Raw genomic sequence first — 60,948 nt, 5'->3', positions numbered from 1 at the left:
CTCAGAATAGTGCTTAACACAAAGTAAGAGCTCTATTAAGGTTAGGGGTTTTTTTTTAATTAAAAAAAAAGAACTGTTTTTATTCTGGAGGAAATGCCTTGACAAGACTACTTGGTTTAGAGGCTGAGACCCCGGGGGTAATAGACAAGAGGGCAGGGAATGGCTCTCTTGCCAACCACCAGGGTTGTCCCATCCCAAGCTGGATGTTGACAAACAATATTAATGGATACCCCCTACCTCCCCACTGCCCTAAGTCTAATTTATAATTTTCATTTTTCATCAGCCTCCCCTGGTGTTGCCACCCCAACCTCTGCTCTCGGTGATAGGAAAGGTGTGCAGCTCTCCTTGGTAGTTGAAATCAGAAGGGAAAAGGTGCTGGAAGTAGACATTGTCTCCTGTGTAATAAACAAACAGAAAGAACACTCAAAAAGGATAAGACTGAGAAGAAATGGGGTAGCCAACCCAAGCCTTCACTTGGAACTGAATAAATCCTGCTTTGTGAATGACCCAATAATCAGTCCAGTTTTCTCAGAGTTGCCTTCCAGGAATTTCCCTGAATGGATATAATAAGATCCATGTTGGCTGTCGGAGGGAGAAAAACCCTTTTGGGAGCCACTAAGTCTCAGATTAATCTTTGTTGCTCAGAATCTTCTGACTTTGTCTGGCTCATGGCCATGGAAGTTGGTAGGTTCTCTGGGCGCAGCTTGGTTGGACCAGTGAGGTGGGAAGAAGAAAGCTCTGTTCTGTGGTGTCAGGTGTCCTTTCTGCTGTCAGCTTTCTCGAAGATGGGATGAATCATTGAGTCTGTGCTGTCAGATAGGTGATTGTTAAGATGCGTTACTTTTTCAGTGTCACCCATGACCATTACCGTGTCAAATACTTTCACAACAATAGTAACAAAGTAGACATTTCTGCAGTAACTTAATACAGAATCATGATAGAGTTATGGAACATTTTGGCCACAGAGCAGTGATTTCACTCATTCACTTGACAAGTGAAGAGACAGTTCTTCTTTTATGAGTCATGGAGGGTGGATATTGAGTTGTAGGCAATAACCTAGGAGTCAAAGTTGTTCTCCCTGTATGTGTCTCCCTTTCTTCTCACAAAGCATAAGAATGGCAGAGATTGCTGACTGTTGCCTAGCATCCATTATTTCCTCCTCTTCTTAAATAGTAGTCCCGCACTCCCATTAGTAACTGGGAACATGGTTTCCCGACCACAGAATACATTCCCAGCTCAGTGTCTGGGTCTGACTACTGAGATGTAAACAGACATGATTAATGCAATTGCTTGGTTGTCTTAGAGACAAAGCCACCTGTCCCAGATTTTCCACTACCCTCCTCTTCCCTTTGCTGAAAAAACACTGAAACTCTAGTAGCAGCCTTAGACCTACAGATGGAAGCCACTGGCAGAGGACAGCAAATCCCTTCCCCCATTCCCATCCATGTTCACCCTGAATCTCATTCCAGGATGCAAGATTCAATCTGCTTTATGATCAGCCCTGTGCATGTCATAGAAACTCAGAAAGTATTTGCTCCCATCTTCATGATACCCTGCTTAATTTTTTACTCTGTTTGATTCTTTCCTTCTTCTAGACTTGGCTTTGCTGGCTGCTTCAGTCTCACTATTAAATAATTGATTTATTGTTTTTTCATTCAGCCACCGCTATTAGTCTATTGTTTTCTTGGTACCAGATGCTAGTAACAGAATATTGATAGAAACAGGCAAGGGCTATCTTCATGGAGCTTATGGCCTACTCCTTGTTGATTGAAGGGCAGTGCGGGGGGAAGCTCTTTGCTGCAGCTTGGGCCTAGAAGTCATTACCCCGCCCTACTTTGCAGTTGCCCACTGTGTTGACTGGGAAACCAGTTACTCAAGAGAGCCGAGCATGATATGGTTAGGATTGTCAAGAACCCAGATGTGCTCAGTGAGCAAAAAGCCCATTGCTGAATGGCAAGAAGTAGAGGGTGAAAGCTTCCCCAAAGAGGCGGGGTACTGATTAGTTTTCCTTTAAAATGGTTTTATTAGGGGTTCCTGGGTGGCTCAGTCAGTTAAGTGTCCAACTCTTGATTTCTGCTCTGGTCATGATCTTGGCATCCTGGGATTGAGCCCCATGTTGGGCTCCATACTCAGCAGGGAATCTGCTTGAGGATTCTCTCCCTCTCCCTCTGCCTCTACCCCCACTCATGCATGTGTGCTCTCTCTAAGATAAATACATAAATCTTAAAAAAAAAGTTTTACTAGCTAAGTTGTCTTTTCTTCAATATAAAGCAATACAGATAATAAAAAATAAAAAATAAAATAATTGATAATCTTACCATGCAGGAGTCACTACTCTTAACATCTGTGTATATATTACACAATTTTCAAGTACATCACATTTATCATATAAATCATACATGCACAACTAAGAATGTTTTTTTTTCCCCACATTTTAAAATTTCTGGAATCCCGATAGGTCTTCGAATCAATGTGTTTAGAAAGTAGCATGCCATGGTTTAATTGGCAGTATCTTTCTTCTTAGTGATCAGTAATTTAACAGCCCATTTTACAATTGATGACATCTGAGATCTAATGAAATAGATACATGTTCAGAGAAATGCTATCACCCTACAATGATCTGAATTTTTCAATTAATATGTTGCAAACATCACCTTAAGTCAATAGAACTTTACATTGTCATTTTTAATTGGCAAAGGATATTCCACCATGTAATTGTACCATAATTTGCTTATCCATCCCCTGTTTCGCTACATTTATTTTATTTCCATTAAAAAGTAACCATAGTAGGGGCACCTGGGTGGCTCAGTCAGTTAAGCTTCCAACTCTTGATTTTGGCTCAGGTCATGGAAGAGTTGTGAGATTGAGTCCCACGTGGGATTCTGTGCTTAGCACAGAGTATGCTTGAGACTCTCCATCTCCCTCTGCCCCCTCCCCACATCATACACGCAGTCTCTCCCACCCCCTCAGTAAATAAATAAATCTTAAAAAAAATGTATCCATAACAGGAGAGGCTACATGCAGTGGAAGGCTGTGGGTGTTTGAAGAGAGGGGCTATGTAGGAACTCTCCTTACTTTCACTTCAATTTTGCTGTGAACTTAAAACTGCTCTAAACAATGAAGTCTACTCAAGAGAAATTAAAAACAAAACAAAACATTATGAGCAATGCAAGTCAAAGCAAGTCACATGGCCAAGCTCAGATTCAAAGGATAGAGGAATAAGGTCCACCTCTTGGTCAGGGAAGCTGCAAATTCATGTTACAAAGGAATGTATATACAGAAATGGGAGGAATTTGTGGCTATTGTTTTTGACATTGAGCACACTTGAGGTGATTTTAAACAGGGCAGAGACATGTTCAGATTTAAAATATAGAAAGATTATCCTGATGACTTTGTAGAAAATAATTTGGAAAGTGGCTTCAGTAGGGGTAGAAAGACTGTCAAGAAGCTATGGCCATACTCCTCCTGGGCCATCGAGGTCTGAAGGATGAGTGAATAAGGATTCAAGAGGGTGCGGTCAGGGTGGTAGAAAGTAAGGCACTTATAAGATTCAGATGATTGAAATGTCAGAAATGATAGTGATGAAGATCAAGACAGCCTCAGGAAAGGAGCCGTTGTTACTGGCAACACAGAAGATGATGTGTCCTTTCTGGAGCACTCCTTTGGGGGTGGTTGAAGAATTTATGAATTAAAGGGCCTCAAAATCTGCACGGGGGTGGAGGGATTCCCTCAGCTGCACATCCCTCTCAGTGGCTGACGCTCTTCAGGATGCTGGTGGAGGACAGGCTGAGCAGATGGAACCTGCCAGAGACAGAACCTGAAGAAAGCTGTGTCTCACATTTTAATTTTTTTTATTATTATTTTTAAAGATATTATTTATTTATTCATGAGAGATACGGAGAGAGAGAGAGAGAGAGGCAGAGACAGAGACAGAGGCAGAGGGAGAAGCAGGATCCATGCAGGGAGCCTGACGTGGGACTCGATTTCGGGACTACAGGATCATGCCCTGGGCCAAGGCAGGCGCTGAACCGCTGAGCCACCCAGGGATCCCTAGAGAGCCTTTTTTTTTTTTTTTTTTTTTTTTTGAGAGCCATTTTTAAATAAGAAATTCCCTTTTCTATCCTTGAACAGTGAGAAGAAAGGGAACCAAGGGTCAATGGCAACGTGTGGGGGAGACTTGTGACCCTGCCTGTTTGCAAGCCTCTGTCACATGATGTTCTCTCTCCGTCTTCCTCAGCCCCAGTCTTGTAGCTTCCTTGGTGCTTGCTCTTGCCACCACCCCTCAGCACGTGCTGTCTGCGCCTGGTGCATTCTGTCTGGCAATAAAATTCAGCCATTGAATAAGGCTCTGGGCCAGAGGCTGGGCTTGAATCCTGCTGCATCTCTTATGAGTTGTGTGACTTCAGCCAATGTTCCCCAGGCCTTGGCTCCCTTAAGCATAGAATGAAGGGTGCCTGGCTGGCCACCTGGATTTAATAAATAGCTGTTTTATTATTATTGTTGTTATTTTATTTTTTTAGAGCTTGCCCTGCCTTGTGGAGTCCCCTTTAGGGAGAGAGTGAGAGGGAGAACAGAAGTGCCCCAGAGAGCAGCACGGAGCCTTCAATCGCAGGCTCCATGCTGTGAAGATTTTCACCCATTGTCTGTAAACTTTTTGAGCTTTAGTTTTCTGGTCTGTAAAATAATAATGACTACTTTGATGGGTTGCAGTAAGGCAGAAATTAGTAAAAATTAGATTTATCTTAAAGTGACAGAAACCCTGTAATAACAGTGAGTTAAATCTGATAGTGTTTATGTCTCCCTCATGTAAAAGCCCAGAGGAGAGGGTCTGTGGCTGATGGGGGGCTTCTGCTCAGAGGGTCCTCAAAGACCTGACCTCCTCCCTCATCACTATGGTGCATCTTCTTGGTTTCATGGTCTACGATGGCTCCGTGCAGGAAGAAAAATGGATGACAAAGAGTAAATCTGCACCATTTCTTCAATAAGTTTTCAGAAAACTGCCATGGGGCACTTCTGATAACACCCCATTGGCCAGAACTCCCTCATGTGGCTTCACCCAGTGGGAGAGTAGGCCAGAAAGTGAAGGTTTTACTCTGTTCAGCCATAAAAATGCTATTCCTTTAAAGGAAGGCAAGAGTGGGTATTGGAGGGAAGCTGGTTGGCTCTGGCCTATGTACACAATTTACTCCTTAGCACATAGTAAGCCTGCAAGAGATGTCTGTTATCATCATTCTTATTGTCCATCTATGTACACTTTGCTCATTTGAGGACTCAGGAGAAAGGCTCTCAGCTCTATCATTCCTGGCACTGCCCTGTTCTGATCTCTGGAAGTCAGGAGCAATCTTGTGCTTGTGAGGACAGATGTATTTTTTAAGGTGCCCTCCAAAAGCTTTACCCATGTGTTTGAATTTATTGGAAGGAGATCAATAAAATTGTGTTATTTCTATAAATTGGGGCATATTGAAGTAGAGAAGCGCTCAGTCTTCATGGATTAAAATAGCGTTTAATCTTCAAATTGAATAGAAATGTCAATTTACTTTAAAAAGTAGTAGCTGATAGAAATATATTTTATCTGAATAAATTATGTACGAAAGAAAAAAAAGTTGGTAGAATTTGATGGAAATCTTCATCAATGACAAAGTGTTTGAAAATGTCGATATTGACATGGGGTTTTCCTCTTGAGTTAATTTAACCCAAGTAAGACATTAAATTCATGCAATGTTATCAAATTGGCATGCATATGTATGTTTTCAATCAGAAACTTGAATAGGATACTTCAAAGCCAGGAAGTGTTGTCTATGTCTGTTCTACTTGGCAGTGTAGAGGGTGAATTAAGTCACTGAGGACACAGAATTTAGGGAGGCATCACTCTCTGACCTGTGCAATTCCCTAGGTGTCACATTTGCCCCACCCAGTCCTGTCCCTGCCATTCAATGTGTAGCTTATCAATGGACAGTGTTAAAAAAAAAAAAAAAAGGTTGTTTCTTATTGTTGTTGGTTTAAGAGGCGTTGATTCTGCATTGAAAATTTCAAAATGTGTAAAGGTTTTTGGAATATACTGATTAGTATTTAAAGGAATCAAAAGAAGATTCACTGGAAATAGTCTGAATAAATGAGAAAATTCAGTTAATATCACTGAAATGCTACTAACATAACTAAAAAAAAAAGACATGATTCAGTTTATAATAAACCTCTTAGATACTGTCAGATAAGAAAACTAACTGCTTCTTACTCTTTAAAGTGGTATAATAATTAACAGTGTTCAATCACTTCTGTTCTTTTCATGAATTCATGACTATAAAAAATTAAGAGGGCACTTCAATAAAATAATATACCTTCTCTTTAAATTTTTCTTACAGAAGTATTTTGTTTTGTCATGAAAACTTTTCCATTAATAAATCAAACAATAATTTGATTTATTAAATTATTAATAATTTAATAAAGAGAACCGATAGACTATCAAGCTCAGACTAAAGAGTTCAGGATGGCAGCCACTGGTATTTCTAATATATACAACAGATAAAATTCTCAGAAAGTACATGCAAGAAGCTCTACTACATCTGTGGATGGCCACAGAACATGACCACTTGTCAATTTTACTGGTGACAATGGGACTACAGATGTTCCCAAACTCTGCCACCCAACTTGAGCTCTCATTTTCGGCTTGATATTTTGCTTTTCCAGTTTTGCTAAGGACACAAACGTGATTTAAATCTTTGATTTGTTAATTATAGTCAAAGACACATCCTACAACAAAGTAGCCTGGAATTTTATATCCAACACAATCTAGTCTATATCCAATAGTTTTGGGGAGCTTTTTCACCAGCAAATTTGCAGTGCTGACCCTCTTCGGATGATACTGCTTGACTAAGGAAAGGAAAGCAAGATTTGCATTGTTTTGCCAATGCCAGTTGTATCTATAGCAACCAAGGCAATCTTTCCAGTTAAAGTTGCCAAATCATCTCCATAAATTTATTTTATGGCCCCAATTGAATGGTCATTACAATAGCTTTCTGGTCTCATAAAATCTGCAGTCAGGGGATGGATATATTACTGTTTTTGTTCAGTGCTTTGTAATAATCCAGCAAGTCAGTAGAGAATTTATAGTCCCCCTGGGGCATGCAGATACTCCAACTGGGCTGCCATGTGATAGCCTCCTATCTTCACAGATTTTCAAGTGTAAGCCAATTTGTTCTATGATTAGTCCTTTAGGAATAAGAACCTTTTCTAAATCCTTGGTGTAATGATTAGATATACAAAATAAATCTAGGTCATAACCTGGTTAAGCATCACCAATTGTGATGCAGGGCTGTGGGTTGCCATAATGGAATTAGATGAAGAGGACCACACGAGATTGTTTTTTTTTTTTTTTTTTTTAAGATTTTATTTATTTATTCATGAGAGAGAGAGAGAGAGAGAGAGAGGCAGAGGGAGAAGCAGGCTCCATGCAGGGAGCCTGATGTGGGACTCGATCCCCGGACTCCAGGATCACACCCTGAGCCGAAGGCAGGCGCTAAACCGCTGAGCCACCCAGGGATCCCACAAGATTGTTTTTAACTAGGCATTTAAAATTCTCATATTGTTAAGACAGGTTGGATGACCAGGTCACCTCATAGCAGTCCCTTTTAGTAGGAAGGGCGCTGGACTTATATACAGGCTGGCCAATTTGCCTTGGTTTGCCCAAGACTGTCCCAATGTTAGCACTGAGAGTCCCTCATCTGGGGAACCGTCTCGGCCCCAGGCAAATGGGACAATTGGGCATCCTAACTTGGGAGTTAGAGTCCCACCTCTGTTATTAACTAGTTGTATGACTTTGAGCACACTGCTTCATTTCCTCATGGAATCTTTCCTCATGGGTATAATAGGGGGAGTGACACCTCTTTTCAGGCCTGTTGTGAAGATCTTGGGTGAAAACAGTGCCTCATCCTTGGATTCTGGTATCAAGGCCCTGCTGGCTCCCAGGGACTCAGGGTGATAGTCTGCTGCTCAGTGAGATGGAGTCCTCTGTACCAACACAGTCCTAGCTGACTTGAATTTATAAGATGTTTGTGATTCAGTATTTGTAACCTAAGGACTCTTTTTCCAACTATTTACTAAAAGAAAATTCTGAGCCTTGGTAGTTTGAGATATTACCCTACGTGAGGCTTGACATCTGATTATGCTGATAAATATGTCTTGTGTTTGGTTATGGGGCTGTAGCATATCTTTGAGTTTTTAATGTATTCAGTGTCACATCAGGGGGATTTATAAGAAACACTACTGATGTTTAAATGCATTTGTAGAAAACCATTTTGAGTTTTTGAGTTATAACATGGACATCACCTGGTTTTCAAGAAAGTCAGGCGATGTAAGGCTGGGTTTTAGGGATCCCTGGGTGGCGCAGCGGTTTGGCGCCTGCCTTTGGCCCAGGGCGCGATCCTGGAGACCCGGGATTGAATCCCACGTCGGGTTCCCGGTGCATGGAGCCTGCTTCTCCCTCTGCCTGTGTCTCTGCCTCTCTCTCTCTCTCTCTGTGACTATCATAAATAAATAAAAATTAAAAAAAAAAAAAGGCTGGGTTTTAAATTGGAGAAAGGGATCTGGGCTTTCCACTTTCATAATGCCATTTTCTGAGACATTAAAGGCATTGTCCTGGGAGCTTATTACTGGATCTACTACAAATATTGGGGTTGATTTGAAGGGCAGGTAGTCAGGTTTTCTGTGTACTTTGTTTCTTAAATTTCTTTTCTTTGCTGAAGACTTTATTTTTCAGCCAAGGCCAGTGGATGAAAACCCAGAAAAAGGGATGCCTAGTGGCTCAGCAGTTGAGCGTCTGTCTTCCGCCCGGGGCGTGATCTGGGGATCTGGGATATAGTCCCATATGAGGCTCCTTGCATGGAGACTGCTTCTCCCTCAGCCTATGTCTCTGCCTCCCTATCTTGCTGTGTCTCTCATGAATAAATAAATAAAAATCTTAAAAAAAAAAAAAAGAAAGAAAGAAAAAAAGAAAACCCAGAAGAGGATGAGTATTGGCTGAGTGTGTGACACAGTGGATACACTGTGGATACACACAACTTGGATATAAGAATATTCTGGAAAATTAAAAATGCCAAACAAAGACAAGCTCTTACCTAACTATTTCTTCAAATCCAAAAAGCTCATTCATTTCATCTCAGTCCCAAAGTAGAAAGTCCCACTTTTCTGAGCCTCAGTTTTTCCTTGTATAAAATGGGAGTAACTTAACCTACCTCATGGAGGGGAGTAGGAGAAAATGTTGAGGAAAGCATAGAACAAAGGTGGATTATTGATGTGGTGTTGGTGATGATGATGATGATGGTGATATGATTTTTCAATTATCATCTTGAAATTCAAGGCAAAAATAGAATTTTTATAAATCTGACTCTATTTAAAACACCCATATAAAAATTGAATATGTAAAGGAAAGCTGTGGCAAATATTCAAGGTAAGTATAACAATACCCTGCAAATAACAGCCAGCATGTAAACTGAAATACAAGGATGGCCAGCAGGAGGAGATAGACAATCACGTTGGTATAACAGCCCATTTTATGGGCTCAGAGTGGACCTGACAGGTGCACTATGTATGGGCTGTAGGGTATCCACATGCTTGTTCTGGCTCTTGTTCCTTATGCTCTGGAAATTCAAGGGATTAAGCATTTAAACAATAACTCTGACTTGAGGAGGCTGATGTTTAAATGGAATGGTTATCTCAGGCCCCACATTTCAAGGCTTTTCCTTATTAATTCCAGCCCTGGGGCCCTCCTCACTGTCTGCTTTCTTCAGTCCCCTTCCAGAACTCCTTTGTGCTTTCATAGTGCCCAGTACTTCTCCTTTATTACACTCCTTGACTCTTCTCTCAATCCCATATCCAGCCTACAGAACATCCCATTAACTTGACCTCCAAAATATATCTGGAACCTGACCACATCTCACCATCTTTCTCAAGCCCCTAATTACCTCAGGTTCTTGCAAACTCCTCTTTGACTGGTTTCCTGATTCTGCCTCCATTCAGTGAGTCTGATGCAGACAGACTGGTGCTTTTTTTTTTTTTACAATAATTCATATATTTATTCTTAAGCAAATTATCAATAAAAAATTTAATACTAAAATGCCTTTACATTGAGTTTGCTGTTCATAAAACCTTTGTGGGTTTTTTTTTGTTGTTGTTGTTTGTTTGTTTTTAGTGTTTACATTGAAAAAAAAATCCAACCATCCTCTTAGTTTACACATTTACAATACTCCTGCTTCGCCAGGTCTAACCTCTGGTTAGAGAGAGGGCCGCACCACCCACACGCACAGATGGAAGGGGGGTGCTTTTGAAACACAACACAGATAGAGTCCCTCCTGAGGCTAAAGCTCTCTAAAGGCTCCTTGGCGCAGGAGAGCAAAAGCCAAAATGGACTGTAAGCCCCTCGGGGTTCTCTGCCTCCCTCATTCCAGGTCTGTGTGCCTCAGTTTTTCCTTTCTCTCCTCGGTTCATTTGCTCCCACAACACTGACCTCCTCCCTGATTGCCATTCCCCATTTGGTGCCTTGCGCGGGCTACCCCCTCTGCCTAGAACACTTGCTTAATATCTGCACAGTAAGTTCTCTTCCCTCCTCATGTCTTGGCTTAAATGTCTCTCTTTCTGGCAGTCTTCCTTGACCAGCCTCTATACGCTGTATTCCTCCTTGCATCTGCCCCTTCTCTGCACATTTCGTTAAATTTCATGGTGCTTCCTATGTGCTGGAGACTATCTTAAGCACTTCCAAAATATCCTGCTTACGTCTCACAACATTCCTCTGATGTGGGCCTTATTATTATTTGCATTTTATAGATGAGGGAAGTGAGGTACAGAAAACTTATGTGGCTTGACCAAAGTTCTAGAGCTCATGTAGGGGGGAGCCAGGCTGTACACTGCCTGGGCTGCCTCCCCTTGCACACCGCACCATGTGACAGAGTGTTTATGTATATGCTTATTTACTTTCTGTCTGCCTTCACTAGAATGTAAGCTGTAAGAAGTGCAGGGACTTTTGCCAGTTTTATTCATTGCTGTATTCCTAGGAAAGGGCTAGCATATTGTAAGTAAGTATTTGTTGAGTGAATTAATAAACTTATTATAAGTAAAATACATAATGAAGAGCGCACAAGGTCCATAAAGGCAGGGCGCTCAAGAGGTGTTCTCAGATGAAATGGTGAATAGGTTCCAGCTTCCTTATCAGTAAACGAGGTAGGTGGCCTTTCAGGTCCTTCCCGCTGGCTAGCTGGCATTGTCTTTCATTATGTTTTCTTTCATTTAAGGTTCAGGAAGAGAATCACTGATGATTTAACACAGAGAAGTCACACAATCTCAAAAATATGCTTCCATCAAAGGGCTGTGAATGTTAGACAAGAGGAAGCAAATAAAGACCTTAGCACCCCGTAAGTTTTCATTACACAGAAACTGCATTAGGAGGACAGTTATTATCTCAGACCTTGAAGAGTAGGTGGGTCAAGGAGAGTCTTCAGTGCAGTCACTGGGCTTCGCCTTCAGTCACTCTGGCCCAGAGGCAGAGATTCTGCATAAGAAAGAAGCAGAGGCCAGCGGGGGTGTTGGGAGGGGGGAGGTGGGGTTAGTCTGGAAGGGTTTTCCAGGGACACACAGGGTGGGTCCCAGAGAGGAGGAGGAGGGACGTTGTTTCCTCATAGACCAGAGCAAAGTGCAGAACAGAGGGGAGTGGCAGCAAGTGAGGAGTTTGAAAAGATCAGGAAAAGGATAGCTACTCCAGCAACTGAAAAATTTTGTATTCTCGGATTTAGGGCCTAGTTCTGCATGCGGGACCATTGGATTGTTGCTTTCCACTCTAAAAGCACAGATGGAGCCTAACTCAGGTCAAAGCTGGGATGCAGAGGTGAATTAGGTGAAGTCTTTACCTTAAAGAATTCACAGTCTAGAGGAGACAAATGCAATGACTCACTCATATTCATTCATTCATTCATTCATTCAGCAAGCTTCCTTAAGCCCCACTGTCTATGGCTCTATGGCTCACGGTACTAAGACCTGCCTAAGCTCTCAGTGCACACATCCCAGACATTGCTTATAATAGTGGTCTCTTTACATGTCTGCTCCTCCACTCTGGCTAGGCTTTTAGAAGGCCTCTGTCCTTTTCATTGCTCTAATTCCAATAACACAGTGCTATACAATAACATAGTTCAACTTATTGATTGAAACTGAAGTATAACCTATTAAATGCCAAAACAAAACCATAAAGGATGAAATAAAGCAGATCCTAAAATCAATACAAAGAGCCACAAATTAACCCAACTGTGTATCACCTTGATAGCTCAACCATCCAGACAATGGGAGTTAATTCAAGACATGAGGTTTGTTTTTTTTTTTAACATAATACCTTGACTGTGTATTATTAGTGAATTATATTCTGAGGGCATTAAAAATAACCACAAATAAGTGGTTATTTAATCAGTTTAATCAATAGATTTGTATGGACATACTTCATGTTTTGCAAGTTAGATCAAATGAGTCCATGGAACACATGTATAAAATGGGAGATGTTGAGGAAAACACCATGGTTTTGGATTTGAATATGTGGGGGTCACTTTGAATCCATACATATCTGCAGATGCAAAAGTATTTAGCTACTTTGCTAGTTTTGCCATATTTATTTTAATTTCTCTGAGGTCATAATTCAACGAGATCTGTAGAATGCTTACTATATTCCAGACACCATACTGAACACTTTACATGAAATATTTCATTTAATCCTCACTGCTGTCACTGTGTGATATGTATAACTCTTATTAGAAACTTGAGAAGCTTACCCACGGTAATGGCAAAGCCAAGTTTGGTCTGACCACAGAACTGTGCTTATAAACACAGAGATAAGTAAGACAATTAATATTTTAGCCCCATCTTAAAACACTGCATTCATTTGTGACACTAAACTTGATCTTACTGCTAAAATAAATAACCCTTACAGGGGAACAAAAGACCCTTAGGAATCATCTAATTTGTCAATAAAAGCATTTGTGCTCAATTGGAATACAGCATATTTTTAAAGGGTCTGAGAGGCAAAACTGTGGGGTTTTAGATCTGGCTTTGCCAATCTGGCATGTGGCTTTGTTTAAGTACATTAGACCCTCTCGCGTCTATGCTTCCTTTTTTTCTGAATTGAAGGAGCTGGAAGACAAAAGGAGTCATAAACTCAAATGTCTTCAGGGGTTTACACAAATGAATAAAGTGGCCCAATGACCCAATGGTGTCAGTGACCTCTCAGCTCCAGGTATGTACCCCTGAGGTCACCAGACCTTCTACTTATCAAAAGAAGCCAGGAACCTAGACTTTTATGTGACAACTTTCAAATCTTAAATTAAAAAAATAAAAAGCTTGCGTGAGTAAAAAATAAGGAAACAAAACAAAACAAAAACCCTAAAAAACCAAAACCAACTATATCAGTATGTGGTCCTTAGGCCAACATCTTGTAATTTTGCATCAGATGAACTCTGAAGTCCTTTCAAGGATACTTTGTTGAAAATGAAATGATCCCTTCAGGCCTGGAACAGATGTTTTGTGCCTTAAGTTGTGATGCTTAAAGCTGATTATCTCATTCATCTTCTTAAACTCTTCAAGGTTATGTTGGGAAAGTGGATGAGTCTTGGTACCTCTTTGAACCGCCTTCTGCTTACCTTTGGAATGAAGAGGCTGAAGGTCTCTGAGAAAGGAAAAAAAAAATTACTATCCATTGAGAACATGCTGTATGTCAGGGACTTTTCGTGAATCATACCGTTTATATTAGTTGGGATTCTCCAGAGAAACAGAATCAGTATGATGTGTTTGTGTATATATATATATATATATATACATATACACAGACACACATATATTTATATATACACTCACATAGAGAGATTTTTTTAACTTTTTTTTTTAAAGTATGCTGTAACACTCAACATGGGCTCAAACTTGTGACCCTGAGATCAAGAGTTGCATGCTCTACCAACTGAGCCAACAGGGTGCTCTGAAAGAGATATTTATTTTACGTAATTGGCTCATGCGATGGTGGAGGCTGACAAGTTTAAAGTCTGCACAATGGGTTAACAGGCTGGAGACCCAGGAGTGGTAATAGTGCGGTTCAAGATTGAAGCTTATCTGCTAACAGAATTCCTTCTTGTTCAGGGGAGGTCCATTTTTGTTTTTTATTCAGGCCTCTAACTAGTTGGGTGAAGCCCACCCACACAAAGGACGATCTCCTTTACTCAAAGTCCACTGATTTAAATGTTAATCTCATCTACAGAAAACACACTCTCAGAAACATCCAGAGTAATATTTGGCCAAATATCTGGGTACTGTGGCCCAACCATGTTGACATATAAAATTAACTATCATACCACTTAATCCTCACAATGATCCTCCTAAGTAGACTACTGTTCCCATTTTACAGATGAGGAAATTGAAAATCTGAAAAATTAAATGACTTTTAGAAAAAACGATTAGGAGCAGAGCTAGCATTCAAACTCAAGTCTGTCTAACTCCAATATTCATTTCTTCACTCAGTTTTATCATGATTCTAGATATTAATGCTACTATTTGAAAGGATTTGCTTTGGTAAGGTCCAAGTTTGTGATCGATTCCAGGATCAAGGGAGCTGACTGCAAAACCCAGAGCTCCAATCTGGACATACAGGGAGACACCCACAAGCAGATACTGTCAGCCAAGTTGTCTACATAGATTACATCATGGATGCTTCTTCTGTGGATTCAGCAAGGCAGAAGCTAAATGAGCCAGGGAATCGTTTTCCTACACCTGGACCCTTGAAAAGCTGTTTACATTCTATCCAACAAATATTCACTGTGCATTTCCTGCATGCCAGGTATCTTGCCTGGAGGCTATGGATACAGAGATGCATGAGACACATCCTTGGCATCAGGTTGCTGTGTATCTAGTTAAGGAGTAAGGCAAACACAGTGCTGTAAATGGAGCCCCGCAGGGAACCAGAGAAGGGAGACCTGGTACCCTGTCTCTCTGACTCTTGGGTCCAGGCCTCTCTGGATTTTATTTCCTTGGAGCCTAGCACACTGCCTAACATTTAGTAGCTGTTCGATAAATGCCCGCTGAATGTCTGCATGGGTGAAGGAGTAAATGGAAATTTACTTATTCCCATGTTTGCACCCTTTGCTACGTGGTTATCTCCTTAAGGGCAGGGGAAGGGGCTAAAAACATGGACTCACGACTTGGGTGATCTGACTCTGAAGTCCAGCCACTTCTCTTACTGGCTTTGGAATATGATCTCTCCATGGTTCAGTGTCTTTGACTATGAAATAGTGCTAATCATAGCACATGCATGATACCACTGTGAGGATCACAGGAGTTAATGAACTGAAGATACTTAGTGGAGCACCTCGCGTGGAGCAAATGCTCCAAAATATTACCTGTTTCATTGACATGGTCACCATTAATTTCTGTCTTTGGGATATAGCCCAACTCTGTAAGTAATTGTGGGTGATCAATAGGAACTGAACTAACTTATCTTGGGCTATTGGAGAAGGGGAAGGGTGGGCAAACCCTTCCTTTCTTTTCCTTTTTGGTGGCTTCATCTCATCTCTCTGCTGGATTTCCCTTAAAACCTCACTAGCTCTTGAAACCTTGGAGACCAGGACAGACTAATCCCTAAATTATTCACACCTCAAGGTGAGTTGCCCATCCTCATGTGGATGAGGAATTAAGCCCTTCTTCGAAGCTTGAAGGGAAGAAGAGCAGGGCAGCCTTCCTCCCTGCTATTCAGGTACTCATTGCATCTCTAGCGGTTCGCTGGAAACACATTCCATTCAGACATCAGCCAAGTTAGCCCTCTTTGGAAGAGGCCAACTCTCTATAACTGATTCCTAGCCCTGCCAGTGGAGCCTTCAGGACTCTTCTAGATCTCTGGCTTCCCTCACTTTTCCACATACTATCTCTTCAGCAGTAGGAATATTTTCAACCCATAAGGAGAATGTGTCTGATGCTTTGGGTATCTCTGTGAGGAGGCAGATAAGTGGACATTGCCTTGAGGATTGAGTTAGCATGGAAATAACTTGTTCTTTGGCCTTGGGCAAGTCGCTTCACCTTTCTGGGCTTCAATTTTCTTGTGCTTTTAAGTGAGAGAGCTAGACAAGGTGATTTCTAAGATCATTCTTGCTCTAAGTTCTATGATCATCAAATCATCGTGTCAGTAAGTGGCCACCAGTAAATATGTGTGGAAAGGAATGCTGTTTTGGGAGATCAGTCTAGCAGTAGCTTATAGAACAGACTGGGGATCTAGCAGACCCTGCAAAGGAGGGAACCATGTAGATCCCCATTAGATTCAAGGAATGTGACCTCATTCCTTGCTATACTTTTGTTTGTTCCAGACCAGAGGAAGTTGGGAACATTTTTAGAGGGATCAACTCTCCTGGCTTCTCACTTAGTTACACCATGTTCAATTAGACCATGCAGTGCCACTCTGGATGTGACGTGGCATGGAATCATCATAATGGCCAGACTTCTAATTTGGAAGACATCGACTTATCTTTACATTTCACCTTTATCTTGGCTTGGCAGAAATTCATTAATAATGGGAAAAGATTACAAAAAAATGTTCACATTTCAATTAACCTTCAAGTATCCTTGTTTGAATTCAGTCAAAAGTTTTTCCAAAGAGATGCAATAAAATATATTTGAGCCAAGGGTGGTGGGGGGAAAGCAAAACAAATATATTTTGGAAGAAGGAATAATATTCTAAAATATTTTGCTTTAGAGTAGCAATATATTGAATTTTCTCTCTGAAAATTGTAGTCAGTTAAGAATATATTCTAAATAGATATGTAACAAAGAAAAATTAATGAATATAATCTTTGGATGACAGATTCCAGATTGGACTCATAAAAAATGTCAGAGCATTTAGGGTTTGGTCCTAGATTCTCAAGCGCAAGGCCTAACTTCCTTGATGTCTATGGTGTCTTTGTCAAAAACTCAATGATGGGAAATATTTATGGTTGTTTTGTCACATTATTTATCTGAAGTCAATGGGAAACACCTGAGAGTTCCCTTTTCCTTTCAGCTTCAAGTGCAAGTGATTCAGAAAACACTCAGGTTATTTATTTCTGGATGAGAAAATTAATGACAGCCCTCCATATCCCAAATTTTGTTCTTCAACTTCTGTTAGGTTGACACATCTTATTTTGTAGGTCTTGGGCTTTTTGGAACATGAAGAAGAGAATTTGAGGTTACATGTAATATAAAGATTATAGCAAATGTTTATTGAAATACTTGCTATCCTAAAAAATTATTTGTATTAGGTTTATTTATAAAATTTTTTATAACTTTGTATGTAATTATAAAACAAAATTTGGGAAATATGTTTAAAAGAGGAAGAAAATAAAAACCACTGCTAATTCTGTCATCCAGAGATAATCACCATTATCTACTCCTGTAGACATAATTTTCTGGCTTAATTTTTTTCCCTTCAGTTTTTATTTTTTTCAGATTTTATAGATACACATAGAGTCAAAAAGTTTTGAAAGACATAAAAACCAGTCTCTTGACTTTACCAATTCCCCTTTCTTCCTCTCCAGAAGTAAAGTTGTTCACCTCTTTTGTTGTATCTTACAATGGATGGTATCTTAGAGTTGATGAATTGAGATATCAAGAAGTATTTAAAAGGTTAATACTCTTGACCCAGATGTTTATTGTAGTGTTATTTCTTTCAAAAACTTGGAAACACAGCCATAGGTCAATTAGATAAATAGAGCACTCCAGTTGGAAGATTAATTATGTGGCCATAAAAATAAGCTTTAGGAGACTTCCCAATGATTTGGAAAATTCTTTTTTTTTTTAAGATTTTATTTATTTATTTGATAGAGAAGGGGGGGGAGAGAGAGAGAGAGAGAGAGAGAGAGAGCAAAAGCAGGAGGAGCAGCAGAGGGAGAGGGAGAAGCAGGCCTTCCACTGAGTGGGGAGCCCAACACAGAGCTCGACCCCAGGATTCCAGGATCATGACCTGAGTTGAAGGCAGATGCTTAACAGTCTGAGCCACCCAGCCTCCCCTGATTTAGAAAATTCTTATGTTGTCATGTTAAGAGATATAAAGTGGGCTAGAGACATCTGATAAAAGATGATGGATGAAACACAAGCATTTACTTTTTCTGACTTCCAAAATCACACTAAATGGGAATAAGTGAGACAATATAAAGAAAAGCATAAATCTTTCAGGGTAAAGATTTTGAGAGGAGAGTTAATGACAACTACATTTTGGAAGGTAGAAAACAGCTGCAATTGAGTGGACTTAGTAAATTGAAAAAGCTAAATTTAAGCTAGCACAGGGGGAAGTCAAAATAATCCAATTTTATCCTGCTTGTTATGGGTTAACTTATATTCCCCCACAAAATCATACATTGAAACCCTAACGTCCAGTACCTCATAATGAGACTGTATTTGGAAACAGGGCCTCTAAAGATGTGATTAAGTTAAAGTCATTAGGGTAGGCCTTAATCCAATATGATCGATGTCCTTATAAGAAGAGACTAGGACACACAGCTGCACAGAGGGATGACCATATGAAGACACAGGGAGAAGATGCCATCTATAAGCCAAGGCAAGAAGCTTCAGAAGGGACCAACCCTACTGACACTTTATTTTATTTTATTTTATTTTATTTTATTTATTATTTATGATGGTCACACAGAGAGAGAGAGAGAGAGAGGCAGAGACACAGGCAGAGGGAGAAGCAGGCTCCATGCATCCGGGTCTCCAGGATCGCACCCTGGGCCAAAGGCAGGCGCCAAACCTCTGCGCCACCCAGGGATCCCCCTACTGACACTTTGATTTTGGCCTCTTGGCCTCCTAAATTGTGAGAAAAGACATTTTTGTCATTTAAGCCTCCCCTGGCTGTGGTATGTTGTTGTGGCAACCCAAGCAAAGTATACACATCACCAATCCCTCAGAAAGAATTCATAAAAATAGATACCTCTGGAAACTAAAGGAGAGGGGTGTGTCAGACCAGAGGATTCCTTAGTCTGTATAAGAAATATTTGAAATTCTCATATTCTCCTCTGCCCCTTGGGTGATGATTGGAGGTTTATTTTCTAGAGAGGATCTTAGAGGATGTGGCAATGGTCGCATGCAAAAGTGGTGGTAAATACAAAAACAAAAGGAAGTGTCAGGTGGAATTCTGAATGCAGAGACGTTGATCCCACTCTTCTTTTTCCACTTAATCTTTACAAAATTGAAGTGTGGCTTTGCCATTCAGAAGAGATTTGAGGAATCTCCTCTAGTAATTTTGACCAGCCCATGACATCAGAGGTTTCCTCAATGAAATAGGCCAGTCAGAACACCCTATAGTGAAGCCCACACTCAAAAAGCACTCCCGCTTCTGTACCCTGTGCCCAGAACTTCCAATGACCCAAGTCATTTTCTTCCCTGGGCACCCCAGATGCCCTTCCTCCTGAATTCCCAGTTCAGTTCCCTCAAAGGAAGTCTTCTTCACACACCCTGTCTTCAATCTTCAATTCCTGTTCCTTGGGTGCCCTGTATAAATCACTTTGTTGGCAGAAAACAGATGGCACACTTAGAGGGTAATTACAAAGAGTTGGAAGAGGGGTCATCTTCCAAAGGTCTGGGCAGGGTTAATGGAACCAACAGAGAATGGGAAGCATCCGGTGAATAGCAACAGAGGGGAGCTATTATTACTCCTAGGTATGTGTGTTAGAGGGACCTGGGGAAAGCTGTAATCACTGGAGAGAGACTGCCTGTTAAGGAGGCTAGCCATAGGTGAGGAAAGTAGCCACTGCTAAAATCTCAGACTGGAAGAGCAGAGTAGGAGTGACAGTCAGCTGATTTTGGCTGGTGTGGGTCCAAGACTGGAGTCTCACCTGACCCCTGCTGGCACCATGATTATGCTTTAGGAAACTTGTCTTAGTACCCTTTCTTTCTTCCTATTGCACCCCTATCTCCAACCAGTGTTTTACATTGGCTGAAGCCAACCAGGAGCCAGAGGGCATGGGAGCCCGGGGCATATACACCATAGAGATCAACCCTCAGTGTCTGTGAGGGGTTTACAACACCTCTAAGTCTCCTGATCTTTTGCAAATTCTCAGGACTGTGGCATCTGATTCACAACTCCCTTTGATATCTGAGATCTATTTTATTTGTGTATCTCAGTTGAGAGATCCAATTTACCCTTTTGTTACAATTGCCAAATCAATTATATCATCAAGTTCTGATCAGAAAAAAAAACAAAAACAAAAGAAAGTATTCTAGGTATTTACAACAAAGGGAATTTAATGCAGGGAATTTATTACATCAGTAATGGAAAAGGCCAAGAAGCCAAACAGGGACTAGAGATGAGTAATATCAAGAAACCATCACTACCCCCAGGCTAGAAAATCAAAGGGAGGAGAATGTGTCAACAGAACCTAGGGGCCAAGTGACGTGGCTGGAGATGGGACCATGATGAACCCGAAGGTCAGAAGCAGGGATGACAAGCTTGCTGACCTCGGCAGAAAGTGTGGGAGAGTTGCATTCACTTCTCCCTCTTCTTTGCCCTCCAGGCTCTCACAAACTCCTCCACTGATTGAGCTCAGCAAGAAGCCAGAGGACACAGGAGCCCTCAGGTTCAGCACCCTCATGGACACAGAGTAGAGCAGGGCAAGATAAACCTGAAGGTGTAGTACTTCGAGAGCAGGACAAAGAGCTTTAAGAGCCAATCTTTTTCCCATCAATCCTCCGAGAATCTCAGCAGTCTTCTTAGTGCAAAGGGAGTCAGTTCAGCTTTTAAATGTCCTAAGCAGAGAGTGTGTTTTCTGGCCACACTGCACCACTGAAGAACACTAGTCTGACCTTGTAGTAAAGACACAATAACTCTTCAAGGAGGTCTTACTCTTTGACTGTCACACTTGGACAATTGGGTGTATGCTTGGGCTCTCATGGTAGGAACGCTTTGTTGAAATTCAAATGCTTAGCAAGCCCCCAGAAGCATGACCAAACCAGCATGGTAGGGTTGGATAGGGGTTTCAGGCAGAGATACATACCAGCCAGAATCAGCATTTCTATCATGGAAACTTGGCTTGGAGCCTGACTTTCCACTTCCTCATATGAAATTCCCCACTGGAAGCTTAACCTCAGCCAAGATCATTCCAACCACCAAATACATTCTACTAGTGTTGAGTTGCAAAAGGAAGGTTTTCAAGTTTTTCCCTGTTCTCTCAGGAAGCTCTTTGGCCCCTAAGAACATTTCCATCTCTAATACAGTAACCAACTCTATATCAAAGAAGAACTGGGAGAGTCAATTTGTTAATCCAGATGTTCTGCTACCTATCTTCCTATTGCCAATGGGCAATAAATGCCCATTGAGTCAGCTGAAGACCTTGTTAGAATATAGATTATTGGGTTTCTGCTTTTAGAGGTCTGTGATGGGGACTGGAACCAGCACCCCAGTTCTCATCTTTTAAAGCTGTGCCCCAGTTTAAGAAAATCTAACATAGGGGCATCTGGGTGGCTCAGTCAGTTAAGCCTCTACCTTGGACTCAGGTCATAATGCCAGGGATCGAGCCTGCATCGGGCTCCCTGCTCAACAGAGAGCCTACTTCTCCCTCTCCCTCTGCCTGCCTTTGTCCCTGCTTGTGCTATCTCACTCTCTCTCTGTCAAATAAATACATACAATCTTTAAAAAAAAAAAAAAAAAAAACTAACATAAAAATCTCAGCTTCTAGGACAGAAAATGACCCTACATGATTTATCAACTTCAAAATGTTTCAAAAGTTCTATTAAAAAGTTCACTGCTGGGATCCCTGGGTAGCTCAGCGGTTTAGTGCCTGACTTCAGCCCAATGGCGCGGTCCTGGGGTCCTGGGATCGAGTCCCATATCGGGCTCCCTGCATGGAGCCTGCTTCTCCCTCTGTCTGTGTCTCTACCTCTCTCTATGTCTCTCATGAATAAATAAATAAAATCTTTTAAAAAAAAAGTTCACTGCTAATTTTCTTTAAATGGGAACTTCTATTTCATTAAAATATAATTCAAATTACAACAGCTTTATTTACATAAAACTTGAAAAAACTTTCATAACACTTTGAAAAGATTGGTTTTATTATGAAAAATAAGGTCTACCTATAATAAATCTAATGAATATTCTTGAAAATACTGTTAGGAAGCACATTCCCCTTTGCTGATTTCTGAAAAATTATAAACTGAAATACATCTGATCAAATAATTAGAGAGCAGAGTAAGTCAGTGTATAATTGAGAACTGAATTTTCAGGTACCAACTAAACATGCTTGTGCTTTGAAGCCTATCATTCTGTAATTAAAATCTTGAAATTCAAGTTCTTTATGCAATGAGTATGGAATGTGAGGAGAAAGAATACGAATTTCATCATCAATTTAGGAAAGCCTGGGCTTGTGTTCTAATCTCAGGTTTGCTATTTACTCTTTTTGTGACTTTGGGTAAGGTAATTAACTCATCTGAGACTCAGCTTTCTCAAAATTTAGTGGCTTAGAACAGTAACCATTATATTGTGCAGAAATCTGTGGGCTGGGAATCTGAGGGAGCGGGGGTCCAGCTGGAGCAGCTCAAGTCTGCCCCCACATGGCCTCAGCTGGCATGGCTCGTTGGGGACTAGAGGACTCAAGGTGGCCTCACTCAAGTGTCTTCTGTTCTAGCTGGAACAGTTTGAATGGCTGGGGACCCACTAGTTATGACTGGGCTTTGCTCTCCTGGTGTTGGTTGGAATCACTCAATAAGCTGGAACCTAGCTTATTCTATATGTGTTCTTTTCTATGGATAGTCTGGGCTTTCTATGGTTGGCTACATTCTCCTATGAGTCAAAGAACAATCCATGGAGACTCCTTAGAGTGTAGGCCTAGAAATTCCAAAGTATCACATTGGCTGCATTCTGTTGGTCCAAGCAAATCACAAGGCCAGCTCAGTTATGGAATTGGGGAAAGTGACACCTTTCCTGATGTGAGGACAGGCATAGTGATCACCTTTGCAGACAATCTACCACAGAGACCAACAAGAAAAGTCAGCTTTGCCACCTTCTCCATGAACTTGACTTCCCTCAGTGTTAGTCAAAGTTAAAAACTGAAGAGCACTCAAAGGCTATGTATGGAGAGGATATGGTCTTGAAGGGAGAGGAAGGGAATAGTGACTGAAATGGAACTGAAAAAAGCATTCTGACAAACCTATACACATTGAAACCCGGAATTGCAAGCACAGAGCCACAGCTACGTCTCACCACTCCTGCATCCATTGCAGATGGCATTAATCAACAACAAAGTCCATGTGTGCCCTTAACATTCTTCCCAGGTCAAGGCTCTATGCCACCATTACAAATCTACCAGTCTGAAAGAGAGAAGACATCTATCTACCGCTCCGGCTCACCTTCTGAGGGGTAGGGAAGATGTGACTGTTTTAAGTATGCTCCACAGATTGATCTTGGCATCCTTGCCCTCTCCTGCTTGAGGCTACTGCTTTACCCCTTAGCTTGGAGCAGCAGAGTGCCCTTAATAAAGTGGTTTTTGAATGGGATTGTTTGGTCCTCACACCTCAGATGAAAATATGAGAAAACTGAGACTCAAAGAAGTTGCATAATCTGTCCAAGTTCTGCGGTGAGATAGCAGTGGCCCCAAGTAATCTCTTCCTACTGTGCATAAAGCCTCCCATAATCTCAAACTCTCAGAATCATGGACTGTAGGAGCTGAAATGATGGCATCAGGCCTAAGCTTTTTGTTTTTCAGGTTGAGAAACAGAGGCCCAGAAAGTGAAAGTTCTTTCCAAGGATCAAGTCCAACTGAGGCAAGTTAACCTCAGAACTGGCACCCAGCATTCATGATTCCTAGTGAATTGCCCTTAACCTCAATTTCAGCAGTTAATTAATGCAGCTTGGCTGACTTCAAACTTTTGGCTTATCCATTTGGTTGATCTGTGCTGTGAAATCAAATAGGCAGGAGGTGGTTTCTCACAGAGTCTGACCCACAGCCTGAAGGAGCTCCCATACCTTAATTTTGTTATAAAGGCTGTGGAACATTTAAATAAATCTTTGGTTTTAAAATTAACCTATGCAAACAAGATGCCAAAGATAGGAAATATGATGCTCTGCCAGATTTTGTTACTGCCTTTGATTTAATATTTTAATAAGGAGGCATTTCATACAGCAGCCTGAGGCATTTTACTAAGAGTAAAAATGTTTTAAAAATGTGATGAATTATTTATGGATAAACCTAATCTCATTAACTTCTTGTATTTACTTAATAGATGTACAACCACTCAACAGAGAGATTTCCAGACCTGAAAACTGTGATTAGGGACAATGAGACAAGTCAGTGTGATTGTCATTTTTTGAGTGCTACTGGGAACCAGTATATTAAGTCATTTAGCCTTTATAAAATCTAGGTGCAATAAGCGTTATATGCCTCAGTTATGAGTAAGGAAACCGAGACCCATAGAGGTTTTCTCTCTACTAGCATCTGTACCCAAACAATGTACCACCTTGGATGATATCAAAAGCCAATTGTGTGTGGACCAGACCTTAATTCTCTTGCCTCCTCAAGAACATTTCCCCCAAAATTTCCCTCTGTTTTTTTTTTTTTTTAAGATTTTATTTATTTATTCATGAGAGATACAGAGAGAGAGGGAGAGAGACAGACAGAGAGAGAGAGAGAGAGAGAGTGGCAGAGACACAGGCAGAGGGAGAAGCAGGCTCCATGCAGGGAGCCCGAGGTGGGACTGGATCCCAGGTCTCCAGGATCATGCCCTGGGCTGAAGGCGGCTCTAAACCACTGAGCCACCTGGTCTGCACCCTCTGTTTTCTATAACATTGTTTGCTTTTTGCTAGACTATTCTTATCAGCACACAAACATGCAGTTAATTTTCCCACTTAACAAAATGCAGACACACAAACAGAAAGATGCTTTTCTGCATCCCTGGATTGGTGATCTTACTTCTTAACTCCCTTTTGCAGCAAAATTCTATGAAAGCGTTAAATTCACTGATTCCTATTCTTTTCCTCCCATTGTCTCCTGAACTCATCCTGTCTGCCTTTTGCCCCACTACACTATCAAGAGAGTGTAGAGTCAAGGTCATAACTACCTCCATGCTGCTAAATCCACTGGCCCTTCAGCAGTATTCACCTTCCTTGACATCTGACACTGTTGATTGCTGCATCCTCAGAAACACATTTGCTTTCCTTGTATGGGATACCATACTTTCCTGGTTATGTCCTATCTTCTTGACCACTCTTTTGTCTCCTTCGTTGCTTCCTATACGCCACCCCCCAGCCTCAGGCCTTGGATTCCACCTCCTTCTTTGTTTGCCTCTCATCTTGTGGCTTTAAATACCACCATAAACTGACAGTTTTCACAATTACATCCTTTCCTGAGCCCCAGAATCAAATAATCAACTATCTCTTGGAATCTGAACTTGACTACTTAAGAGCTAGCTCAAATTTAACACATCCCAAACAGACCACTCCCCATTCATGCCCCTTAAATCCTACTTAATTCTCAGGCTTCTCCTATCTCTGTGATTGACAACTTTCTCCCTCCAGTTGGTCAGGCCAAAACTTTCAGAGTTCTGCTTGGCTTTTTCTTTGTATGCAAGGTAGTCCAGTCAGTTGTGTTTTCAAAATATATCTAGAGTGTGCACATGTACTGGCATTTTCCCTGTTATCTCTGTGACCTAAGATACTCTCACTCCTTATCTGGATTCTGGCAACAGCCTCCTATCTGGTCTTCACTTCTGCTTTTCCTGTTTCTAGTATTTTTCCACAAAGCAGCCAAGGATTTCCTCTTAAAATTTAAACAAGCACAGGACATTTTCCCATGTGCCCTGTAGTGTTGTTAGATCTTTATTGATTTTTAAAGAAGCAAATAGCGAAGGGCATTTAGGTTTTTGTGTAAAAGTTTCACGATGTTAGTGACTCTAGTTGACCCTTGAACATGATGGGGTTAGGAGCATGAACCTCCTTGCACAGTTGAAAAGCCATGTGAACTTTTGACTCCTCTGCAGCTCAACTACTAATAGCTTCCTGTTGACCAGAAGCCTTACCAATAACATAAACAGTCGATTAACATATTTTGTATATAATACATATTACATGCTATATTTTTACTGAAAAATAACCTAGAAAAAAGGAAATGTTATTCAGGAAATCATAATGAAGAGTACTGTATAGTACTGTACTATATTTATTTTAAAAAAGAGAAATCTAGGGATGCCTGGGTGGCTCAGCCGTTGAGTGTCTGCCTTTGGGTTGGGGCACGATCCTGGGGTCTTAGGATTGAGTCCCACATCGGGCTCCCTGCATGGAGCCTGCTTCTCCCTCTTCCTGTGTCTCTGCCTCTCTCTCTCTCAATCTCTCTCTCTCTCTCTCTCCCCCTCTCTCTGTGTCTCTCATGAATAAATAAACAAATAAATATTTAAAGATTATTGTTTAAAAAAAAAGAGAGAGATAAATCTACAGGTAAGTGTACCCACCCAGTTCAAACTCATGTTGTCCAAGGGTCAACTGTACTTACAAATGTTAAAAATGCTGTGGAGGATACCAAAAATCACGTCAGCTGACAACCTTTTGTTACTTTTGCACTAAGTGCAACTCCCTGCTGAAAATGCTGTTCTGGTCTCTCACTAGACTTGAGTCTCAGTTCAATGGGTTGGTACCTTTGGTATTCTATCCTTCTTCCTCTGTGTGTGTGTGTGTGTGTGTGTGTGTTTGGGGGAGGGTAGTACTTTTTTTTTTTTTTAATTTATAGATTTTACTTACTCATTCACGGGAGATACAGAGAGAGAGGCAGAGACACAAGCAGAGGGAGAAGCAGGCTCTCTATGAGGAGCGCGATGTGGGACTTGATCCCAGGACCCCAAGATCACAACCTGAGCCAAAGGCAGATGCTCAACCACTGAGCCACCCAGGTCCCTGAGGGTAGTACCTTTTTATTGCAGTGTAACATACATACAGAAAAGTACACAAATTGTAAAAACTTGACTAGTTTTTCACAAGATGAACACACCCATATAACAAGCCCTCAGGTCAAGAAACCACATTTTTACATCCCAGAAGCTTCTCTCATGTTCATTTTAGTAACTACCCAGTATGGGTAAACTCTCTTGTCTTCCTACACCAGAGAGCTTCTTTGCCTCTTTTTAATTTTATACAAAGGGAATCATAGAATATATACTCTTTTGTGTTTGGTGTCTTCAGCTGAGCATTGTGTTTGTGAAATTCATTTCTGCTGTATGTTGTTAAAATTTTCTCATTCTTATTACTGTACAGTATTTTATTGTGTGGATATATAATAATTCATTTACCCATTCTACTCTTGATGAGTATTTGGGAAATTTCTAGTTTTAGGTTATTAGGAACAATACTGCTACGATTCTGTACATGTCTCTTGACGGACCTATGTACACATTTCTATTGAGTATATATTCAAGGAGTGGATTGCTGAGTCATAGGTTATTAATTAGTGGTTGCTACCAACAAAGTTTCTCAAAGTGATTGTCACAATATAACATTATCTCAGTGGATGAGGCTTCACATCTTTGCCAAGACTTGGCATTATTTATCATTTCCATTTTAGCCATTCTGGTGGGTGTGAGGAGATATTGCATTGTGGTTTTAGATCTGCTTTTTTCTTTTATTTTTCTTTTTAAAGATTTTATTTATTTATTCATGAGAGACACACAGAAAGAGGCAGAGACATAGGCAGAGGGAGAAGCAGGCTCCCTGCAGAGAGCCCAATGAGGGGACTTGATCCCAGGATCCTAGGATTACTACCTGAGCCAAAGACAGACGCTCAACCACTGAGCCATCCATCCCAGATCTGCTTTGTTCTTTAAATCTGTGTGAACGATGGCTCTAATTCCTAGAAGTCCCACTACTAACTACTTAACCTATATAATGCTTGAGGAATTAATTTAATGTAAGTTCCTTAAATGGCTCTCCACCATTTTCAGGATAGGGCTGAAACTATATAAAATGTCCCTCCACTATTTCCCCCAAATGCCTTCACTCAAGTCATGTGGAGCAACTGCTCTTGCTTTTTCCCTATGTTTTTCCTCTTTCATGCTCTTTCAATTTGGTCTTTCTACGTGGTGTTTCCTCTGCCTGGAACCCTATTCTCTGACATCACTGCCTGACTGACACATATTCAGTCCTCAGGACCAAGTGAAAACATTGCCTTTTTCAGGAAGCCTGTCCTGACTATCATGACTTAGCTGCTTATAGTGTGCCAAAATGGTCAGTTTTCTCGTTCACATCCATCAGATCTTCAAAGGCAAAGGCAACTTATGTTTGTCATAGTGGATAAGCAGCAAATATTTGTTGAATGGATGAATGAATGAACAAATGAATGCACTAATAAGGGAGACTTGGAAATGGGAACAAGCAGAGATTTGACTGTGTTATTTATTTATCTAAGAGGAATTTTTAATTTAATTTAATTTTTTAATTTTTTAAGTTTTTAAAGAGGAATTAAAAAAACAATAATAATATTGATACTACTACTACTACTGTTACTACTCTGTTCTTCCTTTTGTGCAACTGCCTTAAACAAAGGCATTCAATTCCAGTATTGAAAGAATATTGAGAAATGCCCCAACTTTATGCAAAAATGAATTCCTTTAATCACAGCAGTTACTCTGTAGACCAGGGGGAAAGTGATTAAAGCAGGTGATTCACTACTGGGTTCAGTGAGAAGTAGTTTCAACCCTGCCCCCTAAGGCCGGGTGGGTGGAGAAGTTTGATGTCCTTTCTTCTGTCTTCAGGCTCAGACACAGTCAACACAGGTTTGATCACTTAGTATTTCCCTCCAGATTTCCTAAATAGGGAAGCTCTTATAATCCAGAAATCATTTATGGAACAATGGGCCACCAGAGGGTTACTGGATTTAGCTTTAAATGTCACAGCCAATACATTGATCGGCTCCAGGCTTAAAAGTATGGATGGATAAATCTACCATCCAGATTTAAGATACATTGCTCTGAAGCAGTTACTAATGTATGCCAGTGATATTGGGCTAAGACAGAAATAGAAAACCTTGAATCCATAATTCAGATGGGGCTGCCAGCTTTATTTTTTCAAATTCAAACATTCAGGATTGGTTGAAAGAAAATCACCTGCTAGTGAAAATCATTCATTACAGTTTCTTTAAGAGCACAATATTATTTTGACATTGTTTTCTTACTGTAAAAAGTAACAGAATGGGATCAAAACTACAATGAGATATTACCTCACCCCTGTTAGGATGGCTAAAATTAAAAAAAAAAAAAAAAAAAGAAACAACAAGTGTTGGTGAGGAGAAAAAGGAAACCTCATGCACTGTTGGGAATACAAATTGGTGCAGCCACTGTGGAAAACAGTATGGAGGTTCCGCAAAAAGTTAAAAGTTAAAAAAGTCAAAAGAGATCTAAGATCTACCCTGTGATCTAGTAATTGAACTACTGGGTATTTACCCCCAAAATACAAAAACACTAATTCAAAGGGATACATGCATCCCAGTGTTTATCGCAGCATTATTTATAATAGCCAAATTATGAAAGCAGCTCAAGTGTCAATTGATAGATGAATGAATTAAAGAAGTGAGATATATATATAATATTATTCAGGCATAAAAGATAATGAAATCTTGTCATTTGTAACAACATGGATGGAGCTAGAGAGTATAATGCTAAGTGAAATAAATCAGAGAAAGAAAAATACCATATGATTTCATTTATATGTGGAATTTAAGAAAAAAAACAAACTAAAGAAAAAAGAGAGAGGGAGCAAACCAAGAAACGCTTAACTATAGAGAACAAACTGATGATTTCCAGAGAGGAGGTGGGCAGGGGGACAGTGGAAATAGGTGTTGGGGATTAAGGCATGCACTTGTCACGATGAGCAACCGGGTGATACATGGAAGCGTTGAATTCCTACATCGTACACTTGAAACTAATATAACACTATGTTATATGCATTGTATGTTAACTATACTGGAATTAAGATAAAATAACTTAATAAAAGAGCAAAAAAATCCCAAAGTCAGAAACAAAATATCTCCAATCCAATCCAAACCAAACCAAACCAAACCAAACCAAACCAAATCAAACCAAATTCCCCACTCTGCACACCTAGGATGTGGCCTTCATCCTCTTGCTCCAAGATGACAACTAATGTTTCAGGATGTTTCAAGCAGCAGGATGAAGGAATGGACCAAAAAACGGGAGCAGAGTATTTTTTTTTTTTACTGGATTTCTGTTTACATTCCATAGGCATGAGAGCAATCCCATAGCCACACAGGGATGGAAGGGGCTTATACTTGTTATGTACTTTATATAAAAGTAAATTTCACTAGCAAATCTTTTTTCTATAAGAGATATATAGTATTAAGCCTTTGGAAGTCCCACATTTTCTAAGAAAATTTGAGTCAGAAAATGATTATCCAGTTCCTGAAAGGCCACCTAAAAATGAGAAATACTAATCTTTTTTTGGTAATTTTATTTTTTTAATTTTTGTACATTTTTTAAATTGGAGTTTGATTCGCCAACATATAGTATGTGCCCCCGAGCATACGACAGTGCTCAGCCCGTCAAGTGCCCCCCTCAGTGCCTGTCACACAGTCACCCCATCCCCCCCCACCTCCCCTTCCACTACCTCTTGTTTGTTTCCCAGAGTTAGAAGTCCCTCATGTTCTGTCTCCCTCTGATTTTTCCCATTCATTTTCCCTCCTTTCCCCTCTAACCCCTTTCACTAGTTTTTGTACTCCCCGTATGAGTGATCTTTTTTCACTATGCCATGTCATTTCTCAATCTCTTATTTAACAAAGTAAATATATGATTTTTATACCAATACATTTAAAAATATAAATTTGTAATGTAATAGTGGAACTGGAAACATACTATTTGCCCAAGAGAGAAGGAAACTAGATAATGTTCCATGAGAAAAAAAAAAAAAAAAAAGGTAACAGAATGGGGAGTTCTACATATAACTGTATGAAAATGCTTTTGTTCTGTGGGAGACCACCCACTCCACCACGTCCCTCTCCCTAGCATGAGCTTCACAAAGGGAAGGACCATGTCTTCTTTGTCTCTACGTTCCCAAGCCTTGGACCAGTGCCTGGTCTAATAAATGTCCAATAATCTTTTGAATGAGAGGCATGTATCACCCACATGTTGGCTGTCTCTGTGGATTTTGTTTTTGCTGTGCAGCAACTTTTGAAACACAACTCAGCACTTTTTTACATCTATGATGAATGAATTGCATTAGCTTCCAATGCCGATTTTACTGAGCGGTTTTTAGGGAAAATAGAGAAAAAAGCCTACCTTACAGAGTATGAAGCGTTTTGTTCCTCATCAAACATGAGCTTCTAGTCTCTCTCACTCTCTTTTGGCTTTAAGCACTGGATTCTCTCTCTTCAAAAGTTCAGCATCTGTGTTTCCCAAGGAGTAAGATACATATCCATGAGAAATGCTTTTTGTTGTACACGTAATGATTTTAGATCATTCCTAGAAATAATGCAATATCAAACCTTGTAGTTAAAAAAACTATTCTTTAAAAATTTTTCTTAATCCTTCTGAATATATCAACAAGAATGAGTTCAGTTTGCCATTATGTTTCCTTTCTTTTTTTTATAGTTCTATGCCTATCTTTTTGTTGTTGTTTTTTCTTTTTGTTTCTTTTTTCTTTTAACAAAGATTGAGCAGGCCTCAAGCCAGAGCCTAGATGAGGCAGTAGTGTCTAGCTAGTCTTTAATACCTTAAATTTCTTCACATTGTATTTATTTTTATAAAATAAACCTTTCTTTTAAAATAAATTTAAATTTAAAATTCAGTCAATTCAAAGAAAAATCATAATTGATGATTGATAACTTTAGAAAAGTAGAAGATGGTAATATTTGGAGTTTGAAAAAATGACATTAGATTGAGGTAGATCATTTTTTTTTATTATTGTTAAAAACAGACAGTCTGGTATGGTATAATGGCTTATTTTATGTGTCAACTTGGCTAGGCCATCTTACCTAGCTAGATAGTTGGTCAAACATTATTCTAGATGTTTTTAAAGATATCAGTAAACTTTGAGTAAAACAAACTATCCTCCCTACTGTCGTGGGTCTTATCCAATCTGCTGAAGGCTTGCTTTGATAGAAAAAGACTGACCTCACCCATGCAAGGAGTTCGGTTAGCAGACTTTGGACTCCAACTGCCACTCCTCCCTGGGCCTCCAGGACTCAGGATAACAGGTCTGGAGAAAGCAGGTAAAATGGATGTGACACCCATGTGGCCAAAGAGAGACTCCATGTAGATAGCATTTTTTAGAAAGTCCCTAACAGCATGTGTGCACACACACACACTCTAAACTCATACTCTCAGAGCTCAGGTCTAGGATTAGTTGCTTGTATTTATTCTTTTTATTTTTTTAAAGATTTTACTTTTAAGTAACCTCTACATCCAACATTGGGCTCAAACTTATAACCCCGAGATCAAGAGTCTCATGTTCTACCGGCTGAGCCAGCCAGGTGCCCATCATTCTTAAAAACTTGTTTGTAAGAATATTGCTGGAACAACTGATAGGTCAGCTAATCTGAGTCTATTGCCACCTTGACAGTGTAACAGAGTATCAGAATGGGAGGACAAAGTCAGTGTATTTAGATATTTTGAAAATCAAAATATCAAAGGGGCTGGTTTAAGGCAGATCTTTCAATGTAGGGGACTGATTAGAATTAGTGGACACAGCAAGGCAGAGTTTCTCGGGGTGAAGGTTTTGAAGTGTCTTGAGGAGATGCCTGGTGGATCAGTTGGGTAAGCATCTGCCTTTAGTTCAGGCCATGATCCCACGGTCCTGGGATCAAGCCCTGCATTGGCTCCCTGCTCAGCAGGGAGTCCGCTTCTCCCTCTGCCCCTCCTCTCCACTCATGCTCTCTCTCTCAAATAAATAAATAAATAAAATCTTTAAAAAAAAAAAAGAAGTGTCTTGGGTACCTGGGTAGCTCAGTCAGTTAAGCAACTAGCCTTTGGCTCAGGTCATGATCCTGGGGTCCTGGGATCTTGACCCATGTCAGGCTCCCTGCTCAGTGGGAAGTCTGCTTTTCCCTCTGCCCCTGCCCTTGCTCATTCTCTCTCTCTCTCTCTCTCTCTCTCTCTCTCTCTCTCTCTCTCTCTCCTCATCTTGTGTGTGGACTCATGTAGGTGCTCAAATACAAAAATAAATAAAGTCTTTTTTTAAATAGAAGCATCTTGAGGTATGAACAGTCATTAGATACTATCAATTGAAATACTGAGCAGTCTGATGTTCAATCGGTATGATTTCAGAAAGCTCCTAAAAGGAATAATACAGTCATTTGTAACACTTTACCTTCCCGGGCAAGAGTTCCCTGGAATAGTTGAGTCATATTGTCAAAGACAATTGATGGCACAATTTGTTTTTGCCACTCAGGAATTTTGAAGCGTGATTTAGCAATTTTTACTTTCACAAAAACTTCTATTGCTGTACAATATTGATTTCACTGAGAGTTTTTAAAAACAATTTTTTAGACAGAGGGAGACAGAGGGATAGAGGCAGACGGGGAGGGATAGAGAGAATCCTGAGCAGAGTCCTGCTGAGCAAGGAGCTCAATGTGGGAATCGATTGCACAACCCTGAGATCATGACCACAGCCAAAATCGAGTCCAATGCTTAATCAACGGAGTCACCTAGACACCCTTACTGAGAAATTTTTTTTAAGGGACAAGAAAAAGAAAAAGGTTTAGCTAGCAGAGTAAAGTCATGTTGATGAAGACAGAATACTGAAGTCCTGTCAAGGTAGACAGCACGTGGGTGTCCATGAGTTTGATTCTTAGGATCAAGACTCCTGGTTACACATGGCAGAAAACACAACCCAAACAGGATTTTTCAGACAGAGATTCTGTTGGCTCAGGACACTGCAAAGAATCCAAGTGGAGGCATGCCTAGAACCAAGGGCTTACATTATTAGACCATCTGTTATGGATATATGATTATAGAAAGATATATCATTATTGTGTTTCTCTCCATTTCTCAACTCTGTTGTTTTCTTTTTTTTTTTTAAAGATTTATTTATTCATTCATTCAGAGAGAGCGAGAGAGAGGCAGAGGGAGAAGCAGGCTCCATGCAGGAAGCCCGATGTGGGACTCGATCCCGGGTCTCCAGGATCACACCCTGGGCTGCAGGCAGCGCTAAACCGCTGCGCCACCAGGGCTACCCAACTCTGTTGTTTTCTATATCAGTCTCATTCTCAAGCCAACCCCCTCTACTAGTGGGAAATATGGAAAATGATGGAGACATGCTATTTTAGAGCGAGAGGGAGAGAGAGATCAAGAATGTCTCTAAGAAGGGGGGAGTTAAATCGGTCATGTGAACTCCTAGCGGAGACCTTCTGGGCAGAGGAAAAGGCAAAAGTCAAAGATTTCAAGTTAGGAATGTTTAGGGTGTGTGCAATTGGTAGCAGGCCAGTGTTATTGGGATAGGGTGAGCAAAGCAGAGAAATGAGTTAGAGATGCTACATATTAGAAATGAGACCAGAGAGAGAGAAGCAAGGGGAGATTATATAGTGATGTATAAGCCATGGAAAAGAGGCTGGACTTCACTCCATATGCGAGAAGAAGACTTTGGAGGGTTTTGGGCAGGAAAGTTATAGGTTTATCTTATGTTTTAAACCATTCTCTCAGGACACCTGAGTGGCTCAGTGGTTGAGCATCTGCCTTTGGCTCAGGTCGTAATCCTGGGGTCCTGGGATAGAGTCCCACATCGGGCTCCCCATGGGGAGCTTGCTTCTCCCTCTGCCTGTGTCTCTGCCTCTCTCTGTGTCTCTCATGAATAAATGAATAAAATCTTCTTAAAAAACCCAAACCATTCTGTCAAGCTGTTAGGTAGAGAATTCACTGTAGGAGAATGGTAGCAGGAAGCCTGGTTAGAGTACCAGGTGAGAGAAGAGGGTGGTTTGGTGGTAGACTAGCAGGACTTGCTAACGGGCCAGATGTAAGGCATAAAGGAAATACAAGAGTCAAAGATGGGTCCTAGGTTTATAGCTTAGATATAATAGGGGTAATCATATCATTTATAGAGGTGGGGGCACTTGGGAAGGAGCAGGTTGGGAGTCAGAGTTCTGGACATGCTTAATTTGAAATGCCTGCCAGACATCCATGCGATATGTCAGGTACTTGGACAAATGAGTCTGAACCCAGAGGATAAATTGGTCTTGGGATATTTTGGGAGGCAGGAATGTAGATGACAAAAGCAGGATGCTAAGAACCAATCCTTGGGGTACTCTAACATATAGAGACTAAAAGGTGGAGATGAGGGCAGCCCTGGTGGCTCAGCGGTTTAGCGCCGCCTTCAGCCCAGGGCCTGATCCTGGAGACCCAGGATCGAGTCCCGCATTGGGCTCCCTGCATGGAGCCTGCTTCTCCCTCTGCCTGTGTCTCTGCCTCTCTCTCTCTCTCTCACTCTCTCTCATGAATAAATAAATAAAATCTTTTTAAAAATAAAATAAAAATAAAAGGCGGAGATGAACCTGCCAAAGGCTACTGAGAAGTAGTGACCTGTAAGGTGAGGCAAACCAGGAGTATGATGTCTGGCAGCCAGGTAAAGTGAGCATTTCCAGAAGGATTGAGTGATTAATATGTCAAAGGTGCTCAGAGTTTGAGTAAGGCAAGTTCTCAGAATTGGCAAGTGGAAATGAATGCATTACAATTCAGATCTGCAAAACACACATTTTCTGTGGACCACCGGCATTGTGCTCTCAAATCCTCATTCCTGCTAATGATGGCAAAAGAGAGGATTAGTGAGGTGATTAAAGATTGCTTCCTATTTTTTGGATTTTATTTTATTTTAATTAATTTTAGTTATTCTCTCTGGGGTTAACTCAATCTCTTTGGGGTTAGTATTAAGTTCAAAGACAGAACTGCTCATCAGCATTATTTTCCCCTCTCTCAAAGATTTCTTCTGACTCTCAAAAAGTCTTCTGGGGGCACGAGGGAGTGTATGGAGCAAGGATGGGCCACTGGTTTTTGGTCTTTGCTGATATATGTAGCACCTGCTGGCTGGTTCTTTAGTCTTGGCTTTGTTTCTAAGCTCTTGGCCCTAATCAGCATCCCAGGTCTTTTCTGGTCTATCTTTGAGTCCTTTCTTCTCACGATGGGGAGCACAGCAGTGTTGTTCACTGCCCTTAGCCATGGCCACCTTAACGTGGGTGCCAGAATCAATGAAGGCATTCTCTCAGGATCTTGCCACTTGCCTTAGTGATGATAGGTGTGCAAGAACGAAGCTCTCCCTTTACATTAACTCCAACCCCATGTTGTTTTTTCTATTGTTCTTCACACTCCTTCACCATCAGGGGCTTTAATCTTGAGAAGTGGTAGACAGGACACTTGCTTCTGACCCCTTTGCCTTATTTAGGGTCTTTTCTCTGGCCTATGATGTGATTCTGTGATCTTAGGTGGCCAGACTTGGTTCTTGGTAAGTAAAGAACTTTTCCAATGTAGAGAAGACTCTCTCTCCTAAAAAAAAAAAAAAAAAAAAAAAAAAAAAAAAGGCCAGTATTTAATACTACTGTGTCCCTAGAAAGTCAACTTTGAGAGTCAAGGCTAAGAAATAAGTTTTTTTTTTTTTTAATAAGTGTTGAAATTTGTCAGAAATTATTCAACATTTATGGAAATAGTAACATAATTTTCTTCTTGAATCTATTAATATGATGCATTATATTAATGAATGTTCTTGTAATGAAACAATATATATTCTTTTTTTAATTGAAATATAATTGAAACCAACATTTTATTAGTTTCAGTTGTATAACACAATGATTCAATATTTGTATTATGGTGAAATGATCACCACAATAAGACTAGTCAGCTTCCATCACCATACATAGTTTAAAAAGTTTTTTTCTTTTCTTTTTTTTTAAAGCTTTTATTTATTTAGTTATTTGAGATAGAGATAGAGAGAACGTATGAGCTGGAGGGAGGGGAAGAGGGAGAAGCAGACTCTCCACTGAGCAGGGAGCCCAACCCAGGGCTCCATCCCAGGACCCTGAGATCATGATCTGAGCCAAATGCAGGTATTTAACTGACTGAGCCACCCAGGCACCCCTGCAAGTTTTTTTTTTCTTACGAGAAGAACTTCTATGATCTATTCTCTTAGCAATGTAAAAATACGTAATATATACAGTATTATCAGTGATAATCATCCTGCTGTACGTTACATCCCCATGACTTACTTATTTTATAACTGGAAATTTGTACCTCTTGTGTATGGAGTTAATTAGAAATGACTTCTAATTAGCTCTTCTTTCAAAGCAGAGAAATCCATCCATCCATCCACCTGGTGTAGCATGGAGCCACATGGCAATATGCTCTAAAAGGAATGAAAAATACAACTATGTTATCAGACACACTATTTTAATAACATTATCCTCTTTTTGTCTAGTTTCTTACAATGTCCCTTGGTGTACAATACCCCTTGGTGAACTGCATTGCTCTTACTTCTCATGTGCTTTCAGCCATACCTGAGCAGTTGCCTCTTGTTCCAATACTCTTGCCCTGCCACTCAAAGAATCTGTGTACAGCAGGGGGACCTCCACTCTCAATTCTGCTGCTGCCTTTGCCAGGCAGACATTGTCAGGCAGTCTTGAATTCAAATTGTGTTTATCCCATCCCCATATGTGTGACTACATGTAAGTCACCTACAACACTTTCTGAGCCTTACTTTGTACCACAATTATAAAATGTGCATAATAGGGCACCTGGGTGGCTCAGTGGTTGAGCATCTGCCTTTAGCTCATGTTGTGATCCCAGGGTCCTGGGATTGAGTCCCACATCAGGCTCCCTGTGAGGAGTCTGCTTCTCCCTCTGCTTATGTTTGCCTCTGTCTCTGTGTCTCTCATAAACAAATAAATGAAATCTTTAAAAAAAAAGTACATAATAATACTGATCTCAAAGGATAAATGAGAATATTAAAAATAAGGGAATTAATAAATGTAAGAAGCTGGATATAGAATTGGTATTCTAAAAAATATAAATGATAAAAGAGTACTTAAAAGAGAATTCGGGTTTCTCTTCACACCCCCAGGTCTGGTGGCTGGGCACTCTCTGTGTCTAATGATTTTTATGTGTAACCAACCAATTCTCCAACACCAATGAGGTGTTGAATAATTCAATTTGGTTCTGACACGAACTGCCTGGAATTAACCTCAGGCTCACCAGGACTCATTCCCACAAGAATGCCTGCCCTCACTTCAGATGCCAGTAGTAAATATCAGGTCCTCAAGCTTCTCACACTTCTGTCAAAGGTTCCTAGCCCTTAACTCTCCACCCCTCCAATTCCCCAGCCTCCAACCCCTGGTTCCATAATTTGCTACTGTGATTCACAGAACTCAGGAAAATGCTCTGCTTAGTATTACATTTTGTTATAAAAGATGCAAATGAACAGCTACATAAAGCAGCATATAATATATAATATGTAATATATATCGCTCCTGTCCAAAGGCACCTGAGCACAGGAGCTTCTGTTTCGTGGAGTTGGGGTACATCACCCTGCCAGCACATGGATGTGTTTGCCAATTTGTAAGCTTTCTGAATCAATTGTTTAGAGGTCTTTAAAGAAGTTTCATTACATAGGCACGATTGATTAGATCATTGGCCATTAGTGACTGAACTCTATCTCTAGCTCCTCTCCTCTCCCCAGAGGTGGGGTGGGATGGGGTTGAAAGTTGCAACCCTCAAATCACATAGCTGGCTGTTTCCTCTGACAACTAGACCTCATCCTGAGGCTATCTAAGGAGAGTCCCAGAGTCATCTCATTAGCATAAACTCAGGTACGGTTGAAAAAGGCTCCTTACAAGTAACAAAAGATGCTCCAACACCACTCCTGTCACTCAGAAAATTCCAAAGGTTTTAGGAGCTGTGCTGGAACTGGGGACAAAGACCAAATTTTTTATTATTATTATTATTATTATTATTATTACTATTATTATTCCACTAGTTACTCCTCAGACTTTGACTACAGATCCTTTTCAGCAAAATGATCATATGTCTTGTCAGAACATTTACATTTGATGCAGCATTTATAGAATTGTTATAGATACAGCAATAGTACCAACGTGAATATACCTAATAGATTTGGAGAAGCCAATGTGGGCTAGAAATAGATTTGAAGAAACAACTAATTTGTCCCACTAAGCCATTACAGACACTTTCATATTCTTGAAAATTACATATATTTGACCTCTTCAGCTTAAAAGCTTTCCATCCACAAAAACAAGGGTAATATGTATCTCTGCATAGCACACTGGCACATTGGCTGCCATTTTAATTTGTTATAATAAAATTTGGTTGCCAGTTGGATTGCTCTCTTCTCCCTCGATCTACTGTAGTTTGTGCTTATGATAAGCTTGTGCAGGACTATTTAGCATAGAAATCAGCTGATGGTTAGTTCCTCCTCAGGCCAGTCAATTTCTGTAGGCGTGTCCTGAAGAGGTCTTGACACAACCCCCCAATACATTTGATAACCAATACTGGTGTTACCATAGGACTTATTTACATGATATAGTCGAATCTTCAACACCACCAGGATTATACCACATGGCAGTGTGGTCATGGTACAATTTGGTAGCCCAAAGATATAGTCATGTTACTAGCATTCCATTTAGTCATTTATGGTTGGTCCAGTTTATTATCATATCATATGACCAGAATGTCTTCCAGAGTGCTCTCACTCAGATTTTCAGGCTGCCATTTGACTTTGTCCGGTTCCAAAAGCAGGAGTGGTCTTGACAAACATCAGCTTCACACTTCTGGGCATCTGGTTTAACTGTGCTAAGAGATAATATTATTCCCTTGCTCTGAGTCTCTCTACAGTGATTAATATGATATTGGGTTTCCCTTGTTGGATAGCTTGCTTATCATTTCTTTACCCTCAGCTATTATTTCTCCTTCTCTCCATATGTTTATAGATACATATCTTTTTTACTCAAACTTTTCCACCTTTGGAAAGGACATCGGTTCAGATTGCTGGCAGCAATACTAGTCTAGCAAATATCTTCCCCTCCCACTGCCTCAGTCCACTCCCATTCATCTAGGGTGAGGTTACACATATACACAACTAATGGGCTGTCTCAATCAGTAGACATGACAATAGTATTTGCTGTGAACTCCAACTTTCCCAGATGGGTTGTAGGCACAGTCTACCCCAGCAGGTCCTCAAGAATTCTGACATAAAGGTTTAAAAGTACAGTTATGGCTTCCTACTTAGGAATCATCTCTACTTCCAGTAACTACAGTTAGATCCATGGCTCTGGAAGCATGGCATCAAGTAGGAAAAAAGAAAGTTGTGGTGACATGGGGGAGAATTGTATAATCACACCAGCATTCCCCCCTACCCTTCCCCAGATCCCCCAGAAAATTGGAGGAATCTATCCAGTGGGGATACTTAGCCCCTCTCATGTTGAGGGTGAACACACACTCATGAGGTTATGTAATCCAGTTCCTCATGCCTTTATTTCTCCCCGTTTTCGACATAAATGTTTTAGTCAGCAAATGTTCGACTGCCCATTCCAATTCTCTATTAAACTACTCCTCTAAGAACGATATGCAGTACAGTATGCCCATTTGATGTGTATCTCTTGCCCCTCTGTTGGACACTATGGGCTGTGAAGTGCATCCTTTGACATAAAGAAATGTAACTCAGTCAGCTAAATTGGTCCAGTATATTCTGTTCCAATCCTTTAACAGTAGTTTGAATATTTGCGTACATTTGGGTATACAAAGCCCAGTCTGGAGGGTCTATTCCTCTCAGGGCCCATTTATAGCTTCCTGGAGCCACCAGCATTTGTCCAATGTATCCACTTACCAGCTATGGGTGGGGCCTTTCTCCTGGGGAGTTTTCCCCATAGCCATTTGCAGCCTCACTTGTTGGCAGACAGAACAGTTCTTGGTGTTTTGTGACTCAGAAGATGTAAGAGGAATATGTAGATTCAGCTCACCTCTGCCTGCTATAGCACTGCCATTCCCTCTCAATCCAAGGACCCAGATAGTCACTTCAAGGGAGAGCATCAGAAGGTCCATTTGGGGGTTCCCAATCATCTTTCGAATATGGGAAAGAATTCTTCTGATGGGCATCAACATGTATTCCTTTGACACATCCCTTAAATTTCCACAGCAATTTCTAGAAGGCTGTACTTTACATAGGCATCCCTTTAACAGTCCACTTTTCCACTGTTTATTTACCTGACCAGCACTGGCTCCTGCCCATGAATTGGTAAAAACTCAAGGATTTTACCTTTATTCAAGTCTTCCATTACTGCTATGAAAAGAGCATCCAGTTTAGCTAATTGAGCTGATTTACTCTTACGTTCTTTAGGGTCTTTCCTTCTGCTGGTTTTAATATTGCAGCTTTGCAAACAGTATACTATCCATTCTCCTTGGAACTGTCTCATAAACCAAGCAGTTCTTGGTTAGTCAATTGAGTGGTATTCATAGGGTACTGTTCATGTGGTGACAGGTTTTGGCAGCTCCTGAGGTGGTTCCAAAGTCTGGGAAAAAAGACTACCTCCTATGCATACAGGTGGATGACTCCTCAATTCCCCTAACAGCATGTTCCTGTAGAAACTGTTGCCATTTTTTTCTGGAACTCCTTGGGGCCCTATTTTCGTTATTAGAGCATTTCTCTGACATCACCCAAGACATTATGGGTATCTCAGGTTTCGTGGTTATTTCATGTCCTTCAGCCATACAGGCAGTCTCAAATGCCCAACAGCAAGCTAGTAATTATCTCTCAAATGCTGAGTATTAAGCAGCAGCATGTAGAATTTTCAGGTCCAAAATTCAATGATTGTCATTGGGAGGCAGATACAGGCTTTCACCATAGGCTCCAGTCTGTATGTCCAGTGGCAGACACCTCTGAAATTATATCTGAGCTGGGATCATAGGGCTTAAAAGCACTGAGAGTTATCCCTTTATATAACTGAGATGTGGCTTCCTTTGTTCATTTCCTCTCTCAGACATAGCCTTCTCTCAGGAAGTCTTCAGGAACTAGCAATATTTCTAGGTGAGGAATATGTGTTCTCCAAAATTCAGATAAACCAAAGAAATGTGGACTCCTTGTTTGGTCTTAGGGGTGGGTAAAAAATAGCAGCAGTTTTTTTTCAGTCACTTGTGAAATGTCCTGGGTGGCTCCTGACCAGATTAAGAATGTTGCTTGGTTGGGTGGGTCCTTTGATATTTGTTGGGTTTATTAACCTCCCTTCCTTGTTCACATGAGTCACGATAACATTCAAGTCAGTCCTAGCTTGTTCTTAGGTTTTCAATATTATCATAAGATCATCAATATTGTATATTATCACCTTGGGACCTCCATCAAATCCAAACTCCTCTGACCTAACTCTGACAGTAAACTGGTAGATCCAGATTGTCCTGTGGCAGTAAGTAGAGGTAAATTTGGATCCTTTCCACATGAAGGTGGACTTCCGTTGGTTCTCTTTTTGAGACTAAAACAGAAAAAAAAAAGAGTTTGGAAGATCAATCACGGAGCATTCTATGATCTATTTTTACTCATAACACTTCTAACACCAAACGTGGTTTTTCTCCCTTCCACATCAATTCTACTACTCTGGACACCAACTAGCTGTCTTACAGTTCAGTTCTGATGCTAACTACTTGGAGTTAGTCTCAAACCACAGCTTTAAGAGCTCAGCCTCACATGATTGCCCTCAGTTCAGATGCTGGTTGAAAGGGTCAGGTCCCCAGGCCACCCACATTGTGTCCAACTTGGCTACAAGGTAGGGGTTCTCACAAACCCCTACTTTAGAGGTATTTGTTAGAATGATTCACAGAAATCAGAAAAATGCAATACTCACTAATGGAGTTTATTATAAAGGATATGGTGGGGTTCAGAACACACTGGTCCCAAATATTGGACCTTGGTATTCTGAATATCTTAGACTGGAGGAATTTGAGAAAACAGTGGAAGCAGGAAGGTACTGTGCCCCACCACACCATGTTTCTCTTCCTCCTTGCAAGGAGGAGAGAAATCTCCCATGTGAATGGAATCCTTTCTTTACCAGGAGGAAGGGACATATTCTTATCATCAGTGACAGGGAATTTAGGTCTGAATAGGCTGGATAAACAAACTTTGTTAATTCATGGTATTTAATATCTTTGGTCCAAACTCCTTTGCTTTGCCAATTCTTCACAACTGTATTGTTTCTTTATCTAAAAGATATAGAAGCTTTCTGCTTGGGTCACTTCTTTGGGTCTTCATTTTCTTGTGAAGGCTCCCGTGTACACGTAAAAGTTCAACATAACTTGCATCCTTGTCTCCCATTAATCTGTCTTTGTCAGTTTTATTTTCAGCAACAACCAGGGATGTTAGGGGGGGTAGGGAAACTTTTTTCTCTTCTACAGATACAATGAACAACTAGGTGAAGAGGTACATGGGGTGAGGTCTGAAAGTGTTTCCAGCTCAGGAGTCATTGGGGTGTGCCACCTCCTGGCACATGGATGTGTTTGCAGACTTGGAGGCTCCCCAAATCTCATTTTATAGAGATTCATCATGTAGACATGATTGACTAAACCACTGGCCATTAGTGATTAAGCTCAGTATCTACTCCTTCTCTCTTCCCCAGGGTTGTGGGGGTGGGGTTCCTCTGGCAACCAGCCCCCATCCTGAAACTCCCCAAGGATCCTCTAAGAGTCACCTCATTTGTATTAACAGGTATGATGGAAAATGGCTTGTTATGAATAACAAAATACATGCCTATCCCCTCTATCATTCAGGAAATTCCAAGGACTTCAGGACAAGGACAAAACCCAAATATATTATTATTATTAATATTCTATTACAGCCTCTTTTCTACCATCTCCCACTCTAGCCACATTGTCGCTTGTTGAATACACCAAGAATATTTGCTACCAGGGACTCAGCTCATGCCCCTTCTTTTTTTTTCCCCCCAGAGGGTCATATGGTAGGTTTCCTCATTTCCCTCTGGTCTTTGCTCAAAGCTCAACTTCTCAGGAGGCCATTCCAGCCATCCAGACCCCCTATCCACCTCACTCTGCTGTGTTTGTCTTTGTCACACTTAGCACTGTCTGACATTGTTAATTTACTTTTTACTTTTTATTTTTTTTGTCATCCTCACTCTTTAAAAGAGTATAAACTTCATAAGGGGAGGGGCTTTATTTTCTCCACTGTGAATCCATAGCATCTTGATTAACTCCTGCTACGTGGTAGGAATTCAAGAAACATTAGTTGAATGGAACAACAAAAGATTTTACCTAGCTCTGATGGATGGTCATTGGTTCAAGTGCCCTTACTAATGAGTACTGGGATTGAAGCAAAGCATAACTTTCCAAACTTGCACTTCACAGTTTTAGGGATGCCAGATGAGGAGGTCTTTCCCATTCTTTTCCTTTCTCTTTTGTCAGGGGAGGCAGAGCTGAAATGGGTCTTTCTCACTCCAGGTTAGCCAACTGCCCAGAGCTCAGTAGGAAATCTCAACCTGAGCATTGCCTTCCCCTGGGAAGAGTTCTCTCCCTGTGATCTCTGTAAATTAGAGCCTAGAAAGAGGAGACATTTAATGCATGCTTGATAAGTATATAAATAGAAAAATAAATGAATGAATGGATGAGTACATGGCTGGAAGACACTGCAAAACCCATCAATCCACCTGTAGTATTTGCCAGAACGAGTGATTCAGGATCTATTCCTCTATCTTCAAATTTGCCACAAGCTCAGGTTTCTCCATACCTCAAGTTTTATTATAAGCATTTTCAAATATAAGAGTAATTGAAAAAATATGCAATGAACTCATTGTATACAGAAACTCTTACCCCAGATTGAACAGAAGTTAATATTTCATCATATTTATATTCTTTCTTCCTCTTTCCTTACTCTATTTTTCTCTTTCCCTTCCTTCCTTCTACTTTTTTTTTTTTAAATTAAGCTGTAGATATTATATGATACTTTGCCACCTAAATATTCCAGCTAGTATTTCCTGGGAATAATAACATTTTCCTACTAACCAGAATTCCATTGTCATACCTAAGAATATTAACAATAATTCTATTATCTGATCTAAAATGTGGACTATCTTTAAAACTTCTCCATTTGTCTTGAGAATATCTTTTATAATTTTCTTCTTTTCTTTTTTTGATGCAAGTATCAAGGAGCATACATTACCTTTAGATTTTGTCTCTTTTGTCTATTTAAATCCAAAGCACCTCTCCAGATTTCTTATCCTTACCATTGTTTTTTGATAATTAGGCCAGGTTTCTTTAAGAACATGCTACATTCTTGGTTTGTCTGATGTCATTTAAATCTTTCCTTTAGTCTTTGTATTTTCTACAGTCCTGTTGAAGTGGACATTTGATTAGATTAACATTAAATACTTTTGCCTAGAATACTTATGTTTCCTATAGCTATTGTAACAAATTGTTATAAATTTAGTGGCTTAAAACAATACAAATTCATTTTCTTATAGTTCTGGAGGTTAGAAGTCCTATATAGGTCTCACTAGCTAAAATTAAGGTGATGGAAGGGTAGTGTTCCTTTCCAGAAGCTCTAGGAGAGAATCTGTTTCTTGGCCTTTTTCATCTCCTAGATGCTGCCCACATTCTTTGGCTGGGACTCCCTTCCCCACCTTCAAAGCCAGCAACACCATATCTCTCTGGCCATTCTTCTGTAGTCACATCTCCCTCTGAAAGTGCTCCTCTTTTAAGGGGTCATGTGATTAGATTAGGCTTACCTGCATATTCAGGGTGATAATTTAATCTGCAAAACTCCTTTTGCCATGTAAAATAACACATGCACAGATTACAGGCATTAGAATATGGACATCTTTTGTGTGAAGCAGTATCACGTCTACTACAACTTCATAGGTGATATTTTGTGTGTCATCATGTCAAGAGTCCCATTAAGAAACTGTCATTCTACTAGTGAAACTAAGTTTCAGGGGGTTCATAAGTGAATTAGGAGAGAAGTTAGCAAAGCTGTGGGCCTTAGAACTACCTCAGTGTGCAGGGGAGGGGATAAAAAAACGTAGCTGCCAGAACCTTACCCCAAAGATTCTAATTCATTAAATCAGGGATAGTGGCTGTCATGTTAAGTCCTCTTTCCTCCTGCATAAGTGGGTAGATCACAATTGCCCAAGTCTGGGGCCCATCTTTGGAGGAAACAGGTGAGAGATAACAGGTGGAAGCTTGTTTTCTTGATCTCCTTTGAGGTCTGGCCTCTCAAGAACACCTAGTTATGGAGTCATTTCCCAATTTATCAATAGTCACCAGCAAGAATGAACATGCAACTGACAGTCAAAATCAGTGAGCTTTCTCAGGGAAATGGTTACTAACAGATTTCCTTCCTTGGGAAACAGCATACTTATTCATCCACGTCATCTGCAAAAAAAAAGGGGGATGGGGGTGGGGGGAGGGCAAGGCCTCCTTGAAAAATTTTTTTGCAATATTTAGCATTTAAATGATATGAATGTATTTTAACTAATTTTATTAATTCACAGAAAAAGTTATAGAAGGGTTGAAAAAATCAAATGTATATAAAGATAAGCCTCCTTCTCTAGGCTTATCTGAAACAGTTGCTGTTATCAACTTGTGTATCCATCCAGAAATACATTATTTTTACACAGCATATTTATATAGATATGCCAATATCTTTCTTATACAAATGAGACCATCTTGTACACACACGGTTTCATATTTTCCCTGGATTCTACTTCATTTTCTTTTTTAAGATTTTATTTATTTATTCATGAGAGACAGACAGAGAGGGAGAGGTAGAGACACAGGCAGAGGGAGAAGCAGGCTCCATGCAGGGAGCCTGACGTGGGACTCGATCCCGGGTCTCTAGGATCACGCCCTGGGCTGAAGGTGGCGCTAAACCACTGAGCCACCCAGGCTGTCCCACCTGGACCCTACTACATACCAGTACATAGAATCTATTACATTCCTATTTATTTATTTTTAAGTAAATTTTTTAAAGGACCCCATTTCAGGGCCTGAACCCATGACCTTGAGATTAAGACCAAAGCCAAGATCAAGAGTCACACATGCTCAACCGACTGAGCCCCCCACAAGTTCCTGCTGAATTCCTTTTTAAATTACATACCTTGCATGAGTGAGTAGGATTTGTCGTGTCACCTCCGTATTAATGTTCTTTTAGGTTCTTTCCAGACTTTGCTACTACAACCTTGATGTAATGACTAATCTTGCATAAATGGCAATTCCCATGCATATGAGTCTGTTTTAGGACAAATATCTAGAAAGTGATTTCCTGGGATAAAGGGTTTGTTCATTTATAAAATTGGTTATTTATTGCCAAGGAGGTTGTGGCAATTATATTACCACAGAGTTTGAGAATGTCTATTTCAAAACACCCTCTTTTGTACCCACTCTTAGGCCATTGCAGTCTCAAACTGGAGTCTATTTTAGGAGATGCCAGTTGCCCAAGGACCAGGTTTGAATGTGGGGGAAAGAGCCCCAGTCTAAAAATCAAAGCAAATAAAGGATCTTAGACCAGTTATTTACCCTTTCTGGGACCTAGGTTTCTCATTTAATGACAAGATGAACTAGAGCAATGTTGACTCCATGATCCCAAATCTGGGACTCCCATCTGACAGCAATGGTCATTCACCACAATGCATGTATAAAGGGGCTCAATCAATACCCTCTGATCAAGTCCCATCAAGTCCTGTGTGAGATATAAAAGATAAAGTGTGAGCCTTGACCTTTTAAGATCCATATCTAGCAAACCTCAAGGAAGTAGTGAACTATAAATGACAGCATATAATACAGTGTCATATTGGGCAGCATGAACTTGAGAACTGAGATTGTTGAGAGGAGGGAAGACTCATACCAGGCACTTGGTATCAGTGCAGGATTCATAGAAAGGTGCCATTTCCCTAAGATAAGTAGAAATTTACCAGGCAAGGATGGTAGAAAGGAACCTGGAGGCATATGGTGTTATGAAAGCCCAATTCACATAATGAAATAGCACACTGGAGCATGGGGAAAGCCTCCCACATGTGGTTGTGTCTTATCACTTGTTTGCACAATCACTGAGAAATGAAAGTGAACTCCTAATCTCCACTACCAACATTCCTTCCATAGCATTTCCTGTCTCAGGTGACAGTAGCTCTATTCTTTCAGTTTGGTCAAACCTTCGAATCACCTTTGACTCCTCTTGTTCCCACGTCCAGCTGATCACCAAATCTCATTCAACCACTCTTCCTTCAAAAGAGATTCAAACCCCAAGTCCTCCTCTTTACCTTCAGTGCTCCCACCTTTGGTCTGGGGTCCCCAATGTCTCTCAACTGGATTGCTGGGAATGCCTCTTACCTGATTTTCTGCTTCCACCCATGACTTCTTGCGCACTATTCTCAGCATAGGGCAGAGTGATCTTGTTAAAATGAAAGTTGGATCATGTCACTCTAATGGTCTCCAATTGTACCCAGAGTGAAAGTCAGTGTTTATAATGACCTACAAGGTCCTATAGGGCAGGAGATGCCCCTCCTGTCTCTCCCCAGACTTCATATCTATTATTCTCTCCTTTTTATTCATCCTTTCCCTTCAGTCCAGCTCTACTAGCTTCCTAGTTGCTCTGGGCACATTCTAGGCTCAGAGCTATGGCCCTGGCCACTCCTTTGCCTAGAAAATTCTTCCCTAAGATAGCATCAAGCTCATACCCTTGTTGCCTCCTCAGTAAGTCCTACCCTACATTCCCAACCTTCTTTATCATGTTCTGCTATTTCTCATAACACTTACTGTGCTACATAATACAATTACTATTTTCTTACATTTATTGCTTATTGCCTGGCTCCCCCTAACTCCTGCTCTACTGGAATGTAAGCTCCACAAGGGCAGGGTTAAATGTCTGATTGCTGCACTGCCTTAATATGGTGCCTGGCTCATGAAAGGATTCGACCTATATTTGTTGAAGGAATGAATAAATAAATCATGGGATTTTCTGATGACCTACCATGAAGACAGAATGGGCCAGAAAGTCGCCATCAAAATGAATATTTTTCTCTTGGTCTGTTTTTGTTCTCTGATAAGAAAAGTAGTACATCTTATTTTGATTCTCAGATGGATACCAACCTATCCGTTATGGAGTAAGAGAGCTTCCAAGAGCTTCGCTTCCTGGCGCTGTCATTTACTACTTGTGTAAATCACTCTCCCCAGACCTCATTTTCCTGTACGCAAACTGGGGGCAAGGACGCAAGCCTCCGAAGGAGAGATTAAATAAGATCATGGAAAAAGCATTTTAGGAGGATGCCTACCATTTTGTAAGTACTCAAGAGATCTGAATCAATTAGTGGTATTACAGAGACATCGTGTCTTCCCCTAGGATCATCTTCAAGAAAGGCCTCAAAGGGGACACCTGAGTGGCTCAGCGGTTAAGGGTCTGCCTTCAGCTCAGGTCGTGATCCTGGGGTCCTGGTATTGAGTCCCACGTCGGGCTCCCTGCATGGAGCCTGCTTCTCTCTCTGCCTGTGTCTCTGCCTCTCTCTGTGTCTCTATGAATAAATAAATAAAATCTTAAAAAAAAAAAAAAAAAAGGAAAGAAAGGCCTCAAAGTTCAATAAAGCTCGTGGCTCTAAGGATATCCAGGGTAGAAGTGGGTGGGGGTGGCCTGGCAGTCACGCCTGGGGGGCCCTGGCCCGTGGCACCCTCTTCCCACTGTCCTCTCATTGAACCAGCTGATTTCCTCTCCTGTGAAGTCGCCTCCCCGTGAAAATCTATGCCAGCGAAGAGAAAAAAGCCAGTTTGGATTTTAGGGGAAAAAAGAAAAGGAAAAAAAAAAAAAAAAAAGCTAGCGCAAAGCCAACCTCGCAAGGAAAGCCCTACCTGTGGGTGGCTCGCTGCCTCTCCCCTCCCGTCCCCTACCCCGCCCGCAGGAATTGAGGAACCCGCCTTGTAAGGAAAAGAGGCGGTGGACAGGCTGGCACCGAGGGGACGCGAGGGGCGGGCGGGCCAGGTTCACCCGGCGCGGGAAGAGCGCGAGGCCCCGCCCGCCCCGCCCAGCCCCGCAGGTGCAGGTGCGAGCCAGGTGGCAGGTGAGGCCGGCGCGCGCGCTGATTGGCCGGCGTGGGTGGGGCGACGTGGGGCGGTGGGGCGGGCGGATCTGGGGCGCGGGCTCCGCCGGAGCTCGGCCCCTGCCCCCCGCCTCGTTTCCCTTCTTCCCCAGGTGCGCGGCGGCTGGCGTGGGAGCCAGCAAGCCCCGCCGTTGCCAAGTGGGTGACTACGCCCGCTTGGTGGGGAAGGAAAGTGAATTTAGAGAGAATGACAAGGGTTTCCTGACCGACAGTTGGCCGCCTCCAGGAGGAACCCACCCCCGCCCCATAAAAAAGGCATTTTATTGGCCACCGTGTTGCGTCTTTTACATGCTCGCCCATTGGATTCTCACAAGGACCCTAAAAAGTAGGGACTGTTTTTTTTTTCTTTTTAATTTTTTATTGGTGTTCAATTTACTAACATACAGAATAACCCCCAGTGCCCGTCACCCATTCACTCCCACCCCCCGCCCTCCTCCCCTTCCACCACCCCTAGTTCGTTTCCCAGAGTTAGCAGCCTTTACGTTCTGTCTCCCTTTCTGATATTTCCCACACATTTCTTCTCCCTTAGTAGGGACTGTTTAAAGTTCCCACTCAACAGGTGGGGAAACTGAGGACCAGAGACGCTAAGAATTGCCCACCCACTGGAGTCAGCAAATGGTGGAGTCAGGCTTCCAACCCTACCCTCAGATCTTTTGCCTCCAAAGGCACTGAATCGCTATCCTGTTTGTTTGTTTTTAAGATTTTATATATTTATTCATGAGAGCCACAGAGAGTCAGAGACCCCGGCAGAGGAAGAAGCAGGCACCCTTTGGGGAGCCTGATGCTGGGACTCTATCCCAGCACCCGGGATGAGGACCTGAGCCAAAGGCAGACAGACGCTCAACCATTGAGCCACCCAGGTGTCCCCCCCCCTTTTTTTTAAGGACTATAAGTTGCCATTAATAAAGCATTTTCTTGTTAAAATAGAAATATAACTGACATGTAATACTATATTAGTTTCAGATGAACGAAAAGTGATTTCATATATGTATATAGTACCATGACATACTACAGATAATGATCACACGTCTAGTTAACATCTATCATCATATATAGCTAATTTTTTTTCTCGTGATGAGAACTTTTAAAATCTATTCTGTTGGGATCCCTGGGTGGTGCAGCGGTTTGGCGCCTGCCTTTGGCCCAGGGCGCGATCCTGGAGACCCAGGATCGAGTCCCATGTCGGGGTCCCGGTGCGTGGAGCCTGCTTCTCCCTCTGCCTCTCTCTCTCTCTCTCTCTGTGACTATCATAAATAAAAATTAAAAAAAAAATCCTTATTAAAAAGATCTATTCTGTTAAGCTTCTTCTTATTTATCCTAGATTTGCTTAGGGACTTGAAACCGATTTCCCATATTGTGGCTGGTAACGAGAAGCCCACTACGCCTCAAACACCACCTGCAGAAAACCACTCTGCATCTTTCTATCCAGATTCCCTTCTCTAGAATTCCTTATGTCACTGAATCAGCAAGTCAAGAATTTAGGAGGGGTCCTCATTGCTCACACCCTCCAGACTCTTTTTTTTTTTTTTTTTTTTTTTAGGAAAAGTCCTCTTTGCTGTCCACAGGAGCCACCCTGCAGACAGCTTTATTCCTTACAGAAAAGCAGTCCGTCCCTCGCCCTCCCTGCTGTTTGCCTGGGGCAGTGGCGGCCCCTCAGTCCTGGCCCCAGGTGCCTATCAGCTGTCATCCTCCCCTTCAGATTCTCCCGCTGACTCCGAGGCACTCTCGGACAAGTCACCTCCCATCTGCTGGAACCTTCCAGACTGTGCATCCCACAGGTATTTGATGGTGACTTTGAATTCAGCCATCTCCTACCCGAAAAGCTTCAGCACGTGGGCCTGCTCTGGGGTCAGCACATCACCCTCCTTGCACACCTCAGGGTCAGACAGCAGAGTCACCACACCTCTCTTGAGGGCAGTGGGCAGACCCAGCTGCCTCAGCTGTGGCTCCATGGAGTGGGGCAACTGCTCCAGGGGCCCGGGGTCCAGGGTCCAACGGTGAAAGCTGCTTTGTTTCGGGCTCGAGCGAAGTCCATCTCCGTGTATTTTGTAGACCACTCATTCACTTCCTCCTTGGTGCGGTTGGTGAAAAGCAGACCGACCTCACCCCTCACCTTCTTGCTGACCTGATGCAGGTTGTCTTTGTGCCCATCAGCTGGGCTTCGACCCAAGGCCACCATCATCACCTTGTTTTTGCCAAAGAACATCTGGCTGTGCTTCCCGCATGTCCTTCAGCTTGGTGCTCCTCATGTTGGCCACGGAGAAGATGCAAAGGTACCTGTACGTGTCCACACATTTCTGAAGCTCTTCTATCAGGTTCTGTTTCAGTTCTAAGCCTTTCTTGGCAGTTTTGCTTAAGGAAACTTTCTTGTCGCGCTTGGATTTGGGCATCGCGCTGCAGGCACACGCGCCCTCCAGACTCTTCTGGGGGCTGAGAATGTGCTCCCTAAAACTACCATGTCAGCCAGCTCACTCTTCTTTGTGTGTCGAGGGCTTTCTTTGGCTGGAAAGATGCTCCTGCCTTCCCTCCCCACTCGTCACCCACTCCCCTGAGCCTGGACTCCAACCCTGCTGGTCAAATCAGGTCCATCCAGTCTTTACCAGGTCTTTCTGGAAGGAATGTGACCGTGCCCTCTTGACGACAAGGCATAGTAGTCTCAAATATTCTGTCCTCCAGACCTCTTAGTACTCTTTTTTTTTTTAAAAAAGATTTTATTTATTTATTCATGAGAGACACACAGAGAGAGAGGCAGAGACACAGGCAGAGGGAGAAGCAGGCTCCATGCAGGGAGCCCGACATGGGACTCGATTCTGGGTCTCCAGATCATACCCCAGGCTGAAGGTGGCGCTAAACTGCTGAGCAACCGGGCTGCCCTTTTTTTTTTTTTTTTTTTTTTTAAAGATTTAATTTATTTATTTATGAGAAACACAAAGAGAGAGGCAGAGACACAGGCAGAGGGAGAAGCAGGATCCATGCAGGGAGCCTGATGTGGGACTCAATCCCGGGACCCCAGGATCAAACCCTGGGCTGAAGGCAGATGTTCAACCACTGAACCACCCAGGTGTCCCTCCCCTTAGCACCCTTGAAAATTATTGAGAACCCCGAAAACTTTTATTTCTGTAGTAATAACTATTAATATTTACTATATTAGAAATTAAAACCAAGAAAATTTAAAACCATTATTTAAAGACAGTAATAACCCATGATATAACAGAAACATATTTATGAAAAATAACTATAGTTTCCAAAAAAAATAACTAGAAGGGTGGCATTGTTTTATATTTTTGCAGATCTTAATGGAAGCCAGCTGGTTTCTCCTATTTGCTGCTGCATTCCATATGTCCTGATATTCCTATAAGCTCTGGAAACTTCCACTGTCCCTTCCTCAGGAAGTGAGTGAAAAAGGCAAATAATATCTTAATATATTGGGACAATAGTTCTGACTTTGTGAACTCCTGGAAGGGTCCCAGGGACTCCCTAGAGTCTCCAGGCTATAGTGAAAGAGATCGTTATTTTTAGAATGTTTGGCCTCATGTTGGCTTTGGTTTTTGTTCAAGTTTTTATTTTAATTCCAGTTAGTTAACATACAGTGTTATATTAGTTTCAGGTATACCATATAGTGATCCAACACTTCCATACATCACGCGGTGCTAACCTTTATCTCCACCACTTGTTTCACCCATCTCTGCACCTATCTCCCTTCTGGTAACCAAGAATCTGTTCTCTATAGTTAAAAGTCTCTTTCTTGGTCTCTCTCTCTCTCTCTTTATCCCCCTTTGTTCATTTGTTTTCTTTCTTAAATTCCACATATGGGTGAAATGGTATGGTATTTATTTTTCTCTGACGGACTTATTTCGCTTAGCATAATACTCTCTAGCTCCATCCATGTCATATTGCAAATGGCAAGATTTCATTCCTTTTTATGGCTGAATAATATGCCATCACACACATACACCACTTCTTTATCCATTCATCAGTTGATAGGCACTTGGGCTGCTTCCATATCTTGGCTATTGTAGGCAATGCTGCTGTAAGCATTGGGGTGCATGTATCCCTTTGAACTACTGTTTTTGTATTCTTTGGGTAAATACCAGTAGTGTGATTGCTGAATCATAGGGCAGGTACAAGTGCCTCTGTCATCTGCCATCGGGCCACCTGTTACCCCTCACCTGCCTTCTTTGCAACTTTAGCTCTCTCCCCTCCCTCACTCCCTTTCCCCCTTCTTCTCCCTCCCCTGTTTCTCTTTCTCCTTCTCTCCTCCAACTTCTCTCCTTATCTTCTCCAGTCTCTATTCCCCCGCTTTCTCACCTGTGTCTCTTTTCCCTGCCTACGCTCCTCCTTACCCTTTCCCTTCCCTTTCTCCCTCCCTCTTCTTCTCTGACTCTCTCAAGGGGCAGAGGAGCCAGCTGTAGAAACAAGCAGAGTTAGTTCATCAGGATTGACCCGGGTTGTTGGCAACTTATTCTATTCCGTAATCCTTTTCTTGAATCCCTGACCCCTGTCAGGTGCTACATTCAGGCCCACAGAAACACAGGTAAAAAACCACTATCCCCAACTGAGACTCACAGGACTGTAAGGAGTCAGTCAGCTCTTCACAAAACAAATGAGCACCTACTATGATCTAGGCGTTAGGTGGCTACAGGGGTAAAACAGGCTTTTCTCTGCTCTTAGGGAACTGGGAGCCGGTAGGCAGCTGCCTTTGGTGGCAGCATAACAAAGATGGAGGGGCACTGAGGGGTGTGAGGGGACCACTGCTCAACTGATCTGGAGGGGGGTCAGGGTCAGCAGAGGAGTTGTAAAGAGCTTGGAACAATGTTTTCAAGATGAGTTCACACAGTTGAGTGGGAGAAACTGTTCAAAGTGGTTCCCTGTGGGGAAGCCATAGGAAAGAGAAAAAAATTCTGTTTTTATTTTGCACCTTCTATTCTGCTGAGTCTGTGTGACCATGTGTGATGGGCTATATTGTGTCCTGCTCCCCCCTCCCGCATTTTATATCTTGACACCTTAATCCCTCAGTACCTGAAAATGTGACTGTGTTTAGGTGGGATCTTGAAAATGGTGTTTTAATGAAAATGAGGTGATATGGGTGGGCCCTGATCCAATATGAGTGTCCTCTTTATAAGAAGAGGAGACTATGGGGTGCATGGTTGGCTCAGTCCATGGAGCTGTGACTCTTGATCTCAGGGTTGTAGGTTTGAGCCCTGTGTTGGGTGTAGAGATTACTTGAAAATAAAATTCATTAAAAAAAAAAAAGAAGAAGAAGAGGAGACTGGGACACAGATATACATAGTAGACATAGGGAGTAGGTGGCCACCAATAAGCCAAGGATAGGGGCCTCAGAAGAAACCAACCCTGCCAAGAGGGTGGTAGGGACTGCCGGAGGCGGTGCTAAACTGCTCCTTCCTTCCCTCAATGTGGGGAACAGCATGTGGGCTTATTATCCCATGGAAAGACCATGGAAGGCAACAAGAGTAATGACAAAAACCAGACAGGAATCTGTTGTGGAAGTTCCAAGAGGTCACAGTAAGCCAGAACTTGTGCAGCATGATGGGCAGTGACTCTGGAACCAGACTACTGGATTTGAATCCAGCTCTGCCACTTAGTAGCTGTGTGACCTTAGGTCAGTTATTTAATCTCTCTACGCCCTAAAACCTAACTGCAGAACAGGGATAATGAGAGTGGTTGGCTCTTGTATGGAGGATTGACTGGGCTAATGTATGCCAATGGCTTGTAAGGGTGTCTGCGTGTGGTAAGCACTCTTCTGTGTCTGGGTTTGCTATGTTGTTGATGCCTTACCCAAGGCTGAAGACGTGGTGCATGATGTATGCGTACTCCATTCTTGTGGGATGAGGGAGAAAGCATGCAGTCCCAGGTTGCTGGCTCATATTGGATAAGTGAAGTGGCTGGCCCAAGGCCACACAATTAGAAGGGTGATGGGCTGGAATGTGAATCCAAATCTGTCTCTAAAACCTGTAGTTTTAACATGTACCCTATGTAACCTAGTCCAGGGCCTGGTACTTGGTAGGACCTCAACGAATTGTTTCTAGGTGAGTTGACTAAAATGAAGTGCGCAGAGGTTAAATAACTTTCCCAGGGTCACACAGCTCATCAGTAGCAGCTGGGAATAGAACCTGGCCTTCTAGTCCAACAACCAAATATCAGTACAACTAAAAAGTGAGAAGGTCATGGTGTGCCCGGGTGACTCAGTCAGTTAAGTATCTGACTCTTGATTTCAGCTCAGGTCATAATCTCAGGGTCCTGTGATTGAGCTCTGAGTAGGGCTCTGCATTCAGTGGGGAGTCTGCTTGAGATTCTTTCTCTCTCTACCTCTCCCTCTGCCTGCCACTCCCTCTCAAATCAATCAAAAAATGTTTTGTTTTGTTTTTTTAAAGTGGGGAGGTCTTACTAGTTGTGTGGATACAGAACGGAGTCCAAGATCAATCATTCAGAAATACTTTGTTGAAGGTACAAGTGCTGAGGCAAAGACTCACACAGCTCCACATCATCAGACTTCAAAACTGCAACCAGGGCAGATCCTAGACTCTTACTGAGACAAGCTCTTAGTTAGGAGGCACTGGTGAAAAAAATGATATTCATGACATTTGGGAAAATAAAACAAACCAACACAGAGCAGGATAAAGTAGTCTCAGAGTTTGGAACCTCTGAGACCCCTGAGATTCATGTTCTGAAATGTTTGTAGAGTAAACCCTCCCTAAATGAGCAATGGGTCGTGTTGTACTGCATCAGAAGTGTGTTGTAGGATCTGCCAGCCGAAGCTCGATTCTCTGCTACCCTGCAAACTTTGTGGCATTTCACATCATTCCAGCAGCATTACTGATGAGCCTTGCTCTAGATAAAATGTAGTAATATACTAGTCACCACAAGCCACTAACCTGACAATGTTAGCTGTTCAGTCCAGACATGAGTGAGGTTAAGAAATTGGGTTTCAGGAGCCTGACAGATCTAGTTTCAGAGCCCAGTTCCATTATTTTCAAGCCATCAATCTTAGGGCACTTAGCTTCTTTAAACTTTGTCTGCTCCTTCTGTAAATGAGAATAGCGAAAAATTAGTAAAGACATCTACTCTCAAGTATACTAATAGAAATTAGTATTACTTTAGCTTTCCAGAAAGCTAGAAAAAAAATGAAACAAATGTCGCTTCAACCATTGAAATAAATATTATCTGAACACTAAAATTCAGATGTCCTGCTGAAGGTGAGTACATGCTTCAGCCTTCACAAAGAACTTAAATATTCTTGTTTTGGTTGCCTGTTTTATGGCCTGCCATGCCTCCTTTGAATTAACTTAAGAAAGCAGAGATGTATGTAATCTATTTTCAGACACATTTATTCACAAGGATTCCAATTTCATAAGTTGGACCTTAGGAGATGATAGAAAATATATAAATTTGTCTTTGTCCCAGTTCCTGGCACAGAACTCCTGAGACCCTTGTAATTTCACAAGGGTTAAGAGTATGAGGAACATCTTCTGTTCCTCTGTCTTTGACCCAGTTCCTGACACAGAGTTCCTAAACCCCTTGAAAATTCCTGGGTGACAGGACTGTTTTGGGTTCTAATGAGGTGACTCTTGGTGGTCTCCTGGATGGGGCTGGTCACCAAAAAGACCAAACCATGATTAGAAGCCCCACCTCCGGATCCCTGGGTGGCACAGCGGTTTGGCGCCTGCCTTTGGCCCAGGGCGCGATCCTGGAGACCCGGGATCGAATCCCACGTCGGGCTCCCAGTGCGTGGAGCCTGCTTCTCCCTCTGCCTGTGTCTCTGCCTCTCTCTCTCTCTCTCTCTCTCTCTGTGACTATCATAAATAAATTTTAAAAAAAATTAAAAAAAAAAGAAGCCCCACCTCCATTCTCTGGTGAGGGGAAAGGGTTGAAGTGGAGTTGATGGTGAATTATGCCCCCATGATGAAGCCTCCATAAACATCTCAAAGATATGGGTTTGAGCACTTCCAAGAGGGCAACACACCTCAGCTCCAGGGGACAGAAGCTCTTGTGCTTGAGGCCCTCCCACACTTCATACTTTGTGAAATTTCTTCATCTGGTGTTTCATCTGGGTCCTTTATCATATCCTTTAAGAAACTAGCAAACTGTTTCTCTGAGTTCTATGATCTGGTCTAGCAAATAAATGGAACCCAAGATTGGGGAATCTCTGATTTGTAGCCAAATGGGACAGAAGTTGTGAGTACCCTGGGACCTACTACTTGTGATTGGCATGAAGGGGGTAGGGGCAGTCTTGTGGAACTGAGCCCTTACCTGTGGAATCAGATGCTATCTCAGTAGTCTCAGAGTTGAGTGAAGTTATAGGGCAACCAGCTGGTGTGGCACAGTTGCTTGGTGAACAGAATCCCCACATTTGGTACCAGAAATATTGGTATCAGAAAATAGAGAAACATGGCAGGTGGGTAGTGGGTGGTGTTGGGGGGAACAGTGGGTTTTCTGACACAGACGTTATGCTTCTTGACCTGTGTTATAGACACCTTGAAGAAGGCTGTGGGACTTTATGGAAAGAATATACCTTATAGCCTTGGATTATGACAGGCTGCACTGCAAAACATCGGTACATGAGAAACCCTTACTAGCGTTAATTCTGTTTTGAGACCTATCAAATTGTCAGTGACTCACCTCTCTGTCCCAGGCCTTGCCTTCATTGTATTAATCCCAGACAGACAGAAGTTTCAGGACACCCAAAGACTGGAAGTAGTCGAAGATCCTTTGTCCCCATACAAGGTAGAGCTAAACAACATTCAAATATTACCCATGGCACTTCCAGCCCTCGGCCCGAGACAGGTGTATTAAAATGTAGGTTTCATTTTTATTTGGGTATGGTGAGGCCTACAGACCAGAAGATGACCACCATTGAAAAAATAGTTTGTTACTCACTGTTCCCAAGAAAGGGGGGGCACATTGCACCATTTGAGGCCACTCAGGGAAGCACCAGGGTGGGTTAGGAGGCAGAGTGAAAGAACACACGGCAAGAGTCTGTATTGTGGTTTCTGCAGAAGCAATGGGCAAGGCAGGTTAAGCAGACCTAGACTTGGCTAGTCTGAGTAATTTTGGCAGGCTCTGGGGTATAGGGGCTGTTTGTCCTGAGTTGTCTGGTGCCTGGCCTGGGGTGATCTGCACATGGGTATATCAGCCTACAGTGTAATAGCCTTTGGAGAAACTGACAGGGGAGATGTTTGGGTTGTGGGCTTTGGGTTGGTTGGTTTGCTTATGAAAGGAGCATTTGCTGGTGGGTCCTTTAACGTTTCTAGAAATTGTCTAGCCGTGGGAGGGAGAATATCTCTTGGGTCAGCAAGGCCTTGAAATGTCAAAGCATCAGAAAATAGAGAAAATAAAGAACATGGTTAATAGAGTAGGGCAGTGACTTTGGCTCCATCATATCCCCTTAGCAGTTGGTCTGCAAAGCACAGCCAACCTCCACAGCTTTGAGCAGCTGACTGAAGGTTTGAGATGTCCCGAGTCCTGTTATGTTCTCCTTGGGCCAGAGTCCCAGCTCTCCTACTTCATTTGCCATCCCTAGCAGCAGGAGTGGGTGTTTATAATCCTCTCTGTTTTGTAACAGAAACAGAGTACTCAGCCAGGACGGCCTCCCCAACAAGAAAGCTTGGTGCAAGAACTTGTGCAGCCAGTGCATTTTCTCCTGCTTTACAGCTATTTGGTTTTTGTTTGTTTTCCAGGAAAAGGACATACTGAGGTTGGTGGACTTGCTTCAAGTTTCATTAATTTTATTTGTCGTCTGAGGGGAGGAGCTGTCACCAGTGCTGTGTGTCTGTCCTATGTACCCCTCTCTATCACCACTGCCCTGTTCTAACCTGAGCTTTGACCCCATCTGGGACCAGGAGAGACAAAACCTTGCTCACACTTGCCTTCTTCTGATGGGAAGGGCTTTGTCATAGGCCCTTCTTTAGGGCTTAGAGAGACTCTAGAAGGCCTGACTGAAGTGAGGACAGAAGCCCTATTCAAGGCATTACACATGTGGACCTTCTCCTTCCCCAGGGGGTGCTGGGGGTAAGGCAGAGTCCAGCCAGCAGTTTAGCATCTGGAACAAATGGTACAAAATGGATCTCAACAACACTTAGTGAATGGACACTGTTCATTAGAATGTTATCTCACTCATTCAGCATTATTTTGTTTATATATTTTAAGATATCAACAAATACTTAATGGTTGCTTTAGTGTTGCCAGAAAGAGCATTTACAAATAATCATCATTTAATTTTTATTTGGAACATTAATTCTACCTATCTAGTTATAGCATCATGAGTTGAGTTTTTAAAAGAACACTTGGTGGGGAGAAAGGTCAGTACAATTCTCAAATAGGAGCTTCCATCCCCTTCTCCAAGCCCCTTGGAATTCTATCACTGGTGTGCAGAAGCGGAGAAAGTCACAAACCCCCAAGTTCCTTGAGGAGGCCTGTGGACCCCTGGGGAGGCACACAGCAGGGAGAACTCTCAATGGCAGGGCAGAGCCAACAGGAAGAGGGGAGGGTGCCTGATGAGGAGTGAGATGAGGCCAGGCTCCAGTGAATGACCTGCTTTGTCCTCTCAGAGCCCTCTGAGAGAGGATTAGGTAACAGATTGGCTGAAACCACTGTCATCCTAGCCATGAAAAGGGTCAGGGAAGGCAACTGGGAAGACAGAAAGCCAGTGATGATTTCCACCATCTGTTTCCTCTTCAGAAGGTGAATTCTAAGGAGGGTTGAACACCTGCCTGGAACGTGCAGGTGTGTGCCAGACTGCAAACTCTGAGAGGTTCAGGGAGAAAATTAAATCGCTTTGGAAAAGAGAAGGAACAGCTTGAGGAGTATGGGAGAGGGGAGGGCTTGGTGCCCTGGAACAAAGAAGTAAGGCCACTGTGGCCAAAGTACA

At 41.8% G+C, this 60,948-nt stretch overlaps 2 long non-coding RNA genes and 2 pseudogenes across 2 annotated transcripts in view; 1 reads left to right on the top strand and 3 right to left on the bottom strand.

Moving 5' to 3' along the window:
- Positions 1-279: 279 nt before the first annotated feature.
- Positions 280-15,270, bottom strand: LOC106558587 (annotated as a pseudogene).
- A 21,919-nt stretch (positions 15,271-37,189) lies between these two features.
- LOC111095379 lies at positions 37,190-47,215 on the bottom strand. The gene is made up of 3 exons (XR_005356391.1): positions 47,078-47,215; positions 40,817-42,452; positions 37,190-37,324 (listed from the first exon to the last, which is right to left on the bottom strand). It is a non-coding gene; the product is annotated as an uncharacterized LOC111095379 (long non-coding RNA).
- A 2,905-nt stretch (positions 47,216-50,120) lies between these two features.
- Positions 50,121-60,948, top strand: part of LOC119876144 — a 13,116-nt gene continuing 2,288 nt past the window's right edge. The window contains exons 1-3 of the long non-coding RNA XR_005357191.1: positions 50,121-50,388; positions 53,354-53,455; positions 59,759-60,948. The exon at positions 59,759-60,948 is cut by the window's right edge and continues 2,288 nt beyond it. This is a non-coding gene — a long non-coding RNA (uncharacterized LOC119876144). The remainder of the gene's footprint in view (positions 50,389-53,353; positions 53,456-59,758) is intronic.
- LOC100682946 lies at positions 51,740-52,471 on the bottom strand (annotated as a pseudogene).

This window comes from Canis lupus, chromosome 3 (genome assembly GCF_011100685.1).
Source record: "Canis lupus familiaris isolate Mischka breed German Shepherd chromosome 3, alternate assembly UU_Cfam_GSD_1.0, whole genome shotgun sequence".
Taxonomy (NCBI): Eukaryota; Metazoa; Chordata; class Mammalia; order Carnivora; family Canidae; genus Canis; species Canis lupus.
This window is presented reverse-complemented; position numbering and strand designations above follow the sequence as displayed.